At 35.4% G+C, this 72,089-nt stretch overlaps 4 protein-coding genes and 1 pseudogene across 5 annotated transcripts; 4 read left to right on the top strand and 1 right to left on the bottom strand.

The window, feature by feature from the left end:
- Positions 1-26,081: 26,081 nt before the first annotated feature.
- LOC105766933 (heparanase-like protein 2) lies at positions 26,082-28,325 on the top strand (annotated as a pseudogene).
- A 1,609-nt stretch (positions 28,326-29,934) lies between these two features.
- Positions 29,935-32,969, top strand: LOC105770758 (uncharacterized). 2 transcript variants are annotated; one of them, XM_012592095.2, is made up of 5 exons: positions 29,935-30,269; positions 30,346-30,491; positions 31,750-31,868; positions 31,976-32,079; positions 32,207-32,969. In XM_012592095.2, exons 1-4 carry the CDS (start codon positions 30,055-30,057, stop codon positions 32,075-32,077), a joined length of 582 nt encoding a protein of 193 aa, XP_012447549.1. In that variant the 5' UTR covers positions 29,935-30,054; the 3' UTR covers positions 32,078-32,079; positions 32,207-32,969. The 2 variants fall into 2 exon arrangements, with proteins under 2 accessions (XP_012447549.1, XP_012447548.1); XM_012592094.2 differs by having other exon boundaries at positions 29,937-30,269; positions 32,201-32,969.
- Positions 32,970-36,745: 3,776 nt separating this feature from the next.
- On the top strand, positions 36,746-40,052 carry LOC105770757 (glucomannan 4-beta-mannosyltransferase 9). The gene is made up of 8 exons (XM_012592093.2): positions 36,746-37,083; positions 37,161-37,259; positions 37,332-37,584; positions 38,456-38,566; positions 38,732-38,868; positions 38,975-39,088; positions 39,193-39,587; positions 39,673-40,052. The coding sequence occupies exons 1-8, from the start codon at positions 36,802-36,804 to the stop codon at positions 39,833-39,835; spliced, it is 1,554 nt and encodes a 517-aa protein (XP_012447547.1). The 5' UTR covers positions 36,746-36,801; the 3' UTR covers positions 39,836-40,052.
- Positions 40,053-41,220: 1,168 nt separating this feature from the next.
- Positions 41,221-41,731, bottom strand: LOC105766932 (uncharacterized). The gene is made up of 2 exons (XM_012586478.1): positions 41,581-41,731; positions 41,221-41,444 (listed from the first exon to the last, which is right to left on the bottom strand). Exons 1-2 carry the CDS (start codon positions 41,729-41,731, stop codon positions 41,221-41,223), a joined length of 375 nt encoding a protein of 124 aa, XP_012441932.1.
- Positions 41,732-58,334: 16,603 nt separating this feature from the next.
- LOC105770753 (rust resistance kinase Lr10) lies at positions 58,335-61,374 on the top strand. Its single transcript, XM_012592088.2, has 3 exons — positions 58,335-59,147; positions 59,876-59,902; positions 60,002-61,374. The coding sequence occupies exons 1-3, from the start codon at positions 58,433-58,435 to the stop codon at positions 61,093-61,095; spliced, it is 1,836 nt and encodes a 611-aa protein (XP_012447542.1). The 5' UTR covers positions 58,335-58,432; the 3' UTR covers positions 61,096-61,374.
- Positions 61,375-72,089: the final 10,715 nt, after the last annotated feature.

Here is a 72,089-nt window from a genome sequence, read left to right as displayed (position 1 = left end):
TATAATAATGGTGTGAAAAAGGATTAAAATGAAAATAACTAATAAATGACATTAAAATAAAAAGGAGGACCGATTTGCAACACGCGAATTACATGAGGGGCCAGAGTGGAAAATAATCCGCCCCTAAAACACTGCGCAGCAATGGGGACCGTTTTGAAATAAAAATCAAATATGCGGCCCAATTTAAAAAAGAAACAAAAGGGTTTAATTGAAACGAAACGCAAAAAAAAGGACTAAACGCACAATTTCCACATTCAGGCCAGAACGCGCGGATCCTTCCCTCCGGGTCGGGTCACCGCGCGGGTCTGGCCCCTTCAAAACGGTGTCGTTTTATCCTTCTTATTTAAACTAAATTTTAACAAAAAAAAACATTTATAACTAAAACAAACAAAAAAAAACCCTTGATTTTTTTTTCTTTTTCTCTATTGGGGTTTCAAAACCCCAACCCCAGAAGCCGCCGCCAGTCCTTCGATCGCCGCCGCGAGTTTCAGCGAGCACGACGCCTCCGTCGACGGAGAAGACGTCGGCCCGTCGACTCCGGCGACCAGGTAAGTTTCTTCCTCTTTTTTTTATTTTCAATGAAAAATAAAATAATAAAAAAGGCTAAAAGAAAAAAAATGAAACTCAAAATGCTGAGAAAATGAAAAAACACCTTTTGTATTCGGAAAAGAAAATTTGTTTGTTGATATTGAATCCTTTTTTATTTATTCTTCCCCTATTTACAGATTTTCCTCGGCTTTATATAGCCGAAAAATGAAGAAAAAATCAAAGAAATAACACAACACCTTTGTATTTCCGTTATTCTCTCCTTTTTTGCGTTTTTCTCTTTCATTTACTTGTTCTTTGCGTCTGTTTTGCCGTTTGTTGCGTAGATTCGGCCAACTGGGGATGTACGTGGGACACGACGCGCGCAAGGTGGTGGTGGTGAGGTGATGTCTGTGGCTAGGGTTGGAGGTTGTATCTTTGCTAGGGTTCTTCTTTGGAATTTAGTTAGTGGGTGTTTAGTTTGGGTCGGTGTTGGGCCATTCTAGGTTTAGTTGGGCCGGGCATTATTGGGTTTGTCTGTGCCCTCTTTGCTCATTGTCGTAACGGAATAGAGCAAAGACTAAAAGCCCAATTGTGCCTGATCTTCTTGAGCCTCGACTTCTTCATTACTTCTTTACTTCAAATAGCCTCATTCCTTCCTACTGCATCTTCAGAGGTATAGGAACTGGTGCTTCAATCTACTCCACTGCAATGTATGTCAGGGAGATAGGATTCGTATGTTATAGCTTCTCAAAAGAACTAAATTTGCTATCTTTAATCTGCTCCACTACAACTTCAGGGAGATAAAACCTTTAGCTTCAATTTGCTCTGCTACAACTTAAGGATAAATCTGACGCGATCTGCTCTACTGCAACTTCAGAGAGGTGAGATCTGTGGTTTTAATCCACTCCACTGCAACTTTAGGGAGATAAGATTGATTTCTTCTGTCTATTCCACTGTTGCCCCGGGAGATAGAATTACTGGCTTCAATGTACTCCACTGTAACCTCCGCGAGGTAAAATCTACCATCTTTGATATGCTCCACTACTGCTTAGGGAGACAATATCTGAAATCTTCAATCTATTCCACTGCTGCCCAGGGAGATAGAATTACTGGCTTCAATGTACTCCACTGTAACCACAGGGAGGTAAAATTCACCATCTTTGATCTGGTTCACTACTGCTTAGGGAGACAAGATTTGAAATCTTCAATCTATTCCACTGATGCCCAGGGAAGTAGAATTACTGGCTTCAATGTACTCCACTATAACCACAGGGAGGTAAAATCTGCCATCTTTGATCTACTCCACTACTGCTTAGGGAGACAAGATCTGAAATTTTCAATCTATTCCACTGCTGCCGAGGGAGATAGAATTACTGGCTTCAATGTACTCCACTGTAACCATAGGGAGGTAAAATCCGCCATCTTTGATCTGCTCCACTACTGCTTAGGGAGATAAGATCTGAAATCTTTAATCTATTCAACTGCAATATTGGGGAAACCAGATCCGCCGTCGTAGCTTCAATCTATCCCACCGCACCGTCAGGGAAGTAAGATCCGCCGTTGTGGCTTCAATCTTTTTAATTGCAATGTCCGAAAAACTAGATCCGCTGTCGTAGTTTCAATCTATTCCATTGCGCTGCTAAGGAAGTAAGATCCGCCGTTGTGGCTTCAATCTTTTTAATTGCAATATCAGGGAAACCAGATCTGCCGTCGTAGCTTCAATCTGTTCCTTTGCCTTTGCTAAGGAAGTAAGATCCGCCGTTGTGGCTTCAATCTTTTAATTGCAATATCGGAAACCGGATCCACCGTCGTAGCTTCAATCGTTTCTCTTGCCTTTGCTAAGGAAGTAAGATCCGCCGTTGTGGCTTCAATCTTTTTAATTGCAATATCAGGGAAACCAGATCTGCCGTCGTAGCTTCAATCTGTTCCACTGCACTGCTAAGGAAGTAAGATCCGCCGTTGTGGCTTCAATCTTTTTAATTACAATATCAGGGAAACCAGATCCGCCGTCGTAGCTTCAATATGTTCCACTGCACTGCTAAGGAAGTAAGATCCGCCGTTGTGGCTTCAATCTTTTTAATTGCAATATTAGGGAAACCAGATCTGCCATCGTAGCTTCAATCTGTTTCATTGCACTGCTAAGGAAGTAAGATCTATGGTTTCGCCGGTTTATTCTCTGGGGAACATGACTTGTATAATTTAATTTATGAACCTAATTATGCCTAGTGATTAGGATGACATGATCAGAATGAATCAAATGCTCCTAACTAGACGTGTATGAATGACATTTGAATGAATGTAGAATGTCATGTTTTGAGAATGATCCTTCTTTATCACTTAGGTTATCATTACTCAAAGTTAAAGTTTCATCGCTAATGTGTTATAGCTTCTTCTTGCTCGGCTGGCGTCTCTAAAGAAACACTTGACCAGATTGCCCCCCACTGTAAACCTCCAAGTTTGATCTATTGGGGCGCAAAATTTGTACCATCTTTCTCCCGTTGTAACCCAAGAGTAAAAAGATTTGGCCTTTTCTCAATCCTCTGTTATCACAATTCAAGGATACAAGATGTGAAACTCTTTGGTCTCTTACACCATTCCCAGGGTGTCCTACCAAATGCTCATACACAAATGAAGAATTTTCTTCTCCAAGAACAACTTCATCTTATTACTCGGTGATCATTGCTTGCTTGTTCATTGAAGTTTTGTCACCAACACGACATATTGCCATTTTGTTCAATCGATGTTTTAGACAACAAAATTCAAAGGGATAGTCTTAATTTGACTCTTCCTTGTTAGATTTCCAACCTTTGAACTTGGTGCGTTCTAAACAATAGTCCTGTTTAAGGTTCCTATATTATTCAGAAACTTCTAGAGTAATATGCAAAACTTCCATTGTGAAAGTTTTATTAGTCCATTAATCATTATTCTAATGCAACATGCTTGCAAAAAAAGATCATGGATAAGAATTGAGTCGGTTTTGAGCATAGCTCGAAATGAATAAGTTGTCAAAGATAATAAAGATGGATAATAAAGAAATTGATTTAGGAATGCATATCTTGGAAATGAATGAAGTGTTCTAAGAATAACAAAAAAATAATATAAGGATTAGGTGCCCCAGATATCGCAGTTTGAACTTCTCTGGACAGACTTTCTGAAGACCATTCTGACTTTAGCATGTGTTTAGGAGATCTACAGTACTTTGTCGATGCCCCAAAAATGTCGCCTACCCTTTCCTATTGATTCATGTATAGCAAGACCACTGCATGCCTCATTCTGATCAGTACTTGAGCTGCTCTGATTACCTCATGCCCCTCTTTGGTCAATATTTGAGCCGCCCTTTTTGGGTTTTCAACTCAAATCCCCTTTGGTCTAAGGCGCCCTTTGCGGGTTTTCACCTTAGCCTCTCCATTTTACTTTTTCATTTTTCATTTTCATCTTTTCATTTTTTCCCATCATTTTTTTGACTCAAACTGCCCTTTGTGGGTTTTTACCTTGGTCCTCTGTTTCTTTAAACGGAGTATTTCCTGACTGAATCTGAGTTTACAGGACTTTGCAGGTTTATCATCCATCTCGCTCAAAATCAAAGCTCCTTTGGGAAAAAAAATCTTCTCTATAATCATAAGGTTCTTCACAATTTGGCATCCGCTTCCCTCCAAAACAATTTTTTTGTAGAAGGAAGATCTTCAACATTTGGTCACCCTCGTGGAATTCTCTGGGATGAACCTTTTGTTATAGGCTCGCATCATTCATTTCTGGTACATCTGACCGTGACGAATAGCTTTTAGTCTTCTTCCTTCTATCAAGTTCAATTAATCACATTGCGATTGGATCCGTTCTGCTTCATCCAACTTGCTCAGCCAATACCCGGAGAGAAAGAATTTCGACTTCAATGATGAACTTAAAGAGAGAGGCACTACTCCGATAGAGTTTTCACTGCATCATTCTTGAACATACTGCAAATTTCTGATATCGGGCTGTTGTTCAGATTGCAATGACAGCGTTTAAACTGGGTACATCCTGGTATGACCATGCGAAGGCAACTTTAAATGCTTGAAGTAACTCAGCAACGTCTTGCTTTATTTTTCGATCATGCCTGTTCTCTCAAGATCGCAGTATCTACTGTTTCACTTGTTTCTCTTATTGCTTTACCATCCTCAACAAGTCAGGAGATAAGCTACAATCTATGACATCTTCAAAGTCATGAGATCCCTCTAAACACATGTCTCACTCAAAAGGTGATTTTAAGTCTGTAGCAGCGTCACTCATGTCATTGATATTTGGGGACCCATGGTGGGTACCGAAGAATATACAAAAGAATGTATCAGTAATATGAATAAATGAATGAATAATTTGGCAGAAAAAATCTGAAAGAATGAAAAAAACGTAAAGAATGAAAGAACATTTGCTCAAAGATGACTGCAATAATGTATTCATTAAAATAATAATATTCAGACGTGAGCCTATTTCACAAAGAAATTCTTATTGCTTCTAGGCTGAAAGCAACAAGTGTGTTCTGAACATTACTCTAACAGACTCTAAATACTTTAGGGGTTTCCTCTACAGTCCCATTATTTAGAACACCTCTAAGGCGAATATCTAACAAGGATCCTTTTAAATATGTCTGCATATATGGCATCGATGTGTAAATTTCTCACCACTTCTTCATACATTGCTGTCCTTCCATCCTCAATCATGATTGGGTAACGAATTTTCTGCACTTGATAAGTCACCCAACTTGACAACACCCATGTTGATGAGTTTTTCAACTGGCTTTTTGAAGGTAATGCAATTCTCGATTGAGTGCCCTGTAATTCCCGCATGGTAGTCACACTGTGCGTTCGCATCATACCACTTGGGATACGGGGTTGTGGGGTTTTAAGTAGGAAAGGGAAACAACGTGAGCATCAAATAAGCTTTAGTACTGACTCCTTATACGACATCGAATTGGCGTGAATGGAGCTTCTCGATTACTGGTTTCACTGCATTCTGTCTCATTGAACTTTGTTGACTAGCAACCCCTTTCCTGGATGACTTACAGCAACTAATTTAAAATAACCTGTGTTGTTCACCTCATTTTCTCTTCTCCTTGAGGCTGACCGCTTGTTACTCTCTTCCGCCTCAATTTTCCCGCTTCTTATAGCATTTTCGACCATTTCACCATTCATAATTATGTCAGAAAAGCTTTTTGTAGCATTTCCTAACATATGCGTAATGAATGGGGCTTTCAATGTGTTAATGAACAGCATGGTCGTTTCTTTTTCTAAGAGCGGTGGCTGAACTTAGACTGTGATTTCCCTCCATCTCTGTGCGTACTGCCTAAAGCTTTCACTCGGCTTCTTCTCCATGTTTTGAAGGGTGATTCTATCAGGAGCCATGTCCGTCACATGACTATACTGTTTCATGAATGCTTGGGCAAAATCCCTCCATGAACTAATCGTGGTATGACTCAGTTGATTGTACCACTTAGATGCTGCCCCTGTGAGGCTATCTCGAAACAATGAATCGATGGTGGTCATTGTTAACATATCCAGCCATTCTCCTGCAAAACATGGTGATATGTGCTTCTGGGCAACTTGCCCCATTGTACTTCTCGAATTCTGGCATCTTAAACTTATGGGGGAGTACCAAATCCGGAACTAAACTCAGCTCTTTAGCGTCAATCCCACGATAGCCTTCAGTGACCTCCATCGCCTTAAATTTCTCCTCGAGCCACTTGCACATTTCCTCTAACTGTTTCGGTAACTCCTCCTTTATTCTTTTCTTTTCAGCCACTTCATCGAAGTCAAGAATGGCAGAGTTAATAGGGTAATTTTCGGGGTTAGAGCCCAATCTAACTTGAAAGTTCGAAGCATTGGCCTGGGACTGCTGAGGCCTGATTGTAACAATAGGTTTGTGCGGGTATTCAACTTAGGTTCGAACATGTGGAGGGGTGAAGCCTGAAGGATAGAGAGGTTCATCATCATTTCTCTCTTCGACATTTGCCATGGGGCCCTTTCCTTTATCACTTCCCTTATTAGTTGGGTTAACTTTGTCACTATATCTTCTTGGAATTCTCGCATCTTCTCAGACATCTCTTGTTTCAGCTTGTCTAACCGCTCCTGCACCTGTAGCTGAAGTCGGTCCTGCATCTTCTTCTGATACTGTTCGAGCTTTTCCAATCTCTGATCCATATCTTTCGTCTTTGCCCGAGTGCCGTATCGGTGTTGGGTTGGTTGGTTGGTTTTCAGGTTAACTGAGCAATGATTTTAGTTAATTAGGATCAATTAAACGGTGTCTAATGCATATGATGTAATGAAATACAAATGCATGAAATGAATGCAAAAAGAGACGTTGATTCCGGTTCAATTCTTTACTAGAAAAACTTCATTAGAAAACAAATCTCTTTACACAAAGCGGATATATATACGGCTTTACCCTCGTACTCCAAGCGAAGACATCGACCATTCAGATATTAAGATGGATCTCATGAATTTGATCTCCTTTTTGTTTGATCTAGGTCGTAAATCCTTGCTCATTCACGTTCATTAGCTTCTTTATGAGATTGAGACCTTTGATGACTTTTGAATAAACTTTGACAATTTGGATCCTTAGGTCATGCAGCGAAGTCGTATAATCCTCTTGTTAGGCTTTTTGTGCCATATTTTCTTCGGATCACCGTATTATCTTCCACTTTATCAAGAAACCCGTTTTCCCTAGCAAGTTCTCTATTAACAGCCAAACGTGAATCAACATCTCTTTTATATGATGAAATGCCATGCAGTCAAAAATGTCATGCAGTAAACCCAAGTCAGTATCACACCAAAAAGATATAACACAATACAAACATGAAATAGCAAGAACATTTATTTAGGAATTCACTAGGGTTTAGTATAGCTCTACCTAGGGCAAGTTCCTAAAGCTCACTATATGGGGCTTAGTTTCTAAAGTAAGGGTACCCGAACCAGCAGATTCCTCGATCCTCACCCATTATAGGCTCATGTAGATCGAGTTCAGTTCAGGGGATACATTTCCCTATGGTTGCACGGAGATGAAAATCTCACGAAGACATAGGTACGGATGTATCCCGGAAGCGGTCCACTACCCTGCACGGAGGTGAAAACCTCACGAAGGACTAGTTTCTCATTCCCACTTAAAGGGTAAAACTGACCATGTAATGCAAAAATGCAAATGTAAATGCAAAGTAGCCGACATTCCATGATAAAAGATCAATGAATGCGAAGGGAAATCATGATTTTTTAAAAACTTTTGATTTTCGACAAAAAGACAAAACATAATCAATTAATGACTCGACTCTCTAGTGTCCCCAGTGGAGTCGCCAAGCTGTCGAAACCGTTTTTTGAAAACAAAAATTTAGTTGTCGACTTAAAAATAATAAAACTGGAGTCGCCACCGATCCTTGATTGGGGTGTGATCGGCTCACCTTAAAAACAATTTTGGTCTGCGAAATTTGAGAAAACAGGTTCGGGAGTCAGTTACGCACGAGGAAGGATTAGCACCCTCGTAACGCCCAAAATTGGTACCAAATTGATTTTTTTAATGCCTTGGTGTCGAAAATTTGAAAAGATTTTAAAATTAAACTTTTTATTTCATGAATGAATTAAAATGATGAGACATTCTTATTTCAAAGAAAAAAACACCATACCCAGTGAGTTAGGGCACAATGTTTTTAAATCCTCAAAATACCCGAATATTGCCTTTTGCTTTTGAAAATTCTTATTTCGAGAAGAAAATGTCATGACCAGTAAGTTAGGACCCAACATTTTTGAATTCCCGAGAATAAGCTTTTATTTGAAATTTGTGAATTTATTGCAAACAAACACTTGGCTTTCTAAATTCATCGAAAAATAATCGCAATCCGAAGAAGTTAGGACACGATCTTTCTCGAGAATCATGAATGCCAAATATTTTGGAAATTTGTAAAAATATGATGATTTTAATCTTGTGGCAAAACCAAAATATATTTCCCAAAAGGTATGTTAAAAAGTTAATGTACAAGATGAAACAAAACTTTAATTTAAAACATATGTGAATAAATATTTACAAAATATATATACAAGTACAATATACAAGTAAATTTGCAAATATGTGTACACATTTATTTAACACACATATACAAGGATACATATAAAAGATAGAATGGAATAAATGATATAATAATGGTGTGAAAAGGATTAAAATGCAAAATAACTAATAAATGACATTAAAATAAAAAGAGGACCGATTTGCAACACGCGAATTACATGAGGGCCGAATGGAAAATAATCCGCCCTAAAACATTTGACAAAGAATGGGGACCGTTTTGAAACAAAAATCAAATATCGCCCAATTTAAAAAGAAACAAAAGGGTTTAATTGAAGCGAAAAGCAAAAAAAGGACTAAACGCACAATTTCCCCATTCAGGCCAGAACGCGCGGATCCTTCCCTCCGGGTCGAGTCACCGCGCGGGTCTGGCCCCTTCAAAAAGGCGCCGTTTTATCCTTTCTTATTTAAACTAAATTTTAACAAAAAAAAACATTTATAACTAAAACAAACAAAAAAAACCCTTGATTCTTTTTTCTTTTTCTCTGTTGGGGTTTCAAAATCCCAACCCCAGAAGCCGCCGCCAGTCCTTCGATCGCCGCCGCGAGTTTCAGCGAGCACGACGCCTCTGTCGACGGAGAAGACGCCGGCCCGTCACTCTGGCGACCAGGTAATTTTCTTCCTCCTTTTTTTATTTTCAATGAAAAATAAAATAATAAAAAGGCTAAAAGAAAAAAAAATGAAACTCAAAATGTTGAGAAAATGAAAAAACACCTTTTGTATTCGGAAAAGAAAATTTGTTTGTTGATATTGAATCCTTTTTTATTCATTCTTCCCCTATTTACAGATTTTCCTCGGCTTTATATAGCCGAAAAATGAAGAAAAAATCAAAGAAATAACACAACACCTTTGTATTTCCGTTATTCTCTCCTTTTTTTTTACGTTTTTCTCTTTCATTTACTTGTTCTTTGCGTCTGTTTTGCCGTTTGTTGCGCAGATTCAATGGCCGGGATGTACGTGGGACACGTCACGCGCAAAGGTGGTGGTGAGGTGATGTGGCGGCTAGGGTTGGAGGTTGTATCTTTGCTAGGGTTCTTCTTTGGAATTTTGTTAGTGGGTTGTTTAGTTTGGGTCAGGTGTTGGGCCATTCTAGGTTTAGTTGGGCCCGGACATTATTGGGTTTGTACGCTCATATTTATTCTGTAAAAGAATTAAAAAATATAAATGTTAAATGGTTATTTTTAAAATATCAAAATTTTTAGAATAAAGGTGTTTTTTTTTCAAAATTGGATTTTAGTTTTTCATAACTTGTGAGATCTCACTTTATTTTTCCTTTTTCACTGTAACAAGCCATTTCTTTTGTTTGTTTATATGTTACTTTCTTAGCCTATTTAGTCTATATGTATGCTTTAAGGGTTATTCGGATATATATTTATACAAAAGAAAAGTTCATAATTAATAATTACATATCTATTTATTTAATTCTTTTATTTAATATAAATTTTAAAAATAATGCGAGTCTTTTGCACCCAGAATGCGGAAGAAAATAAAAATAAATTAAAAAGGTGGATATGAAGTAAAAATAATAACTAATGATTGTTGACACCATTTTTTTGGATGAAAAACGAGGTCGACTTGGGTTTTGAAAAATGAAACGGGAGTCGCCACCAATCCTTTTTTAATGAGGTGTGATTGGATCACCTCGAAAAGTGGTTGTTTTTAATAATCGGTTTGATTTTATTAAAACAACAAGTTTGGTCCACGAAGTTCAGAAAAAACGGGTTCGGGAGTCGGTTACGCACGAGGAAGGATTAGCACCCTCGATACGCCCAAAATTGGTAACTAGTTGATTACTTAATGTCTTAATGTCGAAAATTGAAAACTTTAAAGAGATTTAAAAAATACGATCCTTGTATTAAAACGTTGAAAATTTTCAGGGAAATGGGGCATATTTCACGTTATTCAAGAAATAGAATCATGTCCAGTAAGTTAGGACACAATGTCTCGAATTCCCGATACGCGAATGAAAAATGCTTATTTAAAAGATATTTAACTATCTTGGGTTAAAAAAGGGATCACGACCAGTAAGTTAGGACACGATCCTTTTTTAATTCCCGATATCGTTTAAAACTTGAGTTTGAAAAGATTCGTGTAATAAAGTTTAAAAGAATATTCAATTGTTTAAATCAAATGAAGAAATCGCAACCCAATACGTTAGGGCACAATTTCTCAAAATATTAAACATTGAATATTGCATTTATTTCGAAAAATCCTCGTCTCGAGAAAACAATGTGTCACATCCAATGCGTTAGGACACAACGTATTGAATTCTCGATAACGAGCTTTTTATCATTTTTAAAAGAGTAATCTCGATTATTTAAATTCACGAAGAAAATCGAAACCCAATACGTTAGGGCTCGATTCTCTCGAAGATCCAAAATACCGAATATTACTTATATTTTTAAAATTTCTTTTTTGAAATCTAAAAAATGGGTGTAATGAAATGATGATGATAATGTAAATAAAATAATCACGAGCAAAACAAAAGATAAATAAATAAGAAGTCACATGTATATAAATAAAATCAATCACATATGTACAATAACGAGCAAAAAGCAGATAAAAATTCTAAAGCATAATAAATAATAATAACGGACATACAAATAAATAAATAAATGAAGAAAATAAATAAAAGATATGTATATGGATTTAAAAAAGCATAAATATTTACATAAATAGGTATATAGATTATAAAATAAAATAAAAATAAAAATATAATATAAGTATATACGTTATAAAAAAAGTGTGTATGTACATAAATTTATAAAAATATGAAAAATATATGTATATATGTATTTCAAAATTATTAAATATAAAAGTTTACGTAAGTATGTATATATAAATTATAAATTATAAAATATGGAAAGCATATAGGTACGTACATGTATATTAACAGTATATGTATAAAAAATATGTATGGATATAAGTATATATATATTGAAATTATGAAATAGAAGTGTGTATAAATATGTATATGTACATATGGATATAGGTGTATGCATGCACAAAAAAAATGAAATATAAAATGTATTTACAACTTTAAAATGTACGTATATATATATTAGCAAAATATGTGTATATATATTGTAAAACGTATATATATTTAATGTGCATAACAAAATTAAGATTAAAAGGTAGAAATGAGTGAATAATAACAACAACAACAATAATAATAATAATAATAATAATAATAATAATAATAATAGTATTAGATTGATTAATTTTAATGGGAAAACAACCAAAATAACAAAGAAACGGACTAAATCGAAGAAAAAAATTAAAATTTGGGCTTGAATCGTAAATAAAATCAAAGGGAAGGGACTATGCTGAACGCGCGTATAACATAGAGGGGCTGGAAGGGAAATTTTCCCCTCTCCTCTAAAACGACGTCGTTCCAATGGGACCAAATTGAAAACGGTAATAAAATAAAGGGGAAATTTAAGAATGTAAAAAAAACCTGATTGAAAAACATTAAAAAAGAGGAAGGGCTAAAAGTGCAATTAGCCCTTCCATTGAAAACACGCGGATCCCCCTGGCGCGGGTCGAATTTTCAGGCCAGGAGCTAAACGACGCCGTTCTGGCGTTTTAAAGGGGTGAGCAAAACGACGCCGTTTTGCTTCCCTATTTAAACCAGTTTTTTTCCAAAAACTTTCATTTTTCTTTCTTCTTAAAAAAAAATCCCCAAAAATCCTCTCAACTCTCCCCTTTTCTCTCCGAGCACCGGTCAAGGGTCCGGCCGAGAGCCACCGTACCGGCCACCGTCCTCTGGCGCCGGTGCCACCGTGCACGGCGGCGGGGAGACCAAAAGTCTCCCTTTTTCTCTCCGATGACTCTCCTCGGCCTCCTGAGCGCTCCGGTGACGTAAAAAAGGGTAAGAGGCTTCTCCTTTTTTATCTTTTTTTATATATTTTTGTGTAAAAATTGAAAGAAATAAACTTGTAAAAAAACAATAGTAACAGTAGAAAAGGAAAAAGGAAAACCGGTCAGAAATGGATGTTCAACCCTTTTTTTTTTATTTCTCTTCTTTGTAGAAAATAGGGGCCGAACCCTTTACAATTTGTTTTGAATGGCCTTTTATAGCCATTTTTACAAAAACCCTATTTTCTACTGCTATTGTGTCTTTTCTTTTGCAGGTGGAGTAGGTGAGGGCGTCGGTGGCAAGTGGGCGTGGTGACAGGACGTATGAAGCGGCACCAGGCTAGGGGGCAGAGGGCTGCTGCACCTAGGTCAAAGGCTAGGGTTTTTTTTCTGAAAATATCTTAAGTGTTTGGGCTTGGGTTAGTTTGTTAGGTCTTGGGTTTGGGTTGTAATTGGGTTTTATGTTTGGGTAGTGGGCAAAATTGGGCTGTACAGCTGCCCCTCTTTTCTCGTTGTCGTGTAACGAGAACAGAGCAAAGACTAAGAAAGGCCAATTTTGCCTGGTCTCGCCAAATCTTCACTCATTTGATGCTTCTCTTTTCAAGTAGCTTCATTCCAGTCCACTGCGTCTTGTTGTTTCAATCCACTCTACTGCACTTCAAAAAGACGAGACTTGTAGCTTCAATCCATTCTGTTGTAGCTTCAGGGGGTGAAGGTCGCAGTAAGATTCGTTATTGTTCATCTGCTCCACTACTGCTTAGGGGGACAGAATCTACAGTCTTTGACCTACTCCGCTACTGCTTAGAGTGATAGGACTAATGGCTTAAATCTGCTTCTCCACTGTATTGGGAAGATAAGATTCACCATTTTCGATCTGCTCCACTACTGCATAGGGTGACAGAATCTGTAATCTTTAACCTACTCCACTACTGCTTAGAGCGATAGGACTAATGGCTTAAATCTGCTTCTCCACTATATTGGGAAGATAAGATTCACCATCTTCGATCTGCTCCACTACTGCTTAGGGTGACAGAATCTGTAATCTTTATCCTACTCCTCTACTGCTTAGGGTTATACGACTAATGGCTTAAATCTGCTTCTCCACTGTATTGGGAAGATAAGATTCACCATCTTTGATCTGCTCCACTACTGATTAGGGTGACAGAATCTGTAATCTTTAACCAACTCCTCTACTGCTTAGGGTGATAGGACTAATGGCTTAAATCTGCTTCTCCACTGTATTGGAAGGATAAGATTCACCATCTTCGATCTGCTCCACTACTGTTTAGGGTGACAGAATCTGCAATCTTCGACCTATTCCACTACTGCTTAGGGTGATAGGACTAATGGCTTAAATCTGCTTCTCCACTGTATTGGGAAGATAAGATTCACCATCTTCGATCTGCTCCACTATTGCTTAGGGTGACAGAATCTGTAATCTTTAACCTACTTCACTACTGCTTAGGGCGATAGGACTAATGGCTTAAATCTGCTTCTCCACTATATTGGGAAGATAAGATTCACCATCTTCGATCTGCTCCACTACTGCTTAGGGTGACAGAATCTGTAATCTTAAACATACTCCACTACTGCTTAGGGTGATAGGACAAATGGCTTAAATCTGCTTCTCCACTGTATTGGGAAGATGAGATTCACCATCTTCGATCTGCTCCACTACTGATTAGGGTGACAGAATCTGCGATCTTCAACCTACTCCACTACTGGTTAGGGCGATAGGACTAATGGCTTAAATCGCTTCTCCACCAGATTGGGAAGATAAGATTCACCATCTTGGTCCTACTTCACTCTTGCTTAGGCGATGGGACTAATGGATCTGCTTCTCCACTATATTGGGAAGATAAGATTCACCATCTTGATCTGCTCCTCTTGCTTAGGGTGTGAGAATCGTAATCTTAAACATACTCCACTCTTGCTTGGGGTGATAGGACAAATGGCTTAAATCTGCTTCTCCTTTGTATTGGGAAGATGAGATTCACCATCTTCGATCTGCTCCACTACTGATTAGGGTGACAGAATCTGCGATCTTCAACCTACTCCACTACTGGTTAGGGCGATAGGACTAATGGCTTAAATCTGCTTCTCCACTGTATTGGGAAGATAAGATTCACCATCTTCGATCTGCTCCACTACTGCTAAGGGTGACAGAATCTGTAATCTTTAACCTACTCCACTACTGCTTAGGGCGATAGGACTAATGGCTTAAATCTGCTTCTCCACTATATTGGGAAGATAAGATTCACCATCTTCGATCTGCTCCACTACTGCTTAGGGTGACAGAATCTGTAATCTTTAACCTACTCCTCTACTGCTTAGGGTGATAGGACTAATGACTTAAATCTGCTTCTCCACTATATTGGGAAGATAAGATTCACCATCTTCGATCTGCTCCACTACTGTTTAGGGTGACAGAATCTGCAATCTTCGACCTATTCCACTACTGCTTAGGGTGATAGGACTAATGGCTTAAATCTGCTTCTCCACTGTATTGGGAAGATAAGATTCACCATCTTCGATCTGCTCCACTACTGCTTAGGGTAACAGAATCAGCAATCTTCGATCTACTCCACTACTGCTTAGGGTGATAGGACTAATGGCTTAAATCTGCTTCTCCACTGTATTGGGAAGATAAGATTCACCATCTTCGATCTGCTCCACTACTGATTAGGGTAACAGAATCTGCGATCTTCGACCTACTCCACTACTGCTTAGGGTGATAGGACAAATGTCTTAAATCTGCTTCTCCACTGTATTGGGAAGATAAGATTCACCATCTTCGATCTGCTCCACTACTGATTAGGGTGACAGAATCTGCAATCTTCGACCTACTCCACTACTGCTTAGGGTGATAGGACTAATGGCTTAAATCTGCTTCTCCACTGTATTGGGAAGATAAGATTCACCATCTTCGATCTGCTCCACTACTGCTTAGGGTGACAGAATCTGATTCGTAGCTTTAGTATTCTTCGCAGCAACTTTAGGGGGACGAAATTCATAGTTTCAGTCTGTTCCCCTGTAACATCAGGGAGATAAGACTTGTAGCTTCAACTACAACTTTAAGGGAATAAGGTTCGACGCGATCTATTCTACTACAACTTTAGAGAGATATGATCTATCATTTTAATTCGCTCCACTATAACGTTAGGGAGATAGGATTGATTTCTTCTGTCTACTCCACTACTGTTTAGGGAGATAAGACTTGATGCGATCTTCTCTACTGCAACTGTAGAGAGATAAGTTCTGCGGTTTTAATCAGTTCCACTGCAACTTCAGGGAGATAGAATTGACTTCTTCTGTCTGTTTAATTGCAATTTCAGGAATTAAAATTCACCGTCGTGGCTTTAATCTATTTACTTGCAATGTCGGGGAAATGAGATTCACTGTCGTAGCTTCAATCTGTTCCGCTGCATTTCCTGGGAAGTAAGATTCGCCATTGTGGCCTCAATCTTTTGATTGCAATGTCAGGGAAGTGAGATCCGCCGTTGTAGCTTTAATCTGTTCCGCTGCACCGCTTGAGAAAGTAAGATTCGCCGTTGTGGCCTCAATCTTTTGATTGCAATGTCAGGGAAGTGAGATCCGCTGTTGTAGCTTCAATCTGTTCCGCTGCACCGCTTGGGAAAGTAAGATTCGCCGTTGTGGCCTCAATCTTTTAAATTGCAAACTATGGTTACTTTGATCTGCTTCTGTCAACTTAGGAAAGCAAGACCTGCCATCCTCATTGATCTGTTCTTTGGGGAACATGACCTATATGAACTTATTTATGCCTAGTTGTGCCTAGTGATTAGGATGGCATGATCAAAATGAATCAAACACTCCTAACTAGACATGTGTGAATGGTGTTTGCATGAATGCAGAATGTCATGAGAATGATCCATTTTTAATGTTTGAGTTGTTATTGCTCATTGTCTTATCACTGACGTGTTACAACGCCTTCTTGCTCGACTGGCATTTCTGAAGAAACATTTAGCCAGGTTGCTCCCCACTGTGAACCTCAAAGTTTAATCCATTGAGGCGCAAAATTTGTACCATCAATCTCCTACTGTAACCCAAGGGTAGAAAGATATGGCTTTTCTCAATCTTCTCCTATCGTAATTTAAGGATACAGAATGTGAAGCTCTTTGGTCCTTTACCCCATTCCCAAGGTGTCATACCAAATGCTCATGCACAATTGCAAAATTTTCTTCTCCGAGAAAACTTTTTCTTATTACTCGATGATCATTGCTTGTTTGTTCATTGAAGCTTTGTCACCAACACGGCATCTTGTCATTTTGTTCAATCAATGTTTGGACAACAAAATCTGAAAGGATAGTCTTTAACTTAGACTCTTCCTTCTTAGATATTTCACCCTTTAAACTTGGTGTTTTCTAAACAATAGTCCTATTTCAGGTTCCTATATTATTTAGAAACTTCTAGAGTAATATGCAAAACTTTCATTGTGAAAGTATCATCATTCCAATGCAACATACTTGCAAAAAAGAATATAACGATGGATGAAATAGAATTGATTTGAGAGCAAGCTCGAAATGAATGAATTATCAAGGGTAGCAAGAATAAAAGAGGAATTGATTGGAACACGTATCTTGAAAAAGAATGAAGTATTCCAAAAACAACAACAAATTCAATGTATAAATAGTATGAAAGTTAGGTGCCCCAGATATCGCAGCTTGAACTTCTCTGTACAAACTTTCTGAAAACTTTCCTGAGTTTGACATGTGTTTAGGAGATCTACAGGACTGTCGATGCCCCAAGATGTCGCCTTACCCTTTCAGGTATAGCAAAATCACCACATGCCCCAATTTGATCACTTCGTGCCCCATTCTGATCAATATTTGAGCCGCCCTTCGGGTTTTCAACTCAAATCCCCTTTGGCTTAAGGTGCCCTTTGCGGGTTTTCCCCTTAGCCTCTCCATTTTTACTTTTTCATTTTTTCATTATTCATTTTTTTCATTTTCATCATCATTTTTTTGACCCAAAATGCCCTTTGCAGGTTTTCACATTGGTCCTTCCTTCTTCTTTAAACGAAGTGTTTCTTAACTGGATCCGAGTTTATAGGATTGGCAATCTCACTCAGGATCAGTGCTCCTCTGAAAATAGTCTTCTTTACAACATAGGGACATTCCTGGTTTGTCATTCATTTCCCTTTAGAATCCTTTCGTTAATGAAGAATCTTTTTTAACATCCAGCTCTCTCGTGGAATTCTCTAAGGCGAGCCTGTTTATTATGGGCTCATATTATTTATTTATGGTACATTCGACCCTGATGAATAGCTTTTAACCCTTTTCCTAAGGCCAACTGATCACATCGCTATTGGATCCCTCCAACAAGCAATGAGGGGATTTTAATAGGTAAAACTACCTCAATCCTGTAAACCAAAAAGAGAGGTGTTGCCCCAGTACAGATGTTCGACAAACAATGAGGGCAAATGGTAATTTCTCATGCCAGTCCTTGTTCACCTCTAGGTAATTCGGTGACAAAACGTGGTGTCTACTTCTGAATTGATTTCAGACCTTAATTATCGTGCTATCATTTAAGTTCAATGCATTTTTCAATACCATCCTCTCTGAAATGCTGTATCGGTATAGGATGACCTTAATTCATGAAGTAGCCTCTCAAAAAAAAAAAGCAATGCCCATTAGAAGTCTTCGATAATGGTGATGTCCATGCCCCATTTTGCTCAAAATTTGAGTCGTCCTTTTTCGGGTTTTCAACTCAGATCCACTTTTGGTCAAAGCGCCCTTTGCGGGTTTTCGCCTTGACCTCTCTTTTTTCTTTTTTTCTTATTTTGACTTTGATTTTTTTATTTTTTTATTTTTTGATTTTTTTTAAATTTTTTTGATTTTTTTTTAGTCTGAACTCATGAGATTAGGCAAGTCTTGGTCATGCTTTTCGACCAGAATCAATGTTATTGTAAAGTCTTCCACATAAGATCTTCCACTTTCATCTTGTATGTGAGAAACCTTCTTTGGTACCAGATTTCTTTCATAGAGCCCTTTTGGGACGCAACTACGACAGAAAACTTTGGATCTTCCTCTTTAATTAGGATAAAATCCAACAACATCTTGAAGGGAAGGAAACTCGACTTCAAATGGGCAAAGCTATGCTAACTCAACGAAAGAGGCATTGCCCCGGTAAAGAATTGCATCGTTCATACTGTAAATTTCTAATATCGTGCTGTTGTGCAGGTTTTATTATAAGAATCGAAGCATACCCTGATATGATCATACAAAGACGTCTTTGAACTCTAGATGTAACTCAACAAGGTCTTGCTTCGTATCTGTGGTCAGGTTAATTCTAGTCTTCACCAAGCTCACAATTTCTAATGATTCCTTGAGAGGTAGGATCTGTTTATCCTCTTGTTCTACCATCCTCAACAAGTCCGGAGATAGGCTATAATCTATGTCATCTTCAAAGTCGTGAGATCCCTCTAAACACATGTCTCGCTCAAAAGGAGATTCTAAGTCTGTAGCAGTGTCATTCATGTCGTTGATATTCAGGGACCTATTGTAGGTGCAAGAGAATATACAAAGAATGTATGAATTTAAGAATAATTATCTGCACAGTATGATTATGAATGAATGAAAGAATGATTTGGATGAAAGAATAAAAGAATAAAAATAATCATTCAAGAAATGAAAGGGTATTGGTTCAAAAGATCGCAAAGATGCATTCCATTAAAATAATGACGTTCAGACATGAGCCTATTTCACAAAAGAGTTCTTATTGCCTCTAGGCTAAAAGCAACAAGTGTGTTCTAAATATTACTCTAAGTAAGCTCTAAATACTACAGGGGTCCCTTTTGCAGTCTAATTATTCAGAACACTCCCAAGTTTATAAGGGCGAACATCTAATAAGATCTCTTCTCCAGTTGCTTCTTCGTATTCGGCACTGATGTGAACATTTTCCAACATTTCTTCATTCATCACATTCCCTTCATTACCCGTATGATTGAGTAGCGGGTTTTCTGTGCTGAGTGAATCCTCAAATTTGACAATGCCCATATTGATAAACCTTTCGACCAGCTTTTTGAAGGCAGTGCAGTTCTCTATAGAATGCCCCGTAATTCTCACATGATAATCACATTGCGTATTTATGTCGTACCATTTGGGGTATGGAGGTTGTAAAGGCTTCAAGTAGAAAGGGGAGACAACATGTGCGTCAAATAAACTCTGATACAGCTCCTGGTATGACATTGGGATTGGTGTAAATTGAGACTTCTTAATGCTTTGCTTTGTGCTGGATTCTTGTCTTGGGGATATCTGATGGCCAGTAGCAACCGACCTTGGCTGGCTTGCGGTAATCGGTTTTGAAGAACCCTCATTATACCTACCCGCATTATTCACCTCATTTTTCCACTTCCTCGGGACCTTTGAAGTATCGCTTTGGGAGTTCCACTCTTGCCTTTTCTGTTTGTAACGATCTTCAAATTACTTTGGGAACTCTACTCTCGTCTGTTTTGTTTCCGCTAGACCATCAAGGACAACAGGATTAGTTAGATTGCCCTTAAGATTGGAACCTGAGCCCGTCGCAAAATCCACCGGTGTCGAGGTACTGGTCTGGTATTGTGGTTGGATGTTAACAGTTACCCTTTGTGGGTATGTGTTTGGTTGTGCTTGGATGTTTGTCGGGGTAAGGTCTGGAAGATATGCAGTACCTTCATTATTATTCTCAAAGTAGACCACTGGGTTTTTTCCTTTTTCTAACCTCATATTCAATAACTGGGTTAACTGGCTCATCAGATTTCTTTGGACTTCTAGCATCTGATCCTTCATATCTTGTTGAAATTTGGCCAATTGCTCTAGCACCTGTATTTGCATCTACTCTAATCTCTCCAACCTTTGGTCCATTCCTTTAGTTTCTGTTCGGGTACCGCAAGAATGTTGGTTTTCCAGATTTGCTGAAATAATTTTACCTAATTAGGGTCACTTTGTGAAAATCTAATGCATATGATGCAATGTAATGCAAATGCATGAAATGAATGCAAAAAGAGACGTTAATTCTTGGTTCAATTCTATTAGAACAACTTTACTAGAAAACAAATCTCTTTACATAAAGCGGATATATATACGGCTTTGCCCTTATGTTCCAAAACAACGATTCATTTCTTCATTCGCGCATTAAGATGAATCTCACGAACTCTTCAAAAGGAACGTCTCTTCTATCTCCTTTTTGCTTGATCCGAGCTGCGACTCGTTGCTCGCTCATCCTCGTTATGCTCATTGGCTTCTCTTTAAGAAAGTTTAGTGGCTCTCGAATAATCTTTGTCACCTCGAATCCTCGGGCAACGGAATAATAGTTATGTTGTCCTCTATTAAACTATCATCTTTCTCTTGTTGTGTTTTCTCGGAACATATTCGGGCAACCGTATTATTTTCCACTTTATCAAAAGACCCATTTTCTTATGACAAGCACTCTATTTAACAACCGAACCTGAATCAACACCTCTTTATGATAAAAATGCAATGCAATCATTAAAAAAGGAAAATAGGTTAGTACAAAGCAAGCAAGCAAAAATAAATAGAACCCCTATTCGGGTGAATACTAGGGGTTCGAAGTGGTTCTACCTAGGGTGGGCTCCTAAGGTTCACTACATGAGGTTTGGTTCTAAAGTAAGGGTACCCGAACCAACAAATTCCTCGATCTTCACCCATTATAGGCTCATACAGACCGAGTTCGGTTCAGGAGAATACATTTCCCTATGGCTGCACGGAGATGAAAATCTCACGAAGACATAGGTACGGATGTATCCCGAAAGTGATCCACTATCCTGCACGGAGGTGAAAACCTCACGAAGGACTAGCTTCTCACTCCCACTTAAAAAGGTGTGACCAACGGTCATGCAATGCAATGCAGAAAGGCATAAAAAAATTTAAAATATAAAACATGATGAAAACTCAAAACAATTGAAATGCAATAGGAGGATCGTATATTTAAATTAAATTTTCAACTTTCGACAAAAAGACAAGAAATAATCAACTCGTGGCTTGACTCTCTTATTTAAAGTCCCCAACGGAGTCGCCAAGCTGTTGACACCATTTTTTGGATGAAAAACGGGGTCGACTTGGGTTTTGAAAAATGAAACGGGAGTCGCCACCAGTCCTTTTTTAATGAGGTGTGATTGGATCACCTCGAAAAGTGGTTGTTTTTAATAATCGGTTTGATTTTATTAAAACAACAAGTTTGGTCCACGAAATTCAGAAAAAACGGGTTCGGGAGTCGGTTACGCACGAGGAAGGATTAGCACCCTCGATACGCCCAAAATTGGTACCTAGTTGATTACTTAATGTCTTAATGTCAAAAATTGAAAACTTTAAAGAGATTTAAAAAATACGATCCTTGTATTAAAACGTTGAAAATTTTCAGGGAAAGGGGGCATATTTCACGTTATTAGAGAAAGAGAATCATGTCCAGTAAGTTAGGACACAATGTCTCGAATTCCCGATACGCGAATGAAAAATGCTTATTTAAAAGATATTTAACTATCTTGGATTAAAAAAGGGATCACGACCAGTAAGTTAGGACACGATCCTTTTTTAATTCCCGATATCGTTTAAAACTTGAGTTTGAAAAGATTCGTGTAATAAAGTTTAAAAGAATATTCAATTGTTTAAATCAAATGAAGAAATCGCAACACAATACGTTAGGGCACAATTTCTCAAAATATTAAACATTGAATATTGCATTTATTTCGAAAAATCCTCGTCTCGAGAAAACAATGTGTCACATCCAATGCGTTAGGACACAACGTATTGAATTCTCGATAACGAGCTTTTTATCATTTTTAAAAGAGTAATCTCAATTATTTAAATTCACGAAGAAAATCGAAACCCAATACGTTAGGGCTCGATTCTCTCGAAGATCCAAAATACCGAATATTACTTATATTTTAAAATTTCTTTTTGAAATCTAAAAATGGGTGTAATGAAATGATGATGATAATGTAAATAAAATAATCACGAGCAAAACAAAAGATAAATAAATAAGAAGTCACATGTATATAAATAAAATCAATCACATATGTACAATAACGAGCAATAAACAAATAAAAATTCTAAAGCATAATAAATAATAATAACGGACATACAAATAAATAAATAAATGAAGAAAATAAATAAAAGATATGTATATGGATTTAAAAAAGCATAAATATTTACATAAATAGGTATATAGATTATAAAATAAAATAAAATAAAAATAAAAATATAATATAAATATATACGTTATAAAAAAAGTGTGTATGTACATAAATTTATAAAAATATGAAAATATATGTATATATGTATTTCAAAATTATTAAATATAAAAGTTTACGTAAGTATGTATATATAAATTATAAATTATAAAATATGGAAAGCATATAGGTACGTACATGTATATTAACAGTATATGTATAAAAAAATATGTATGGATATAAGTATATATATATTGAAATTATGAAATAGAAGTGTGTATAAATATGTATATGTACATATGGATATAGGTGTATGCATGCACACAAAAAAATGAAATATAAAATGTATTTACAACTTTAAAATGTACGTATATATATATTAGCAAAATATGTGTATATATATTGTAAAACCTATATATATTTAATGTGCATAACAAAATTAAGATTAAAAGGTAGGAATGAGTGAATAATAATAATAATAATAATAATAATAATAATAATAATAATAATATTAGATTGATTAATTTTAATGGGAAAACAACCAAAATAACAAAAGCAGACTAAATCGAAGAAAAAATTAAAATTTGGGCTTGAATCGCAAATAAAATCAAAGGAAGGGACTATCTTTGAAGCAGCATATAACATAGAGAAATTGGAAGGAAATTTTCCCTCTCCTCTAAAACGACGTCGTCCAATGGGACCAAATTGAAAACAGTAATAAAATAAAGGGAAATTTAAGAATGTAAAAAACCGATTGAAAACATTAAAAAGAGGAAGGGCTAAAGTGCAATTAGCCCTTCCATTGAAAACTGTGGATCCCCTAGAGCGGGTCGGATTTTCGAGCCGAGAGCTAAACGACGCCGTTTGGCGTTTTAAAGGGGTGAGCAAAACGACGCCGTTTTGCTTCCCTATTTAAACCAGTTTTTTTCCAAAAACTTTCATTTTTCTTTCTTCTTCAAAAAAAATCCCCAAAAATCCTCTCAACTCTCCCCTTTTCTCTCCGAGCGCCGGTCAAGGGTCCGGCCGAGAGCCACCGTACCGGCCACCGTCCTCCGGCGCCGGCGCCACCGTGCACGGCGGCGGGGAGACCAAAAGTCTCTCTTTTTCTCTTCGATGACTCTCCTCGGCCTCCTGAGCGCTCCGGTGACGTAAAAAAGGGTAAGAGGCTTCTCCTTTTTTATCTTTTTTTTTAATATATTTTTGTGTAAAAAATAAAAGAAATAAACTTGTAAAAAAACAATAGTAACAGTAGAAAAGGAAAAAGGAAAACCGGTCAGAAATGGATGTTCAACCTTTTTTTTTTTCTCTTCTTTGTAGAAAATAGGGGCCGAACCTTTTACAATTTGTTTTGAATGGCCTTTTATAGCCATTTTTACAACCAAAATCCCTATTTTCTATTGCTATTGTGTCTTTTCTTTTGCAGGTGGAGTAGGTGAGGGCATCGGTGGCAAGTGGGCGTGGTGACGGGACGTATGCGGCGGCACCAGGCTAGGGGGTAGAGGGCTGCTGCGCCTAGGTCAAAGGCTAGGGTTTTTTTTCTGAAAATATCTTAAGTGTTTGGGCTTGGGTTAGTTTGTTAGGTCTTGGGTTTGGGTTGTAATTGGGTTTTATGTTTGGGTAGTGGGCAAAATTGGGTTGTACAATGATCATCTTTGAAAAATGATTATTGATAAAAAAAGAAAAAGTAATATTTTCAGCTATTTAATAATAATTACAAAATTATTATAGAAATTTTAGTTTTTCATCTCTTTCTAATTGAATTATCGTCTAATTAATTTCTGACATTAACTTTATTAAGAATTTTTATAAGTAACACTAATAATATAAATGAAAAGAAATATACCAAAATTCTAGGAAAGATGATGCAAAGTTTGCTGAAACGGCAAAACTGAAGTTTTGAGCATCTTGATGTTAAAGTCCCACATTTTTATATACTCTAAGTTTACATTGTTCTTTATTTTGTATAAACATATATATATATATATATATATATATATATATATATATATATATAAAACGTTCCACTCATAATATTATTTATTGTTTTTAAATAGAATAAAAATTTTAATAATTTTTAACTGAATTAATGTTCAATTGACTTGTGATATAAACTTAATTAAACATAAAACGATATTTTAATCATTCTCTAACTGAATCGGTGGTGACTAACTTGTGATATCTGCTTAGTTAAGCATTTTAATTTTGTAAAGATAATAAGATAAAAGATATAGATGCAAACTAGTTCTTATTTCTATGTGATGTACTAGTTGATGTATCTATTAACTTAAATACATTTTATTTATTTGTTTAAATTTTTATACAAAATTTTGCAACAATTCATAATATTATAGTTGTGAAAATAATATTACTAAAAAACAAGAACTAAAACAAAGAAAAAAGTTAATATTTAAAATATACTTGAATTAACTAATAATTCGCAACAAAGTGATCAAAATTATATAGGGTAAATTACACTGACCATCCTTGAACTTTGATTTGAATAACATTTCAGTCACCCACATATCACATCTTACAAAACTATCACTAATGTTATCGGGTTGTTATAAAATGGTTACCCAACCGTTAATTGCCATTAATGGACTAACGTTTATCCGACATGGCACATCCGTTTTTACCAAGTACACCAACTGTCCTTAAATTTTGATTAAAATAATGTTTAGGTCACTCAACTTTCATGTCAAATATGCCACTATTTAACAAAATTGATGTGCCACGTCAAGTCCATTAATGATACTTAATGGTTGGATAGACATTTTATAACAACCTGATAACATTGGTGATAGCTTTGTAAGATGTGAAAGTTGAGTGACAGAAACATTATTTAAACTAAAGTTTAGGGTGATTGGTGAAATTTACCCTAAATACTTTGGATCACTTTGTTGGAAATTATTAATTAATATATGGATTGACTGCTGCAAGCCGAAACACTATGGTGGATTGGGGTTGCGACAGTTGAGGTTATGAAGAATAAGTATAATTTTGGAGAAGGTTGTCCTGTTAGCATGAATGGAAGCCAATGGTGTTTGGAATGATGTTGGCTGGTAGATTGGGAATGGTGGAAATGTTCTTTTCTGGACAGAATAAAAAAAAGGCAAAAGAATCCAGGCAAGGATTTTAACATGCCGACGTGGGTTTATTTTCCCTAATCAATTTTAACTTTTTCTCATCTATAAAATCCAACTCAAACTCTATCCTATTTGGACAGTTTTAATTAAAATAAAACACAAACCCAACTAAAAAGCTTAATCAAACTACTTTCATCTTAATCAGAATTGCTTTCGAGAATCTTTTAATTGTTTCAATTTAATCTTAACTCTAACCTAAGTGTATTATTGATCTATAAATAGCCAATTGATTCAACATTATTTTTTATCATTCCAATTTATTCTAGTTTTGTTTGTTATTTCCAATGATGAATTTCAGAAGTATAATGTTTTTTGTTGTGCTTTTGTCATGTCTTTTGGTCTCAAAAGCTGAAAAAGTTGAAGTTGTGGTTGTAGGAGCAACTTCCATTGCTCAAACTGATGAAGATTTTATTTGTGTTACCCTTGATTGTGGCCTACAAACAAATGTGATTACGATCAATGCCCGTGGGGTCAAGCTGGACTTTTTAATTTGGTAATTTTATTTTATATTTTGAGTATACATTGATTAAAGACGATTTATTTACTTAGATTTTTATTAATTTCTATTATATATTCCATTTGTGGGATTTGAAGAACAAGATTCTTGAAAAGGCTGTAAAAGGTGAGTATTGGAGTTATTCTTTTTTACTAATATGAGTAGCTTCTAATATGCTAATTAATGTTGGTGAATAAATTATGGTTTCAGCATTTCATCCTTTGAGAATTAGAGTTGGAGGTTCTTTGCAAGATCAAGTGGTGTACAACGTTCGAAACAATATTGAGAATTGCCAACCATTCCAAAAACAAGATAAGGGCTTCTTATTTGGTTTCTCCATTGGATGTCTTGACATGAAGAGATGGGATGAACTCAATAAGTTTTTCAATCAAACTAGGTATAAGTTTACGACATCTATGTTGTTTTTAAATAATAATTATGATATGAGCTATTAATGTTATTTTTATGTTGCAGAGCCAAAGTTACATTTGGTTTAAATGCTCTTATTGGAAGAAAAGAGTCTGAAACTGAAAAGACTCTTTGGGTTGGTGATTGGTATTCACATAATGCTCGAGATCTCATGAATTATACAATTTCAAAAGGATATAAAATTGACTCTTATGAATTAGGTATTTGATTAATATTAATATTTTATTTTATACATTTTCAAGTTAGTTTATATACGATTGACAAAAGGATATAAAATATTTTTTTTCTTTTTTTCTTTTTAGGAAATGAATTGTGTGGATCAGGAGTTAGTAATAAGATTGGAGCTAAACAATATGCAAAAGATATGGCAACACTTAAAAATCTTGTAAAAGAGATGTATCCAAATCCTAAAACTCAACCTAAGATTTTAGGCCCGGGAGGTTTCTATGACAAGAAATGGTTCGATACTTTTTTGGATGCTTCAGGACATGATGTTATTGATGGAGTTACACATCATATTTATAATCTTGGACCTGGTATCTATCTAATTATCAATTAAAATATATATTTTTTATTAATTTGTGTTGCCATGATTTGTTTAATTTTATTGATGATTAATACAGGTAATAACCCAGATGTGGTTCGTCGTGTCCAAGATCCATTTTTCTTGACTCAAATTGCTCAAACATTTAAAGATGTTTCAAATGCTATTGACAAATTTGCACCATGGTCTGGTGCATGGGTTAGTGAATCGGGTGGAGCTTATAACAGTGGTGGCCAATTAGTGTCGTATACATTTGCTTTTGGCTTTTGGTAAGTGTTTTTTAAATCTTTTATTTGTTGATTGTTTTCAAGGGCCTATTAAAATCTGATGATTAACTTATGACTCCATCAGGTACTTGGACCAATTGGGAATGACATCAGTTTATAACCACAAAGTTTATTGTAGACAGGCTTTGATCGGGGGCAATTATGCTCTTCTTAATACTACCACATTTGTTCCTAATCCGGATTATTACGGGTATCTTTCATATATTTTTCACAGTATTTGTTGTTAATTTCATTTGCTTTAATTTTATTTGTTAAAATATCCTTTGCAGTGCGCTTTTGTGGCATAAAGTTATGGGGAGTAAAGTTCTTTCAGTCACGCATAAGGGTTCTCCATATTTACGTGTATACTCTCATTGTTCCAAAAAGGAGGTAATTTTTATTATTTTGGTTGTCTCAATTAATTTTAATTTAATTTTTCATTTATTAAATTTTTGTTTGGTTGCAGCCTGGGGTTTCTTTCGTTTTCATCAACTTATCGAAAAATACCTCTTTTGAAATCGATCTTTTCCATGATCTAAATTTAAATGGTGGGAGTCCAAATTTTGAATTTAAAGGACATAAAGAACGAGAAGAGTATCATTTGACTCCAAAAGATGGAAACATCCTAAGCAGTGTCGTATTATTGAACGGAACACCATTAGAACTTTTAGACTCGATGGAGATACTAGAGTTGAAGCCGAAGCTTGTTGATGGTTTGAAACGCATTAACATCGCTGCTCATTCAATCGCATTTGTAACCATAAGAGATTTCAATGCACCTGCATGCTTTTAAGATTTTATTTCTTTTAGGAGCAAAATTGATTGATTTTACTAGTTAGGCGAATTTAAAATTTTTGGGTTTTGAGGAACAAGATTTATTAATTTTGTTCCTTAGGTAAATTTAGGTTATCATGTTCATTTTTTTAATTTTTAATTTGTTCTTTCTTATTAAAATAAATTATTCTTTTTTTTAATTTTACTATTTGTTTCTTTTTCTTTTTTAATTTAACTTATAATTATGTTTAGTAACAATTTACTTATGCTATTTCGTCCAAGATTTTAAGCCAAAGTTTGGAATAAAGGTTATGAGTATACATATTTACAACATTGTTATAGTAATTCATACTGTATTACTACAAATTAATCAATACAAGTCAGAAATTACTACATCGTCGGGCACCTGGATGAATTGTTTTTGGCTTGTCCTTACATCGTCTTTTTTTTTACAACTTTTTAAAAATTTAATAAATTAACAGCAGAAGAAAACAAACTTTATTCTTAAATAGATAAATAGATAAAGATTGTTTTCGGCTTATTAAACCAGCCTTATCCTAGCTTTTTGTACCAATCTGAGATATTTATTTTAGATTATAATATACATTTCTTGATTGGTTTTGTTAATTTATGGCTAAGTATAATTTTGGAGATGGTTGTCCTATTAGCATGAATCGAAGCCAATGGTCTTCGGTTTGATGGCCCATCTCCAAAATCTGGGATGATGTTCGCTGGTAAATTGGGAATGGTCCAAATGTTCGTTCTTGGACAGATTCGCTGGAATTGTTGAATTTCGATGCTTGGTCAGTGATATGGTACTGCCAAATGGTAGCTTTTGCTAATAAACTTAATCAAACAACTCTGCTTCATTTAGCCGGGATGATCAATATGTATCGAAAGAGTCTTCAATTGAGAGATTTTCAGTAGTATAGGAAGTTTGTGAGCACTGGGGAGTGAAGGACCAAATATGGGAGGTTATATGGAGGAGCAAATTGTCGCATCGAGTGCAATATTTTCTTTGGTTGCTGGGCAAGGATAGACTAATGAGTAGGAAATGTTGCTGCAGACTGTCTGCTTTATGTTTCTTTCCATAGGTTTAGAGATTTATTGTTTGATGAAAGTACCGGTGTCAAGAATTAATCATATCCCTTTTTCAACCCATAAATTGGAGGATAATGCTTTTCAACGCATTTAAACTCACGTTTTCTTATATTGACAACAATGCCAATACTAATCGAACTGAGAGTCAATCAGCATACATCAGTATAATTTATCTAACCAATGTTCCAATCTTGCAAAGGCATGTTGAAATTCGACTCCTATCACTGCTCAATCAGTGGTTTTTTAAAAAGTTTCAATTTTTTTTCCTCATCTTTAAAATGAATTGGTTTGCTTTCTTAAAAAATTAAATTGTTTTATATTTTTTAAAAAGTTGGTATATTGATCCAATCATAAGAATTGAACCAATCTTTGAATAAATTATTCAAAGAAATCAACATAAAAAAAAACTACTATTGAAACAATATTATAATTTTTTAAAAATTTTAATTATTTATTTATATATTTTTGAAATCAATGTCGGCCTTAAACCTAACCCATGTCTTAACGGGCTGAAGTATTTTTGTTCATATACTCCAAATATGGATCCAGACTCAAATTTTGGACGAATCATCCTCCTCTGCTCTTGAATAAACAGCCCTGACCTTCCATTCCATCCATTGTGAATCAACTAGCATTTGCATCAAACCATGAAATTCCGATACGCCATGGTTTGTTCATCCAACCAGAACCGTAGCATGGAGGCCCACTCCCTCCTCAAGAAGCAGGGTTTCGATGTTTCCTCCTACGGAACCGGGGCTCACGTCAAACTCCCTGGTCCTTCTCTCAGAGAACCCAACGTTTACGAGTTTGGGACCCCTTACAAGCACATGTTCGACGACCTCCGCCGCAAAGACCCAGAGCTGTAACTCTTCTCTTACTTTTCACTTTCAATTTCTATTGAAATTTGTAAACCGAGAGTGGGTTTCTTTTTTTTCCAGGTATAAGCGGAATGGGATATTGCCGATGCTTAAAAGAAACTTGAGTGTCAAATTGGCGCCCCAGCGTTGGCAAGACAATGCTGCTGATGGTTGTTTTGACATTGTTTTCACTTTTGAAGAGAAGGTTTTTGATATGGTTCTTGAAGGTTCAGCTCCATCTCTTTAATTATACTCGTACAATATTAATAATCCTTCTAGGAATTCAATGGGATTTATTGAACTTTATTTAGTTTTGTAATTCATATTAGTATGTTCTTGTTTGAGATTATCGGTTACGTGACAATATTCAGGAAAGATGAAAATTTTAATACCCTTCTGTTTGAGTAAATGTTAAATTTAGTTAATTTATCTATTGAACCCATGTTTTGTTTTAACTTCTGAAAATGAATAAAGTTTTAGTCTTTGGGATGTTGATGTGAATTGTGAAGCTCCAACTCTTCATTTTTTTCTGCGAATAAATTGTATTGGGGGTATGGAGATATGAATTCCAGATGCATAAAAAAAGAAAAAGAAAATTAAATATACCAATTACAATTTTATATGTTGCTTTGAGAATCATATGATGAACTGGAAGTCATGATGTCATTGCCATCTTAATTTTCTTATTGAATTTCCAATGTTATTTCGTTAGAGAAACTCATGATTTTGTCTGCTATGTTAGTTAGACATGTCCCGAGGTGTATGGTATGTTGCATGACTTTTTGGGAAAATTACATGGTGGGAACAGATTAGGACTTAGAAGTTCTCCTTTCCTTAGAAAATGAACCAATGTCAACTTAAATGGAGCTTCTAATGCTGTCATCGGAGAAAGGATTTACCAAGTGGTCAAGGTATAGGTCAAGAACAAGCTTTCAGTGGTAAGGGAGCTTAATATTGCAGGAGACTTTATTTCATTACTTCTACGAGTTTTGTAGCAGAATACATTTTGGAAAGTTGAACTTCTATTTGTCTAGGATAAGTTGTTGGCTGGATTAGTGAATCTATTTCCAATGAACCTTTCCTCAAAACATTTATTTTATTTTATACCTTAGAAGTGTAACTTTTTTTTCGTAAGCTCATGGAACTAGTTCTTTTCTTTGGAACTTTATGGCATATGAATTTTCTCAGATATTTCACAGATATAAATTAATTTTACCTGTCGATTGAAAATCATCAAAGGTAATGTTGGAAGGCACCAATTGCAGATGATTCCGCTTGCGTCCTATAAGTTGTTGCCTGTTGGCTCATGTCAAACTTAGTCTGTCTAGTCCTCTTTGTATAATGCTTTTCTGTTTACATGTTCAAATACGCTTACGTTACTTGATGACCCTAGAATCGTTTGATCCAGTTAGAATTTCTTTTTCTTTTTCTTTTGTCCCTTGTGACTTCTTTTGCTCATCATCTTGAATGTGCTAATAATGGCAGATCTGCACAACCGGGATCAAGTTCTCCTGAAAAGTGTGCTGGTGATCAACTTAGAGGTTAAAGATAATCACGAGGAAGCAGCCATAGGAGCTCGTATTGCTTTAGATCTATGTGAACAGGTGCATGTCATGTCATGTAATGTTTTTGATATTCTGTTATGCTTGATATTTCATCAGTAGGCTGTTGCGTTTGATATATTTCTTTTTCCTATGATTTTCATGCTTAGATCGAAGCTGTTGAGTCATGGGAGGATTCGATTGATGATATTATGGTTTCTTTCGAGAATAAGCACCGTAGGAAGCTGTTGTATAGTATCTCTTTCTACTGAAGGTATCCCTTATAGTCAAATGATTAGTACCTAACATCCTGACCGTGACACTTGCTGAGATTTTTTGTCATTAACCAGTTTCTCTTTTCCATCCCGCCATTTTATTTTGCTCTTTTCATGTAGGATTAGTTTCTGAGCATGATGGAATAAGACTACTTCCTTTTTAGATGAAACTACCGGGATTGTGATTCTGTTTTGATACCTTTTATTACATGTAGTTTTGCATGTAATAGTTGTGATTTTCTGGTGGCGTGAGGTATTAGGAGAGTCGGGGATCACAATTTATAAAGACAGGGCTATTTCCGTCGTCTATAGAGCATGACACTGACACTCTTCTAATCAAATGAGACCTCATCAACAAGTCCACGGGGCTATTTCCATGGTCTAAAGAGCGTGATACTCTTGTAATCAAATGAGACATCATCAGCAAGCCCACTTCAATCAAGCATGATGAACCATAATTACTTTGAATGTAACACCCCTCCCTGTGATTGGTATTTTATCATTTTGTTCAATATTTTTTTATAGTTATTGAGAGTCTTTTCTGTCTCGATGACAATCTGGTTTTCGGTCAGAATCTAGGATTGGCTCTATGCTTCTTGCTAAAGCTGATTTCCTTGCTAGAGGTCATACGGTTTGTGTAGGGATTGTTTGTGGAGTTGTTCTTGTGACCCTAAGTTTATGTAGGTTATGTATATGAGGACAAAATAGCAATGTAAGAGGGAAAACCAAATCAAGCGATGGTAACCCTAAAAAGTGTCTTGCATAATTAGAAAATCCTAAACAGTCGCTGCCAATGTAATTTGGACTAGGTGTGAGGATTGGATAAGAGTATATATCTAACATGGGTATGATCAAACTTTTTAGACTTATATACATGCACATTTGGAGAGTCGTAGCCTATACGCATGTTTGGATATTCATTGGACATGTATCTGACATGGTACTTTGAAAAGGAAATGAAGAGTCTGCACTATGGTCACAGATACATTACTTTTGCTTCGAACTCCGATAGTTTGGTTTGCTACCAATCGACGTGCTCTTGGAAAAATGCATGTTATCTGTTACGTAGGAACTTTACTAGGAACCCTTCAATATATGAAGAACTTATAAAAATTTTGTGCATACCATATATTCATATTCGATACTCATCTTAACATTGATGATAGCAAGTGAGCATTGTGGTCCAAGAAGTGCAAGCAAAGTATTTTGATGAAAAACTATGGTTATGCATTTAATTGTTTGGAGTTTTTTTCCCCTAAAAAGGTTCAAAAATCTGAAGTTTAGGGCCTTGCACTTAAAAGGGGAGTATCAATGGGTTATAAAGATAAATGAGTAGAAGTAAACAAAATGTGATATAAATAATGAAGTGAATTGGTTGAATCTCATCGAGCACTTTACTATTATTCGTAAATTGTCCAAGGGACAGGCATCTGCTATTAAAAAAAAAGATGTATTGTTCGCAGAATATGTTGTTCATCATTTGATGTGACAAAATTTTAAGGATGGGAAGGGTGGTTTTTATGTCTCTACCCCAAACTCAATTTTGTTTACAACTTTCACCCCAAATGCTTTCTAATATCTTAATTTTTACAAAGACAAACTAAATATGTATTATAAAAGCTTATAAAATTAAGAAATTAAAATATTTAGCATCCCAATTAAGGTGGATTTCACCAGTTGAATTCCAAAAGATTAATATGAAAATAGTTAGAGATTTCCTAAATTAAGAAACGAATGAAGTGCTTGTGTCCTTCAAGCAATTTAAAGCTTCTGTTGATAAAAAATAGATTTAATCCTTTAAAAATGATAAAGATATAAGCTAATAAAATGGTGAAATTGCATTTAAACTAAACTGCTAAATAAGAATGTTTTAAAGATAGTTTAAGTGATGAAGAGATTTTAATTATGATCCAAATTGTTAAATAAAATTGATATAAAATTATAATATTGAAAGGAAAAAGTTGATGAGTGATAAAAAGCATTAATTAGGCTATCTCAATTTAATCATTTTTTACTAAAATGTAATTATTTTAGAAAGAAACCAGGGGCTTGCATCATCTCAAGTAAAACATCAACTCAACTGCATTACTTAAAAGACTTCATGTCAGCGGTCTTCCTATCTTTTTTTAACAACACTTTGCTGGTTTTGGTTCCCATGCTCTGCTTGTTTTTAATATTCATGTTTTGGTTTTAAATCAATATTAAATCATTTCCGTCTTGTAACGGTTAAAAATAAAGTGTAATCTCATTACAGCTCATATTAGATTATGGGCGTAATTTTAAATTTTAAATCAATTTCTAATTATTATTATATTTATTAATATATTAATTATAGTTGGTGATGCAATCATTATAACTTTATATATTTTATAAATTTATTTCAACATCCTATATTTACTTATCAACATATAAATTGTAATAAAAAGTAATATAATTTATCATAATTTTATGACTAAATAATAGTAAAGATAAAAATTTCTATAACAAACACAATTTAATAAAATATACTTTTACATAAATTTATATTACGTGAAATCCTACCGTCTAATCAAATAATCCAAATATCATAATCCTAATTTTACATTCCTTCAACCATTAGGAAGAAAGTATAGTGATATTATTTCCCACACTGCTGGTATTGGTAGGGTTTGTTTCAACCATGTTGTTTGATCAGAAAAGTTGGTTGCCACCTTACTGGACTTTCTCTATTCTCTGCCCTAAAATAATGTTTCTTATGAATGAATCTATCTTTTTCTTATCACAATGCCAATCCCTGAAGAGAACGAGAACATAAGGATTATCGGTACATCTAATTTCCTGCCTGCTGGCCAAGTTATGATTCATCATCATCACCACTTCTTTTCCCCCACATGGCTCCTTTAAAGTCAACTTCCCAAGCAATCTTTCCTAAAATTCGCTCTTTCTCCATTTTGATATTTGAACTTAACAATTAGATCTATTTGATGATTTGATCAATGTTACTGAAACAAAATTGGATCAGACAAATTGACAACCGATTGGTATAATGCTCCGAATAAAGGGATTGGACTGATTGACTTGAAAACTGCTTGAAATTGGTAAAAATAAAAAATGAGAACAAAAATCATCACCTGAAAATTTATGTAAAATTTTTAATTTCAAGTGATGATGTGGTACAATCTCATTGTGCAACATCATAAATTTTTTAGAGACCAAAATGAACGTAACTGCTAAAATACATATAAGCACTGGCCTCGCCTTCTGCATTTTGATTTGGAGATGAAATTGCCCTATTAACTCAACTAAAACATTCTCAACGGCCCTATAATTTACTACCGCATTCGCACCATTCTACTTAAATAATTGAATATAAGTTATTATGATAAAATAATGAATAAATGGATAATCTAGACACAAATTTTGGTTGTAATAACGAGATCCCACTTCTAATTTCATCATTAATATCCCCAAATTTCGTTTTAATTATTTTTCACTGTACTATGTGCCTTGCAATTGAGATAATGCTGCTTTTAAATATTCCGCTTCAATAATTTCATTTTGGCTTTATTTGTTTTACGATTTATGTTTGGAATTTGTTATTATCTCTCTCAACAATGTTGTCTTCAAAATTCGAACTTATGTTCTCCCTTTAAGAATGAAATGCGCCTTACCATTACACCAAACTACTGATATCAATTTGTAGCCATCATGGGAGCAAAAGATTCTTAATTTACCAACTTTTCCAATGGTTACTGTATAATTTGCAAATGATGATAGATTTAAGCTTAATTTAAACATGTAGCACCCAGGATCTAAACTTCAAATCTTCTCTCCCTACTTAATTAACAATTTTTTTACTAATGGTTACTGTATAATTTGCAAATGATGATAGTTATGTTCTACGCACACCACCTTTATTAATTTCGATTTTTTTTATAAACCAAGCCACCTTTATTTAATATAACAAAAAAAGTTGATTAATTTTTTATTGCCAACTAAGAACTTATTATTTAATCAACTAAACCAATATCAAATTTCCTAGCTGTTTCTTTCATCCTAAACACTTTTGGAAGTGAGATTAAATTTATATTTAAAAAATGAATTTATAAAGCAAAGGCTGCAGGAGTTGGACTATACCTTTGCTGGTTTAAGATCCTCATTCTCTTTCCTTTTGACCAATTATGCTTTATAATATATTATCTCATATATCCATATATATATATATGTACAGAGGCCTTGTTCTTCCAGCATCAAGCTCTTAATTACTGAGGTCTCTCTTCTATAAGCAAGAGAATATAGTGCAGAGAGAGTCTTAAACTCTCTCTGATCAGTAAGCATTTTATGCCTTTTTGAATATATATAATATAGTTTTGCTTCTTCTTTTTTTATTGGTTTGTAAATTTTGTATAGGAAGATTGGAAAGTGGGTTCATACTTAGTGATAAATTTGGGAGTGGGTCTGCAACTGTAATGGAGTGCTTTTGATCTACTTACTGACCACACAAAGTCCAGCTTGCTGTTTCTACAACATTGCCTATTCGTAACTCACAAGCAAAAGCCAAATAATCACTCACAGTCACACACCCCTCTTGCAAAAAACCAAACCAAACCACACAAAGATTCGTGTTCTTTTCGCAAACCCAACCTGTTTCTTTCTTTATAAAACCAAACCATAAATAGTAACCCTAGTTTCTCAGACAGGCAAGCTCCTCATCTGTCTCTGATCGGTATTCCATTAGAGCTATGCAGATGGAGTTTACAGGCCAAATTGAGTTGATTTGGGAGCAAACCAAGGTGCCATTGGTGGTGCCAGTTTTGAAAGTTCTGGTGGTTTTGTGTTTGGCGATGTCTGTAATGCTTTTCATTGAAAGGGTTTATATGGGAATTGTGATGGTATTTGTCCAGTTGTTTCGGAGAAAACCTGAGAAAATGTACAAATGGGAGCCAATGAAGGACGATGTTGAGCTTGGTAATTTGGATTATCCCATGGTTTTAGTTCAAATCCCAATGTATAATGAAAAAGAGGTTCGTACACTTCGCTTGATTTATATATGTCTATATAGATAAATTTGCTTAGGTTTAGTGTTATGTTGGATATATAGGTATATCAGTTGTCAATTGGAGCTGCATGTGGACTTTCATGGCCAGCTGATCGGGTCATAATTCAAGTGCTTGATGATTCAACAGATCCTGCCATTAAGGTTCTCTCGTTAAACATTTTAATGGAGCTTTTACGTAGATTTTTAAGTAACAATAGTAACATTGTGTTGTAGACACTGGTGCAAGTGGAATGTCAAAGATGGGCAAGCAAAGGCATTAATATAAAGTACGAGATAAGGGACAACAGGAATGGATACAAAGCAGGAGCTCTAAAAGAAGGGATGAAACATAGCTATGTTAAACAATGTGATTATGTGGCCATTTTCGATGCCGATTTCCAGCCTGAGCCACACTTTCTAACCCTCACCATCCCTTTTCTTGTCAACAACCCTCAACTTGGGCTTGTTCAAGCTCGTTGGAAATTTGGTAACCTTCATTAAATCCTCCCCCCCCCCCCCCTTTGCTAGACCTTCCTTAACATTCTTTTGCTTTAGTTTTTGCCTGAAACATATGTTTTTATATCGGTGGTCCTCCCACTATTCTTTTGTTGTTTGCCCACGGATGCACGAACTTCATCAATTCTATGTAATGTATAGGGTTTCGCTAGAGTTGATTTTAAGATACTAGTAATCATTATTCATTTCACTCGTTAGATTGATGAAAGTAAACAAGATCCATCGTGACATTTAATATCAAAACTGGTTACGAGACTGAAAAAAATTTGATTATGAGGTACGTATTACTTTTCTGCTATTGAGAATAGTGGATTTTGATGGAATGGGAAAGATGTCATGCTCGGACGAGCCATGAATCCTACATAGATTATGTATTAGAGTTAATCTAGAAAAATAAATACTTACAGTACCTTTAACTTGCAAGACATTTTTTTTGAAAAAAAAATGAATCCTAATAAATCAAAATGAACAATAATTTATAAGTTGTATGAATCGTAGCACATAAATTACTTTTTTTGATATCTTTGTACACCACACGTTGCTAGGTTACACAGTTTGGTGGGGAAAACTATTGTCATTTAACCCAATTTCTTTTAAAAAAGGTAATATATAATATATATAAATATATAGTCAAACATGGCAACTCCATGCATGATCAGCAGGACATTATATATATGTAAAAGCTTGAGTATTTCTTATGGATTAAAGTTGTTGTTTAAGTAGCATAACTGACCATCCTTTTATACATGTCGATACATTAACCACGAATATATTAGTTTGGTAGATACTGGACGTGTTACTCATTTAGAGATAATTGTGAGATTTGGGGTAATGTGTTGCAGTGAACTCAGATGAATGCCTAATGACAAGGATGCAAGAGATGTCATTGGATTACCATTTCATAGTGGAGCAAGAAGTGGGGTCATCTACCCATGCTTTTTTTGGTTTCAATGGTAAATTTCACATGCGTTCCCATCAAAGCATTTCTCCTCTTTTATCAAATATAGTAGACTATACCAATTGAATTAAGCTTTTACGGCATCCATAAACAGCTTTTAAGTCCTCTCATAAAAAAAACTTTGTAAGTATAAATATATGAGACATATATATGATGGCAGGGACGGCTGGTGTGTGGAGAATTTCAGCAATCAATGAAGCTGGAGGATGGAAAGACAGAACAACAGTGGAAGACATGGATTTGGCCGTCCGAGCTAGTCTTAAAGGCTGGAAATTCGTTTATGTCGGTGACCTCAAGGTATAATTACTACTTTCGTTTAAAACTCATTTCGATTAACATAGGCAGTAGTACTTATATAATATCAAAATGATTTTTGACCATACAAATTATTGATTAATTTTAGGTGAAAAATGAACTGCCAAGTACTTTCAATGCCTACCGAAATCAACAACATAGATGGTCATGTGGCCCTGCAAACCTCTTTAAAAAAATGGCAATGGAGATCATAAGAAATAAGGTATATTCATATATAATCCCCAAAATAATTCATTTTCTTATATATATATATATGTTTGTGTGTGTATGTGTGTAAGTTACTGAATGGAGTGTTGATTATTTCAGAAAGTTTCACTGTGGAAGAAGTTTTATGTGATCTACAGCTTCTTCTTTGTCCGAAAGATAGTGGCGCACATTGTCACATTTGTGTTCTACTGTGTTGTTTTGCCTGCAACTGTTCTTGTTCCTGAAGTTGAAGTCCCAAAGTGGGGTGCTGTCTATATTCCTTCCATTATCACTCTTCTCAATGCTGTTGGAACTCCAAGGTCATTGCATCTAGTCTTATTTTGGATTATTTTTGAGAATGTGATGTCATTACATCGGACAAAGGCGACATTTATTGGTCTGTTGGAGGCCGGAAGAGTGAATGAATGGGTTGTTACTGAGAAATTGGGAGATGGTCTCAAGACTAAATTGGGTGGAAAAGCACCCAGGAAACCTCGTTTTCGAATTGGAGATAGGTAATTACTCTTGAATACCGTATAACATGTTACAAGTTTAATTAACATTGAGTGACTAATTTGTGGTTGGATACTAAATAAACAGAGTCCATATACTAGAGCTTGGAGTGGGGGCATACCTTTTCTTTTGTGGATGCTATGATTTAGCCTTCGGGAAGAATCGCTATTTCATTTTCCTCTTCCTGCAATCCACAGCCTTCTTCATCGCGGGTGTTGGTTATGTTGGAACCATGGTTTCAAATTCTTAGCTATTTTTCATCATCTCTCCACATTATAATCATACTTCAATCTCTTTGATTGTTTTTCATTTTTCAATTTAAATTATTACAGAAGGTGGTCAGTCTGAGCCAAGGATTTGAATAATAAATTTGAATTGTATTATATTATATTTCTATCATCTGATGTTCAAGAAACAATGAAATAATTTACTCAAAAATATTGTGCAATATTCTCTTTTCCCATGTACATGTATGAAATTTTAATTCTACAACAAAAGTCAAATATTGCCATATGTCAACTTTTTAAATATATATTTTTATTTTACTATATAAGTGTCCCCATTTAATTTTACTGTAGAGTTTTAACATATATAAAATAATCATCCTATATATACCTAGTTTAATATCTCTTCAATCATTTTTAGTATTTTTTCACAATAACAATTCTTGTTTAATATAGTTATTGTTACGAATAATCGTTATTTAATAATACCTATGTTCATAACAAAGTTCTTGTCTAGAATAACCATCTTTTGAAAACAATTATTGTTCGGAACTATTCTTATTAAGAACAATTGTTGTTTGGATTGTTTTTGTTCAAAATAGTCGATCTTGAAGAATACTTATGTTCAAAACAACCAACATTTGACACAACTCCTATTTCAATAATAACCATTTTTAGAACGTGCTCTTTCAAGAAAAGAATCGTCACAGAATAACTAATCATAGAACAAGATTATCTAAGAATACAAGTTCTCTTGGAGCAACTATGCTGAGAACAATTCTTGTTCAAAATAGTCTCTACTAATAACAACTGTGTTGAGAATAACTTATCTATTCGCAACAGGTCAGAACAACTATTATTCAAGAACAACTCGCGTTTCAACAAATGTTTTGCAAAAGATGTTTATTATTTCATCAAAGTCAAAGAAGTGGAAATAATATAAAAAAATTTAAAATATATAAAATGCTAAAAGATATATATAGAATGAACTTGGACAAATGGTTGTCCATATATAGATAATGAACTTGGACAACCATTTGTACAGGTTCATTCCTATGTGTAAAAAAATTATAATTCTTTTATAAATTGATTTTTGTCACATGTCAAAATTTGAGGTTGCCACATATTATCATACTACTAAGTGCCACATCAATATGTTTTAATAGTGTTAGTCAAGTGCTTAAAAAAGTACCGAGTTGACTTATAGTTTTCAAGTTTAGATATCAATTAAGTTCAAATAAAAATTTAGATACCAAGTAGGTATAAGTTACCAAATTCAGATACCTCCATATAACCCTAATAGAAAATCCATCTCTTTACTCCTATTAAATGCTTATCTTTGTAATTCTTTTTTTTATATATATATACAAGAATAAATTAGAACATGTCTAATTGAACGAGCTTAACAGCTTCAACTCTCATCCATGCTCGAATTGTAGATATCCTTCTCCAACAAATCATGCACAAAGAGTGGTGGATCTTTAAGCGTGACCGAGCAATTAATTTTGTCTTCGTCCATCTTAGCCAGCTGATTTGCAACTTTATTACTATCCCGCGAAATGTGACGAAACTTAATTTGCCAATCTTTGGAGCACAATTCAAGTATCAACCTAATTTCGGCAATATTACTTATTGCTGCAAGTGCATTCTGCAAACATCAACTAATAACACATTATCACATTCCAATTCCCCTGTCTAAAACCTTTGTTCCAAGCTAATTTCAATCATTCTAACACAGCCTTAACTTCAATAGAAAAGAAACCAAACATACCTGTTCTCATTCTGAACCCAACAAGCCACCCTTCGCTTGGTCCTCTCAGCACCCCACCTATTATTGCCCTTGAATTGTTCCTTGAAACTGAGCCATTAACATTTATCTTAACCCAGCCAGTCACTGGAGGGTGCCACCTTTTCCTTGACATTACGTGCATGCCATCTGATTAATTTCTTTATCCATTCTCAATGACTTTGTCTAAGCCATTTCCAAATTGATAAGCTCACTACTATTACAATTGAAGTTATTAAAAATAAAATTATTGCTATTTTTCCAAATGAACCAGCAGATAACTGAGAAGAGAGTAGCCCATTCACTATCACGTATCCGGAGATTACCTTCATTCTTAGTATTCCACAACATCTAAGTTTCTAAAGTAACGGTACTAAAGAAATCCTCCCAATTACGTCTAGGAATGATAATTTTCCAAACTGCTTTTGCAAACCCGCAATCTCGTACTACATTGATTGCAGTTTCCATCACACAACCACAACGTTCACAATAAGGAATCTGAGCCATACCACGTTACACTCTCTCCTCATTGGTTAAGAGTATACCTCTATTTAGTAACCATAAAAAAACACGGACTCTCAGTGGTGCAGCCACTTTCCATAATAATCTATGACACTCATTTTGATTCGAACTATTGACTTCAAAGAGATGTTTATAGGACTCCGAAAAGGAAAACTTTGTTGCAGACATCCATTTCCATGTAAGCTGATCAGACCCCATCCCTTCAAACGGCACATTACAGGCCAAAATGTGATCAACAACTTCTTGCGAAAGAACAGATGACAACCATTGTGAGTTTCAACCACCTTCTGGTAAGACAACATCACAGACCAGGATTGTCTCGTGTATCTTCACTTGACCAATATATTTTTATTTTAATGGCCCCACATCTCTCACCCATACATCATTCCAAAAATTAAACGGTCTCCCATCGCGAATAGACCATATAAGACCATTTTTAACCTCATTCCAAATCCTTGTTAATCCTTTCCATAGTTGTGAGCAATTACTACGACGAATTTCCCCCGAAATCAGCCCATGAACTTTATATTTGTTCCTCAATAAGTGGACCCATAAAGCTTCGATGTTGATAATTAGATTATACCCAATCTTCAAAACAACAAGAGAAAACTCCATGGATCACGCTAGCTACTCTCTGATGGGACCATGCAGCCGTGTAGGGCACTATTATCTTGAAGGATGAGAGCAAATGAGTCGTCGGAGGTCGCCGCTCATCGTGCCATCTAAGAAGAACTCACCTTAGTCCTAAAGGTGGATGATGTGAAGGAAAAGGTCCTGATCGCGGAAGGCATATGCAAGAGAAAGGTGTATGAGACGCAGTCTTAGGCATACCCTGGGCTGTAGTCAAGGTGCGTGACGCACACCATAGATGCATACGTGGAAGGGTTGCTGGAGAGGAATTTCAGCAGGGAGGCAAGGAGTTCAAGGATTGCAACGATGAGTTAAAAGTACCTGCGGAGAAAGCCTTGCATGTTAAAAGAACCTTTTGGGTTTGGAGATGGGATTGTTAAACATGGACTGGAATGCAACATTAGGCCAAGGAGCAGACCAACAGCTGCAAGAGACCAGAATTCGAGCAAGGTTAGGAGCAGTTTGGTTCATTTTGTTTATTTTGTTTACTTTTGATATTTGTAATCTTTTGTAAATGGAACAAGTTGATATGCAACTTGATTTCATAGTTAGTAGGATATGGATTTGATAGATTTAGTGGTTGAATCATTCATCTTTTGATTTGTATTATTTTGTATTGAAAGTTGCCAAAACTGATGGGAGCAGTTACATATGTTAGGTAAATGTCATACTACTTTTGTAACAACATATATTTCAAAGATTTAATGAAATTTTTGAATTTGCTTCATCGGTTACTTGCTGTTCTTAGTCTTTCTTTTGTTCCCTTTGTTTTTGCTTGCTGTTTTCTAAGCTTATGCTTAGTGAAATTGTTTTGTTTTAGTTGCTGCTGTCATTTTTATCCAACAAATGGTAATCAGAGCCTCCTATCTTTGAGGACCTCTGTTGTTTAAGCTTTAGTTTTCAATACCAACTTAGAATCGTGTTTGTGAAGTTAGTTTTCAGTAGCATGAGTTTTGCTCCTCCTCCACCACCAGTTTTTGCTGGAGACAACTACCACATTTGGGTTGTCAAGATAAAGACATACCTTCAAGCACTTGACCTCTGGAGTGTAGTTGAGAGTGATGTTGAGCCAGCACCATTAAGAGCAAATCCTACCATTGCTCAGATCAGGCAACATGGTGAGGAACAAGCCAATAAACATAAAGCCATGGCCTGTTTGTAGAATGGAGTGTCAGATGCTATTTTCACTCGCATTATGGCCTGTGATTCTCCTAAGCAGGCATGGGACAGGCTTAGAGAGAAGTTTATGGGATCAGACAAAACCAGGCAGCAACAAGTTATCAGCCTGAGAAGGGAGTTTGAAAATTTAAAGATGAATGAGTCAGAAACTATTAAACAGTATTCTGATAGGATAATGGTTACTGTCAATAACATAAGACTTCTAGGAGAGGATTTTAGTGACAGTAGAGTGGTTGAAAAGGTGATCACTACTCTTCCAGAGAGGTTTGAATAAAAAATCTCCTCACTGGAGTACTCGAGGGACCTTACAACCATTTCATTGTCGGAATTGGTTAATTCTCTCTATGCACTTGAGCAGAGGAGAACTAGCAGACAGGAGGAGAACCCTGAAGGAGCTTTTCAAGTAAGAGCCAGGGAAGGCTCTAGCTCAAATCAAAGAGCTAAGAAACCTTGGCTTGAAAGAAAGAACAAAGCAAGAAGAGAAACTAACAGAGAAATAGGCAGAATGAGGTTTCCACCATGCATTCACTGCAAAAAGACCAATCATTTAGAGAAATTTTGCTGGACAAGACCAGACATCTAGTGTAGGAATTGTAAGCAGTATGGCCATCATGAGAAGATTTGTAAAAATCATGAGAAGGGTTAAATTCAGCCAGTACAAGCTAAGACTGCTGAGGATATACAAGCTCAGGAGGAGCATGTATTTACAGCTTCATGTTTTGCAGTTAATAACAAGTGCAGTTAGCTTGTAGACAGTGGTTGCTCACACCACATGGCTGCTGATGAGAGTTTGTTCAAGGATCTTGACAAAGGCTATGTCTCGAAAGTCAGAATAGGTAATGGCAGCTTGATTGAAGCAAAAGGGAGAGGCAATGTTGTGATCAACACTGGATCAGGTAACAAAATTATCTCAGATGTGCTTTATGTTCCTGAAATTGATCAGAACCTGCTAAGTGTGGGCCAGCTAGTCAAGAAAGGCTATTCACTAGTTTTCAAGAATGATTCTTGTGTTATAAGTGATGCTTATGGTAGGGAGATAGTCTCAGCACCTATGGCAGACAAATGCTTCATGTTGGATGTGAGTAAGCTTGAGAAAAGAGCCTACACAAGTGGATGATACTGATCTTTGGCACAAGAGGTTTGGCCATGTTAACATCAAATCACTTGACTTGCTGCACAAAATGAACATGACAGAGGACATGGTGAAGGTTAACACAAGTGAAGGTGTTTGTGAGGTGTGTTAGCTTGGTAAACAAGCCAGGTTACCTTTTTCCAGCAAACCAGTCATGGAGAGCTCGAGATAGACTTGAGTTGGTACACTCAGATGTCTATGGACTAATGAAGACACCTTCACTGAATGGCAGTAAGTACTTTGTCTTGTTTATTAATAATCTGACCAGATTTTGCTGGGTGTACTTCATGAAACAGAAGTCAGAGGTGTTTGACATGTTTGTAAAGTTCAAAGCTTAGGCAGAAAATCAAGCAGGCTACAAGATCAAGGCCTTAAGAAAAGACAATGGCTCAGAATACTTGTCTAAAAGATTCCAGAAGCTATGTGAGCAGGCTGGAATCCATCATCAACTGACCACAGTGTACACTCCTCAGCAAAATGGAGTGAGTGAGAGGAAGAACATGACAGTGATGAACATGACCAGGTGTTTGCTGTTTCAAAGCAAGCTTCTAGGCATCTTTTGGGCTGAAGGTGTCAACACTTCAGTATACTTACTCAACAGGCTGCCAACACATGCTGTGAAGGACAAGACCCCTTTTGAAGTATGGTATAGACTTAAACCTGTTGTCTTACACTTAAAATTGTTTGGTTGCATATGTTATATACTTGTACCAGCTGAAAGAAGGACCAAACTTGAGAAGAGGTAAATTGCTGGCATATTTGCTGGCTACAGTGGCTGTAAGAAGGGCTACAGGATATTTGATCCCTCGACCAAGAAGATTTTGGTAAGTAGGGATGTTAAATTTGATGAAACAAGATTTTGGGACTTTGATGGTTCAGATACAAGTCTATTTGAAGAAGAGAATGGTGATAGCAACTTAGAATTGGCAGAAAGAGAGGCCAGTAATGCCAATGTTGATGATGCTCCTGTGAGAGGGACTAGGTCCATTGCTGACATCTACCAGAAATGCAATGTGGCCATTGTTGAACCCTCAAATTATGAAGAGGCTGCTAGAAGCAAGAGCTGGAGGAAAGCTATGGAGGATGAAATCGATATGATCCACAAGAATGATACTTGGGATCTAGTGGACAGACCTGAACAGAGGAAGGTCATTGGTGTCAAGTGGGTTTACAAGGCAAAGTTCAATGCAGATGGCTCTCTGAACAAGCACAAGGCAAGGCTTGTGGTGAAAGGGTACAGCCAACAATTTGGCATTGATTTTGAGGAGACTTTTGCTCCAGTGGCTAGGCTGGATACTATCAAATTGTTGTTTGCCTTGGCTACACAGAAATAGTGGAAGGTGCACCAGCTTGATGTCAAGTCAGCCTTCTTAAATGGCTTTCTTAAATAGGAGATTTATGTAGAACAGTCTGATGGATTTAAAGTTCAAGGAATGGAGGACAAGGTCTATAGGCTGAAGAAGGCACTTATGGTTTGAAACAGGCTCCTCGAGCCTGGTATGACAGAATTGATGAGTATCTGTCCAAACTCCACTTGAGAAAAGCTTGAGTGAACCAACTCTATTTGTGAAGAAGTCTAATGATGAGACTTTATTAATTGTGTAGATGATTTGCTGGTAACTGAAAGCAAAATTGAACTAATTCAAGAGTTCAAGGAGAAAATGCAAGTCATGTTTGATATGACAAACTTGGGAATTATGAGCCATTTCCTTGGTATGGAAGTAAGCCAGATTGATCAAGGTATTTTTATTGGTCAACATGCTTTTGCCTCGAAAATACTCACTAAATTTCACATGGAAAATTACAAGCCAGTGAGTACTCCTCTGGTTATAGGACAAAAGTTGAGCAGCTATGGAAATGAAGAAAAAGTGGATGAAAGGGAGTATAGAAGTTTAATAGGATGTTTGCTATACTTGACAGCAACTAGATCTGATCTTATGCACTCGGTCAGTTTACTGTCTCGTTTTATGCATAGCTGTAACACATCACATTTAAAAGCAGCAAAGAGAATCCTTATGTATGTGAAAGGAACCTTAAAGTTTGGAGTAATGTTCAAGTCAGGAAGTAAGCTGAAGTTGACTGGTTACTCAGACAGTAACTGGGAAGGTTCGATTGATGATATGAGGAGTACCTCAGGCTACCTCTTTACACTTGGTACGGGAGCTTTCTGTTGGAGCTCTAAAAAGCAACAAACAGTTGCTCAATCAACTGCTGAAGCAAAATATATAGCAACAGTTGGAGCAGTAAGTCAAGCTATTTGGCTTAGAAAATTGTTGTGTGATTTGAATGAGGAATAATTTGAGCCTACTGAGATTATGGTTGATAATCAATCAGCAATAACTATCTCCAAGAATGTTGTTTTTCATGGCAAAACAAAACACTTTAAACTCAAATTTTATTTTGTTTGAGAGGTAGTGCAATCAAAGGATGTGAGTCTTGGATATTGTAACTCACAAGACCAATTGGTTGACATTTTGACAAAGTCTATTGGTACTATGAGGTTTAAACTTCTGAGGGAATCGATTGGTGTTTGTTGCCTACAGTCTAAGGAGGAGTGTTAAACATGGACTGCAATGCAACATTAGGCCAAGGAGCAGACCAACAGCTGCAGCAGACCAGAATTCGAGCAAGACCAGGAGTAGCTTGGTTCATTTTGTTTATTTTGTTTACTTTTGATATTTGTAATCTTTTGTAAATGGAACAAGTTGATATGCAACTTGATTTCATAGTTAGTAGGATATGGATTTGATAGATTTAGTGGTTGAATCATTCATCTTTTGATTTGTATTATTTTGTATTGGAAGTTGTCAAAACTGATGGGAGCAGTTACATATGTTAGGTAACTGTCATACTACTTTTGTAACAACATATATTTCAAAGATTTAATGAAATTTTTGAATTTGCTTCATCGGTTACTTGCTGTTCTTAGTCTTTCTTTTGTTCCCTTTGTTTTTGCTTGCTGTTTTCTAAGCTTATGCTTAGTGAAATTGTTTTGTTTTAGTTGCTGCTGTCATTTTTATCCAACAGGGATGAACAGGATTCTTCGGCAACTTTTTCAGGTTTTATTCTGAGTACACCTAATGTTGATCCAGATTTGTATTCAGGACAATACGAGGACCTTAATGCCTCACTTTAGTACTTAAAAAATAAGTATTTGTTTATTAAATATGTACCAACTGAATGAAAATAAAAGTTTGTTATGTATATAAGATTGGGTGTTAAACCGCATTGTATTAGTTTCGACAGTGAAATATGATAGTGTTGTGGCAAGTGGGATGTTGGGTTATGTTTTTTTTGGTGAAGCTATGTGTGTAAGTGGTGAATTGATGGTGAAGAACATGAGGTGATGTTCCTGATCACTGCATAAGTACTTAGTGGAAGCTCCGTTTGTGATGGGCCTTGAGAATTGATATTAATGCTGTTTTTTTTTCCAAGGAGTATTTGGCATTTGGTCTTGGTGTTTCGAGATGTTGTGAAGTAGTGCTTTAGGGGTTCTTGTGTCTAGTTATGGTGTTCTTTCGCTATTTAAGTGTTAGGTGTTTTTTAAGTTTATTTTACTTTATGTTTGGATGAAGTAATAGAAAGGAAAGGAAAACAAAGCAAAGGGATGAAATTAGATACATTTTTTATGGGTAAATTACACTCAAAATCATTAAACTATTATTAAATTTATTCGACAATTGTCAAGGATTCTCGACAACTTGGATCATGGAATGCTCAATTGGTCAAATGTATCGTTACCTCTCCATACCTTCCTCAATGAGGCTTTCTAAAAGACTCGGTAGTTTATAATATAGTTAACTTAACTATAGAATAAGGAAGTATTGCTTAGGGGCTATAGCCAATAGCCCACTCACTCTACCTTAGACGACATCTATTCTTGCAACTGTGAGTAAGGACGAAGGAAATATCACTTATGTATGGTGCTTTGGTTCTTGCTGCCACTTTCATAGGTGCTGCGGTAATAAGGGAAAGGAGGTTATACTTTTATAAATAAGCAGTTTGATATATAGTACCCTACTGGATAATGGAGGGAAACCCAAGACTTATGATTTGTTCTTATCAAATAAATTACAAAATGGTCACCAAATTATTTTAAAGTATTCGTTTAAGTCACTAAACTATTTGAAACTTTTTATTTAAGTCATTAGGTTATTACAATTTTTTTAATGTTTGGCTAGCGAGTTCTAAACAACGATTCAATGATTGATATGGTAGATCAATACTTATCAATGAGTAGATCATACCTTAGATTCAAGTTGACCTAAATATTAGTGTTGAAGATTGGAGAGTAAAGTTGTTTGGATTTTGGTTCGTAGATTCATAAAGTTTATAGTTGTTTCATGAAACAAAACTAAATTGTAAAATAGAAGGGGAATGAAAGCTTTCAATTAGTGCAAGTTATGTGAGCAAAGAAGGTCATGCAACAATGATTTTAATAGTCCAATGACTTAAATGAAAACTTTTAAATAATTCAATGATCATGTTGTAACTTTTTGAAGTTGAGTGATCACAACGTAAACTTAATAATAGTTTAATGACCTTAAGTGTAGTAATGATTCGATGAAGAATAAGGTTTTTTTGAGAAATGGGAAATTCAAAAATGCTTGGGGATGAACCAAGTACAATTTGAAGGATTTTGTGGGTTTATAAATTGGGGCTTAGCAGAAGAACTTTATAAGTTTCCAAAAATTGAAGATACAAAGCAAGAAATTGAATTTCAAGTATTTGTGAAAACATATTAGTTAGTAGAACTCTTGATAAAAGAAAGGGTTGTTGTATATAATCACTCACATATTCTTCTGAATTATACGATCAGAGGATTAATTTAGAAAACCAAGAAAGATATGTAACAACAAACAATTTTATTGAAAAACATTCCATTAATAAACTCCTCAAAACTTTATGAAATATGTAATCAATCAAATATTGCAAAGATAAGAAAATTGAATATCTTATTGCTTTTCCACAAAATATCAAAATTTTAATTAGCCTAGAGGAAAGCTATGGGAAGAAAAGTAAAAGATTTTAAGATGTAAAACATTCTTTTACAGTCCATATTCTTTTACATAATTATATTACAAATAATGTTATGATTGTATTAAATCAATATATTTAATTATTCCTTTTTTTCTACAATTTAACTAATCAAAATGGTTAAGTTTACTTTTCTTTCTCTTATTAATTTTAACAATTTAAAAAATGTAATCATTTACTTTCTTTAACCTTCTTTGCAAAAATCAATTAAATTCGAAAAATTAAATTCTTTTTTGAATTTCAAATTATTCAGTTTTCTAATCAATACGAATAAGTAATTTAATTTTTAAGCTTGAGTCAAGTTAAATTTTACAACTTGAATAATTTGAATAATAAACCGATGTAAATATATCTTGGGTCCCTGATAGTTTCAAAAATATGCAAATTGGTCACTCTAAAAAATTACAAAAATTCAAAATATTGTTCAAAATTAAAATATTTATAATTTTTTTCCAAAATTTTATAATATATATATACATTCAAAAATTAAAATTATTAAGAAATCTTAAAATATATATTTAAAAAGTTAAATTATAAGTTTTGAAAAAATAAAAAGATACATTTGAGGTGTTAAATAAATAAATTATCAAGTTTATCATATACTAATTATCTTGTTTTTCTCGTATTTTATTTTAAAAGAGTTTTTAAATATATATAGTAATTGTGTTCCTTCACTTGGAATTAAATGGTACTGTTAACAAGATTTCAATGTGACTAGATTATTTTTTTGTTAAATTTAACTCAAACAAATTTATTCGATTCGACTTGAATTTCATTTCACTCGATTAAAGTCGAAAAAAAATAAAAAAAATAGGATGATAAAATAAGACTCGTCAATAACTCAAAACATTTTCACTCGATTCAATCAAATACTTATACTATTAGTATTTTGGTGTGTTAAGCTTTTGCTCTATCTTATTTTGAAATAGCCAAAAAAAACTGCAAATAATTTATGAACAAGAAAACTAGACCTCGTTAGAGTCCTTAGTGGGAAAATTCACTTTCTGTATCAAAATCTTCAATTTATGGTTCAATTGATTAAATCACCGTTTAAATAATAATATCATAGTGATAAAATAAAAAGCTTTAAAGGATAAAATTCTTTTTGCATTTCATTTAATTCATTGGATTTAATTAGTTTATTTAGTTAAGTTGAATAAATTATTAAAATAGAGAAAACCTTTTCAATAATATATGTAACTAAGTTAATCGACCTAACCCTTTATTTCAATCTAGTATTTCAATTGGTTCTTAATCTGATTGACCGATTCAATTTTAAAAATTATGATATTTATTGAGATTTTGTAGTCATATGCAAAAATCTTTCTTATTTAAGACTTTTGTTTTTTATCAATGTTACTAAAATTGGGTTAATAGTAAAATCAATCAAACCACTAATTTATGAACATAACATTTTAGCTATTGCGGCCCATAATAGGGGTGAGCGTTTGATCAAATTGAGTTGAATCGAGTGAAAAAATTTTGAGTTAATTGAGTTTACGATTCTTATTTTATCATTCTAACTCAATTTGAATTTTTTTTCGAATCGAGTCGAGTGAAATGAAATTCGAGTCGAGTTGAATCGAATCGAGTTAAATTTAAAAAATTAAATATGTCAAATAAAAATATTGTTACATTATAACTAATTACATATTAGAGTACATAACTTTGAACCATATATATTTGAAAAATTTTTAAAGCAAAATAATAATAAAATAAGATATTTGAGTATGATACATTTAAATCATTAATTAGGTCCCAAAATTATTATTTTAGAAAATTTTTAAAATTTAAAATTATTTCTTTATTTTTTAGAATTTTTTAAATTTTTAAAATTATTTTAATTTTTGTAATTTTTTGTGAGAGTGACGAATTTGCTTATTTTCAAAGTTGACAGGAATCAAAAGAGTATTTACACCAACCTGTTATTTAAATTATTCGAGTTATTCGAATTGTGAAATTCAACTCGACTCAAACTCAAAAAACTTATTCGGTTAACTCAAAATTTAATTTTTTTTCGAATCAAGTCGAGTTTTACTTACCCTAGCCCATAGACACTTTTAAAAAATAAGCAAAAGAATTTATCCATTTCCTTTTCTTTCTTTCTTTCTTTTAATTTTCGAATTTTATCTAAATAATAAAAAATTAATTATAAAATGGGATAGGTTGTAAATTATTTATGAAAATGGAAATTTTTTATAGTGAAATTGGGTGCCATTATTGCGTTAAGCAGCATCACTCTAAAAACCACTCCAACATTTGATAATCATTTCAAATGGAAAACCTATTTTTTAAATGATGTCACCATATTATCAAGCAACACAAAAAATATATAAATATTTTCTTTAAATGCAAAACAAATATTGTACGAGTAAAAAATATTATTTTTTAAAAGTGGTGCCAGTAATTAAAATTTTGGGCAAAACGTTCGAGTGGGGAAAGGGTTTTTATCTGGGTTTATTTATGCTTCCACTTCCTCTACTTTCTTAATTTTTAAAATTTATTTTTGTTGTTCCCCAGAATGGTCAAGCAAGCCAATGATGTCCCCATCAAGGTGCATAAAGTGTAGGAGGTTGGGCTAAAGTGGGGAGTCGGAGCCTCCATTCCATAGCTTCTCAAATCAGGAGCAAGTACATGATTGCCATGGTTAGCCAAGAAAGGAATCTGGTGGGGTCATGAATACCCTATTTCAGGGAAGCCTTGAAGCAATAAAACAAGTGGTCTGCTCTATGCAGCCATATCCCATTTGTTTTGATCCTTTGGTGACTCGCCTCGCGTTTCTTTCACTCCTCAAGGGATAAGTGTTCAGCAGAAACCAATCCAATTGATTTGCTCCTACCAATATAATTGATGAGAGAGAAAGTTGGGGGAGATTGAAGTTTGAATGGAAAAGTCAAATTTAGAAAAATAAATTTTAAAAATTAAGAAAGTAAAGGGATCGAAAGCAGAAATAAAACCAAATAAAAACCCTTTCCCCACTCAAACGTTTTGGTCTGAATAAAATTTTAATTACATCCACTCCGGCATTACTTTAATTGTTTCCAATTCACTTGGAATGATTGTCATCTGATAGAGTGATAGTGAAACCCAATTTTACTATTTCCGTAAATAATTTATAATTATCTCACTTTTGTAATTAACTTTTAATTATTTTTAAAAAATTGTTTTTGTTTGGGAAGGAGGTTAAAAATAATAACTTTTGGCGACTAACAGTTGTTTCTAAAACATATTTTAGAACAAAAATACTTTTAAAATAAATCATTATTAAATAAAATGCTTTTAAACTTTGGAATCACAAAATATTTTTAACCAAAACTAGAAGAAAGAATTTTAACTTTTATACAAAAATATTATTTTACTAAAAACATTTAGTGACATACAAACAATTACATGAAAATATATACACCAAAATCACGACAATTTACACAAAAAACCCCTTTTTTTTAAATTACCGAAATATGCCCGATATTTAATTATTTATCGGAATGAGCCATTTTCCGACAAATCACGTCCATGTCAGCGCGATGTCAGGGGACGCGCCAAAGAAGTCGCTGCCTCTCCAGAAGCTTTCTTTTCGCCACGTCGGCAAAGCTTCACGACGTGGCTGATTTTCCCTCAAGCGTGAAACGAGGTAACGGTCAAAACCCCCAACGGTCCAAAAAAAAACTATAAATACCCCCACCCCTTTTTTTCACAAACTAATCCTCTCTCAAATTTCCTCTCAATTTCCTCTCAAATTCCTTCCAAATTTCTGTAAAATCCATATTTAATCTCAATTTGCTCTCAAGTTCCTCTTAAATTTCTCTTAACTTCCTTTTTTTAAATAATTTAAAAAAAATTTAAATTTTTTTAGACCTTAAAAATTTGTACGATTTCAGCAATGGCCGGAGAATTGACTCGTTTTGATAAGCATCACATATCGGTGGAACAAATGAAAATGGTAAGTGTTGAATTTAATTTTTAAATATTATTTAAGAATTTTTTATTTATGCATTTTTAGATAATTATTAATTTATTATTTGTTATAAAAGTCTGTAGATCGGGTATTTGAATGCAACATCCGGAATATGCATGGTCCTCCATCACCGTTGGTAGAGAACTACCTGCGGGAAATGGGTTTTTGGCACGTGGCAACGGTAGGCCGGAGATGCAAGGTGGACCCAAAACTAATCAGTGCGTTGATCGAGAGGTGGAGACCCAATACGCACACATTCCATCTTCCATGTGGAGAGTGCACTATCACTCTAGAAGATGTCAGTCTGCAATTGGGATTGCCGGTGGACGGGTACCCAGTCACCAGGTTTGTCCAATCTAGCTATTGGGGGCAGTGTGCTATGAGCTTTTGGGTGTTATTCCGGAGAAAATGGAGGGAGGTAGATCGAGATGGGCTGGTTACGTGACACATTCCCTAATCCGGATGAAGATTCAACCGAAATTGAAAGAATCTGATATGCTCGGGCATACATTCTTCAATTAATTGGAGGTTATCTGATGTCCGACACGTCACGGAGTTGCGTACATCTAAGATGGCTGCTGAAACTCGTTGATTTTAGAGCAGCCGGTGAATTGAGTTGGGGGTCTGCAGTCTTGGCAACGTTATATCGGGAGATGTGTGGGGCGACGCGACCGATGAGAGCAAACATCGGAGATTGTTTGTCACTACTGCAGTCATGGGCACGGTTTCGCTTTCCATTTCTACGTCCTCGAGTGGACCACCTATATACATTCCCACTCATAACGAGGTAAATTTTATATTAGATTTTACAATTATTATATAGATTTTTAAAAATAAAAGTATGCTAAAAAATTATTTAATTAGGTGGAACCATCCCGCAAGTCATGCTCGATTAGCTACCTCTCTTGAAGTTATACAGCTTCTATTGGACCAACGGTCGGAAGCACAAGTAAGTATTAAATAAATAGATATTTCCATACATTCACTAGTTGATTGGTATTTAGTATTTAGTATTTAGTATTATGTATATAACTAATATTTCTATCATGTTCATATAGTTTCAATGGACACCATACGAGGATCCGGCAATTCGGGTAGTAATTCCGGAAGAGTTCTTACAAAATCCACTAGCTTGGCACGTGAAAGTCGTGTTGATCAACTACACTTCCGTGGAGCCGCACCAGTCAGACAGAGTGCTACGACAGTTTGGATGTAGACAACCGATTCCCATGGATCCTGAGGTGTTTGACGATCAACACAAAGTCGACCTTCAGCAATTGAATATGGATTGGCCGAGATACTGGTCCGAGTACATGGAAATGTGGGAAGATCGGTATGAATATATACCTACTCGGGAACCAATCATCTTTTCAGAGTTAGCGTGCGTTCCAGAATACATGCCGTGGTTTAGGATCCATGGCAAGCCGTATTTACTAACGCCAGAGGAGAGGCAGCGGCAAATACGTGTCGAAAGGGAAAGGCGCAAGCCTCTAAATCCAAGACAATAAGATGACGAAGGCAGCCCCTCAATGAGGCCCTGATATTCACCCGGCTCATCATCAACGACCATGCAATCACCAGGCCCAACAAGAGCACCTACACAGTCACCCGACGTAGCAGTTTAACCGATGATACTCACGCAACCGCCTTTTCAGATGATGCCAGGTGCGTTTCCTAGCTCTTATATGTATCCTAACTCTTATATGTATCATTTTCTGAGTCCTATGGCAAGTTGGAGCCAAATGCCCAGTTCAGCTCCATTTCCTGTTATGCCGAGTGGACCACCGATGTATAGGTCAGCGCCGCACGAGGGATCGCAAGAGGGGCTGTCGAGGAGCTCTCCTTTTTACCAATCCCCACCAACGTATGGGTTTCAAACACCGTCGCCGTTCGTGATGCAAACACCTCCACATACACTATTCTTTGAAGGTGGATCATCGTCCCAAGTCCGACAACCAGATGCCGTACCGGAAGAACCGAATCCCACCGGAGGAACAACAACCCGCAGGAAGCTAGACAAAGGAGGAATCCGGTAGCAGAATCGTCGATCGTACGCCATGTGGCACTGAATCCCCCGGGCATAGACATTGATTTTTGTATTTAAATTTATTTGTACAAATATTTTGAATATTTTGATATTATTTTATGTAATAAAATATAAATTTTTTTGAGTTATTTTGATATTATTTGATGTAATAACATGAGTTTAATTAATTTGTACAAATATTTTGAATATTTTGATATTATTTGAGAATTCTACTAACCATTAATACAATTATCAGTTAATATTTTTACATTCACATAATGTTAGATTTGAAAAAATGTTTTGACTGTTACTAACAATTAATACAATTATCAATAAATAATTGAAAAAATATTACAATTACATTCAACTATTTCGATTAGGCCATGATCGGCTTGTATGGCCTAGATTCCTATACCATCCGCACAACTTCTGTTGACTGACTGTTTCTCGGATATCCATATTGTTAGGTATTCTAGTCGAGTAAGGTTGACCCTTTGGTTTATGACGTAATTTTATACTATTTGCTCAGAAACGATTTCACAAATTCTTATCAAACAGCATTCTGCTAGAAGCGATTTTATACTATTTAATCAGAAATGTCAACTCGAAATTATTTCTTCTAGGACTAAAACTCTAAAAAGCCTAAACCCTAAACCCTAAAAGCAAAAAAAACCTAACGTGGGAAAAACGGCAAAATTGCGTCCCCCGAAACGCACTACGTGGCATGAAATCGAAGCCATGTAAGCAAAGCACGCTGACGTGGCTGCGACTTGCTGGCGCGTCCCCTGACATCGCGCTGACGTGGACGCGATTTGCCGGAAAATGGCCCATTCCGGTAAATAATTAAATACCGGGCCTATTTCGATAATTTTTTAAAAAAAAGGGCTTTTATTGGTAAATTGCCCCCAAAATCATCATTCATGTGTCATGTTACAAAATTCCATGAGCCTTAAAACGTAAATTGTAATCCAATGAAAACGACCAACGAGCCTTCCCTGAACTTTATTCTAAACAATAATTTTATTATTAAACATTATATTTTTCTCACGTCCTTGACTTCTTAGCTCTTATGTTGATAAATGATATAATATTGCTTTATGTCCTTATTCCTATAATTATTTTGGTATCCTTTAATATTTAATTTCTCTATTTCTATAATGTTATAAATCGTCCAAGTTAGTAGTACATCTAGTTGTTTCTATTAAAGTGATGATGTAGAATTTTTTTATTTTATATAAAATTACACAAAATTAAAATTTATGTATAATATTACATAATAAATTAAAGTTTACTTTTAAATTTTATACACTTGTAGCTACCATTTTGAATTATGATAAAGTAGGTTTGTACAAATTTATCTTAAGATCAATTATACTATGTTAAAATATGCTATTAGTTCTTATACTCTTCATTCATTTGGAATTTACTCCTCTTACTTTTATCTTAAGCATTTTAATCCCTATTCATTTCAAATTTAAAAATGCAAGTTCAGTTGTTATCAAAATTTTTATTTTAAAATGTCACACTAACAAAGTTTATAAAATAAATATTAACTGTATTAATAATTGGATCTAGATTTTAAAATCAAAAAAGTAAATAGATTAATTTTTTTAGAAATCAAAGTACAATGATTAAATTTTAAATTTTCAAAAAGTATAAAAACTTATAGCATATTTTTGAGTTTCTTAAGATATTAACCAGAGCAAGTCTAATAACTAATCTTTCGCGTTCTATAGGTCCAATAAAGAGGTAAACATTGGCCACAAATTTTAAAGTTACTCCGTACTTAGGGTGAAGATCAAACATTCAACCATTAATTAAGGTAAGAAAAAATCTTGACACCTGACCTAACTCTCCTGATTAACATGTTAGTTTAAGTTTTACTCACTAATGACATTTTAATTGGAACATAAAATGTATTTCTATGAATAAATATAGAAATATATTTTAATATAAATTATTGTATACTTTGGAAATTTATTTCAAATTAAAGAAATCGGGTATTTTTTAAATTAAATCTACATTTTTCATATTCATTTTTAACAGTATTTATTATTTATTACTTATATTTTGATTAGTTTTAAATGAATTTAGCTTTGAATACAAAAATAGTTTAAAATTTAAATTGAAACTAAAAACCCAAGCACTTAAACTAACGCTGCGAAGACGACCTTTTTTTTTTTTTTCTAAAAGAAAAAGCAGCTTAAATAAATAAAATAACAAAAAAACAGAAGTTGACTTGGAAGCTTCATCAGTCGTCGTCTGCCGGCTGGCTCGGTCCAAACATAAAATCAAAAGACAACTTGTACAGCCTCCGAACATACCATCCATTCCTCAGATTACCCAAAGAAAAGAAATGGTGATTATTCTCTTCCACTTCTTCTTGCTATACACTGCTGCAGCAGTTGGTCTTGCTCCACCCCCAACATATCCAAACGGTTGCCAGCCGACGAGGTGCAAACGCGGCGGCCCCTCCGTGCGGTTCCCCTTCCAATTGAAAGGCCGGCAACATGAAAACTGTGGCTCACCAGGGTTTAACCTGTCCTGCGACAACAAGAATCGGACGGTGCTGGAGCTGCCCAAATCGGTGAAGTTGTTGGTGAAGCGTATAGATTATGTAAAGCAAATGATTCAAGTGTATGCTGAAGATGGTTGCGTCCAAAATCAGCTCCCAAATCTCACAATGTCTTTGTCTCCTTTCAATCTCTCATTGGACAATGCTTATTCCAGTGAACTGAGAAACTTTACTTTGTTCGAATGTTCCGATGTGGACCAATTCGACTACGGTAATTATAACATCATCCGTTGCTTAAGTAGTAAGCCTGGGTTTGTCGTTAAATACACGGATTCCGATTATGCAAGCACCGATCTGTTACATTGCCGGAAGACTATAGATCTCAAAGAAGTTCCCTACGCGCTGTTATCATCAGATTGGAGTAGGAGCAACAATTTTTACTTTAATTGGAGCAGACCGGCGTGCGGTTACTGCGAAGCACAGCACCAAGGATGTCGACGCAATGATACCAATCCCTCCGGCTTCGAGTGCTTTGTCATCCCTATCAAACATATGGGTATGTTTCTTCTGATTTTCTATGCTATTAATCTTACGGTAGAAGTAAATTGTGTAGAGGTCTGAATTAAAAATAAGTAATTACGTAAAAATAAATATAAAAAATGCTAATTTTAAATTTATTTATTTCATTTACTATTCAATAATTCATATGTTAAAAATGAATAAAAATAGATGGTTTAACAATTTTTATACAATAAATTAATAAAAATAAGCTTACTAAATTCTTAATTTACCTATTTTAAAATAAGTTTTATTTTTGAAAAAGAAAGTTTCAATAATATCCGCAGAGACGAATACCTGCTTTTGTTGACTTTTGACTTTGGCTGAGACTGTGATATTGTTAAGTTGTTGTAGGCCGGATCAGATATTTTATTATTAAAATAATATAATATTTTCTGTTTTAAAAAATAATAATTAATATTTATCAATTTAATTAAATAAAAGTTTTTTTAAAAATTCAACTGTACAAATGAATGTTTGATAAATTCAAATATAAAGAGTAAATTAAGATATTGAAAATTATTTGACTACATTTTTGGCTATTTTCAATAAATAAAAAAAGTAAAATACAAAAGAAAGTAATATAATTAATTATTTAGTGAAAAAAAAGAAGATATTTAGCCTCAAATCCAACTTCTAACTTTACTCCTCAGCTGCCTTTTACATTAATCTTAATCAGAAGCAAAGCATGGTGCTGATAAAGTTTAAAAATGGTGATGTGTGCAGGTACAAGAACGAAGCTGATGATTTCAGGTACATTTGGGTAATCTAATGAGAAAATGAATGGAAAGTAATGATGATGAAACATATATCTGACAAGGATAGATCCCTGTGGGTGTTATTTGAATGCAGGTATAAGCATCGGTTCCTTTTTTCTTGCACTCAGCCTTTCTGTTGTTCTATATATGCACCATTTGCATAAAAAAGAGAAAGACGCTCAGCGCAAAATCGAACAGTTTTTGGAAGATTACAAAGCTCTCAAGCCCTCTCGATATTCCTATGCTGATATCAAGAGGATCACCTTTGATTTCAAGGAAAAGCTGGGACAAGGTGGTTATGGAACTGTTTTCAAAGGTACACTTTCCAACGATGTTTCCGTTGCCGTCAAGCTTCTTAACAATTTCAAAGGAAATGGGGAAGAGTTCATCAACGAAGTCAGCTCCATGGGTCGAATCCACCACGTCAATGTCACTCGTCTCGTCGGCTTTTGCGCCGACGGGTATCATCGAGCCTTGGTTTACGAGTACCTACCCAATGAGTCATTAGAGAAGTTCATATTCGGAGACAAAGGTGAGAATCATTTCCTGGGCTGGGAAAAGCTTCACGAAATTGCTCTAGGCATTGCCAAAGGCATTGAGTACTTGCACCAAGGTTGTGAGCAAAGAATCCTCCATTTCGACATCAAACCTCACAATATCTTGTTGGACCAGCACTTCAATCCGAAAATCTCCGATTTCGGGTTAGCCAAGCTATGTTCTAAAGAGCAGAGTGCGGTATCAATGACAGCAGCAAGGGGAACCATGGGCTACATTGCACCTGAAGTGCTGTCTAGGAACTTTGGGAACGTATCCTACAAATCAGATGTTTATAGTTTCGGAATGATGCTGCTTGAAATGGTGGGAGGACGCAAAAATATCGATGTCAAAGTGGAACATATGAGCCAAGTCTACTTCCCAGAATGGGTTTACAATCGTTTGGACAAAGGTGAAGCGTTAGGAATGAGCATTGAGAATGAAGAACATGATAAGATAGCAAAGAAGCTTACAATTGTTGGACTTTGGTGCATCCAATGGTATCCGGTGGATCGTCCATCGATGAAATCGGTGGTTCAAATGTTGGAAGGAGAGGTTGAGCATCTCACGGTACCGCCAAATCCTTTTGCCTCTAAAGATGAAATGAGGGCTAAACTGCCCATTAACAGAGAGCTTCCCACTATTTCTGAATAATTAAGAGTATATATCTAAGCAATATCCGATCTGCAACGATTGGTATACATCAAAGCTTGTCATACTAGATTTGCTCCATCCCTGAGCTGAATGCATTAATATATAATAACGTAATATTTAATGTGGGTATAGTAAATGATTCCATAATAATCGGAAAAGGGATGGACATAATAATTTTATTCACCACTGCAAGTGGAAAATTGAAGATATTATGAGATGGATAATATGATTGATATTGAAATTTAAATGAATAGTTTCATCTTATGTTCCAACTTTCAATTATTGTGCATTTATGGTATGCTTGTATGATCTGCTTAATTTTACATATATGTCTATGCAAATGAAATATTTGTTTGTACATATCTTGTAAATTGATGAATTTTATTTGTAATAAATGCATATATCTTCGATTTTGATTTTATTGTGTTGAAACTAGTGCTAAATTATTTTTTCTATATTATTAAATGAATTTTCTAGTGAAATTATTTATATTAGTATGATTGATTTACATGTATAGTAAACCGAAGTTTACCGGTCTAGATACATTAATTAATTGGCATGATTGGTTAGACCATCCTGATTAATAATGATGTGACAAAATAAGAATTTATATGGACATCCATTAAAGAACTTGAAGATTCTTCATTTTCAAGTGTTGCTTGTTCTCAAAGAAGATGATTTATTAATAACCTCATTAACAAAAGTTGAGATTGAATCTCTTACATTTCTGAAAGAAATACGGGTCCATTTTTCCAACAAGTGGATATCTTTGATGATTTATTAATAACCTCATTAACAAAAGTTGAGATTGAATCTCTTACATTTCTAAAAGAAATACAGGCTAATTTTTCCAACAAGTGGATATCTTTAGATAATTTTGGTAGATGCATCTACAAGTTAATGACATGTGAGTTATCAACTCACAACCTATAGTTTGTGAGATTACTTGTTTGTTTAAGAATAAAACTTTCAGATTATGCAATCGAGACAATTCTTACTAATGCTGGTGAGTTTGTTTCTTAGACTTTTAATGATCATTGAACTGGTGTTTATACATATAAAATGGTTTAGCGAATTTATGAAGTAAAATGTAACATCCCCAAAACCTATTGGTTGAAAATAATAAGAGATAGATTTTAGTAAATAAGATATAAAGAAAGTAAAGGATAAGGGATGTTAGAGAAAATGAAATAAGAAATATGTTGTGAAATATTAATTTGAGCTAGGGACTAAATCATAAAAATATGAAAAGTTATGTGGTCTAAGTGTAAATATTTAACATGTGAGGGGTTAAAGTATAAATATAGAAAAGTTGAAGGATCAATAATGCAAATATCTAAAGGGTGGAAGAGTCTAGAATATAAGGAAAATGGATAAATATGGACTAAATTAAATAATAAAGAATTATGAGGGACTAATCACAATTTTACTAAATTAAGTGATGATAAGAATGGAATTTTTAAGGATTATAAAAGACAAAATAGTCAATTAAAATGAGAAAATTCTAGAGTTTAATGATGACAGGGAGATATTTTAATGATATTTTAAATTAAATAATTAGATAAATATTATAATATTAATATTTTAATTAGGTTTTTATTAATATTTTATTATGAAAATGTTAGTATAAAAAAATGGAGGAAAGATGAAGAGAAATCATCACCCTTCCATGTTCCAACGTAAGTGAGAGAGCTAGAGAAGAAAATTTTGTTTTTATTACAATTTGGTCTTTCACCCTAAAATCCCACTTTTTTTTCCAAAGTTCTTGAAAATTTCTATAGTCACCTAAAAGGAGAAGCGAAGTAAAGGCATTAGAGAATTAGAATATCATCTTGGAAGGAAGAAATTGGAAGTGAAAGTGGAAGTGAAAATGGAGAAAGTTGTGGAAAAAGTGAGGAGATTAAAGAGACAAGATAAGTACTTCAATAATTTTACTTTATTTAATTTAAATCAATAATAGAGTATGCTAAATTGGTTTAATTGTGGATGTGCACATATTATGTATGAAATTAAATTAGTACAAGGAAGTAGTAGAAAAGGACTAAATTGTAAATTAACCGAAATAAGTTATGTGAATTTGAATGTTGAAAAGAGAATATAAATAAAGTTTGATGAAATAGTGATGATATAAAAAGTGAATGAGTGGGAAATTTTCAAGTTACATTGAATTTTTTATAATAAGGACTAAATTGTAAAGTGTACAAAAGTTTATGTGTGAAATAAAGTATTGTCTTAGGAAGTTTAAATGGAATGTTGAGTGTTAGTGGATTAATTATAAAGTGATTTTAAAGTGAAATTATAACAAATAATGAATTTTCATGATGTTTGGGATTAAATTGTAAACTTGTGAAATTTATAATTAAAATAAGAGAAGTTATGATAAAATTATATGTTGATGTAAGTCGGTTTTAAGGATTAAATTGAATAATAATCAAAATTATAATGATTATGTATGATTAAATGAAAGTTAACGCAAAGAATTAAGAAAAATAGACATTATCACTAAAACAGTTTCTAGAAAAACGGTGGCTCAACTTTGAAAATTCACCAAAAATTGTAGAAATCTAATTAGAGGTTTAATTAAATATAAAAATAAAGCTTATTGAGGCTAGTTTCGCGTAGAAGTAACGGTGTAAGTAATGAAATTGTAGATTATGATATATAATAATATTTTTGAGACAATCTCAGAATGATTGTCTTACATCCAAGTTTCTAAAGTAACAGTACTAAAGAAATCCTCCCAACTACGTCTAGGAACAATGATTTTCCAAACTACTTTTGCAAACCCGCAATCTCGTACTACATTGATTGCAGTTTCCATCACACAACCACAACGTTCACAATAAAGAATCTGAGTCATACCACGTCACACTCTCTCCTCATTGGTTAAGAGTCTACCTCTGTTCAGTAACCATAAAAAGCACGGACTCTCAGTGGTGCAACCACTTTCCATAATAATCTATGACACTCATTTTGATTCGAACTATTGACTTCAAAGAGATGTTTATAGGACTCCGAAAAAGAGAACTTTGTTGCAGACATCCATTTCAATGTAAGCTGATCAGACCCCATCCCTTCGAACGGCACATTACAGGCCAAAATGCGATCAACAGCTACTTGCGGAAGAACAGATGACAACCATTGTAAGTTCCAACCACCTTCTGGAAAGACAACATCACAGACCTAGATCGTCTCGCCTATCTCTACTTGACCAATATATTTTTGCTTCAATGGCCCCACATCTCTCACCCAGACATCGTTCCAAAAATTAACCAGTCTCCCATCGCGAATGAAACTATTTTAGCCTCATTCCACTTGACCACATGAGACTATTTTTAACCTCATTCCAAATCCTTGTTAATCCTTGCCATAGTTGTGAGCAATTACTACGACGAATTTCCCCTGGAATCATCCCATGAAATTTATATTTGTTCCTCAATAACTGGACCCATAAAGCTTCTTTGTTGACAATTAGATTATACCTAATCTTTAAAACAACAACAAGATAAAACTCGATGAATCACGCCAGCTGCTCTCCGATGGGACCATGCAGCCATGTGGGGCACCGTTATCCAGAAGGATGAGAGCAGGCGAGTCGCCAGAGGTCACCGCTCACCGCGCTATCCAAGAAGAACTGCCTTAGTCCTAAAAACGGATGATGTGAAGGAAAAGGTCCGGATCGTGGAAGGCATGTGCAAGAGAAAGATGTATAAGACGCAATCTTGGGCATACCCTGGGCTGCAGTCATGGTGCGTGATGTACACCGTGGATGCATACGTAGAAGAGTTGCCGGAGAGGAATTTCAGCACGAAGGCAGAAGAGTTCGGGGATTGCAATGATGAGTTAAAAGTGGCTGCAGAGAAAGCCTTGCATGTTAAAAGAACCTTTTGGGTTTGGAAATGGGGTGAACAGGGTTCCTCAGCAGCTTTTTCAGGTTTGATTCTAAGAACACCTAATGTTGATCCATATTTGTATTCAGGACAATACGAGGACCTTAACGCCTTACTTTAGTACTTAAAAAAGTAAGTATTTTTTTATTTAAATATGTACCAACTGAATGAAAATAAAATTTTGTTATGTATATAAGATTGGGTGTTAAACTGCATTGTATTAGTTTCGACAGTGAAATATGAAAGTGTTGTGGCAAGTGGGATGTTGGGTTATGTTTTCTTTGGTGAAGCAATGTGTGTAAGTGGTGAATTGATGGTGAAGAATAGGGGGTGATGTTCCTGATCATTGCATAAGTACTTAGTGGAAGCTCCGTTTGGTCTTGGTGTTTCGAGATATTGTAAAGTAGTGCTATTTAGGGGTTCTTGTGTCAAGTTATGGTGTTTCGCTATTTAGGTGTTAGGTGTTTTTTGGGTTTATTTTACTTTATGTTTGGATGAGGTAATAGAAAGGAAAGGAAAACAAAGCAAAGCGATGAAATTAGATAAATTTTTCTGAGTAAATTACACTTAAAATCATTAAACTATTATTAAATTTATTGGACAATTGTCAAGGATTTTCAACAACGTGGATCACGGAATGCTCGATTGGTCAAATGAACCGTTACCCCTCCATACCTCCCTCGGGGAGGCTTTCTAAAAGACTCAGTAGTTTATAATACAGTTAACTTAGCTATAGAACAGGGAAGTATCGCTCAGGGGCTATAGCCCCCTCACTCTACCTTAAATGACATATATACCCGCAACTGTGGGTAAGGACGAAGGAAATATCACTTATGTATGGTGCTTTGGTTCTTGCTGCCACTTTCACAGGTGCTGCGGCAATGAGGGAAAGGAGGTTAGACTTTTATAGATAAGCAGTTTGACAGTACCCTGCTGGATAAGGGGGGGGGAACCCCGGACTTATGATTTGTTCTTATCAAATAAATTACAAAATGGTCACTAAATTATTTTAAAGTATTCGTTTAAGTCACTAAACTATTTGAAACTTCTTATTTAAGTAATTAGGTTATTACGATTTTTTTTAAATGTTTGGCTAGAGAGCTCTAAACAACGATTCAGCCATTGATATGGTAGATCAATATTTATCAATAAGTAGAACATACATTAGATTCAAGTCGAACTAAAGATTAGTGTTGAAGATTGGAGAAGAAAGTTGTTTGGATTTTGGTTCGTAGATTCATAAAGTTTAAAGTTGTTTCATGAAACAAAACTAAATTGTAAAATAGAAGGGGAATGAAAGCTTTCAATTAGTGCAAGTTATGTGAGCAAAGAAGGTCATACAACAACGATTTTAATAGTCCAATGACTTAAATGAAAACTTTCAAACGTTCAAATTGTAAAGTGTACAAAAGTTTATGTGTGAAATAAAGTATTGTCTTAGGAAGTTTAAATGGAATGTTGAGTGTTAGTGGATTAATTATAAAGTGATTTTAAAATGAAATTATAACAAATAATGAATTTTCATAATGTTAGGGATTAAATTGTAAACTTGTGAAATTCATAATTAAAATAAGAGAAGTTACGATAAAATTATATGTTGATGTAAGTCGGTTTTAAGGATTAAATTGAATAATAATAAAAATTATAATGATTATGTATGATTAAATGAAAGTTAACGCAAAGAATTAAGAAAAATAGACATTATCACTAAAACAGTTTCTGGAAAGAATAGTGGTTCAACTTTGAAAATTCACCAAAATTGTAGAAATCTAATTAGAGGTTTAATTAAATATAAAAACAAAGCTTATTGAGGCTAGTTTCGCATGGAGGAAACAATGTAAGCAATGAAATTGTAGATTATGATATATAATAATATTTTTGAGACAATCTCGAATGATTTCAGGATCCCTTGTTCTAATTTTGAAAAATCATAGTAAATTGTACAAAAATATTTAAGTGATGAAATTTATATAAATAAAGCTTAATGAGTATATTTTCAAGTGAAACAAATGGAAACATATTTTGGGACTTATCTTTGAAAGATAATTAATTTTAGTGAAGAATGATCATTGTTGCCCGAAGCAAAACAGGGAAGATTTGAAAAATAAACTGTATTTATGAATATAGCACATTTTAAGTTTACATATTACGTATACAAATAATTATATTTATTTAATATAAAATAAATAAATTTATTTATTTATTTAAACTTATATGATTGAATTAGAATCAAAGTTAATTTCATGTATGCTTTTGGACTACAATTAAACTTTCATGTGTATACTTGTGTCATAGGTTGCACATGGGAGCACGCAACCATGACAAACTTGTGCGATCCATCATATTTGAGGGAGGTCATTTGGCCCAACCAAACTGGCCCGTTGCCTGGAGAGATTAAAAGCCCATCTCAAGAACCTGATAACTATGAAAGTGATCCGAGAATATATGATTATGTAATCTTAGAGTTCTAATTGTATACAGTTTCTAATTGTGTCTTAAAGTTCTAATTGTACACAACTTTTAATTGTAGCCCTTGATGTACTTTGAGGCTTAACTATAAATAGAGACCTTTTTGCTCATTGTAATTCATACAGTTGTTAATAAGAATTTTGAGAGTGTTCACTCAAACTTTTCTCCCAAGCGTTCTTGCTTTTGTTCATCTTTCAAAGTTCATTCTTACTTCATTCTTCTGCTGTTCTTCGTGGGTGCCTTGAGGGAATTCTGTTGAATCCTTTATCATTGCGAGATTAAGCTGACTTAGGTGTTTTTACTGTTGAATCTGTTATCATAGCGAGTTAGGCTGTCTTAGGCATTTTTAAGCAAAGAAACTGCCTAAGGCCGCACGGATCGCGTGGAAAAATTCTAAGTCCGTGACAGTTGGTATCCGAGCCAAGGTTCGAAACGACCGTTGAAAGATGTCGAAAGAAGTTGCTGGGAATGTTGAGGGAATGGAGACCCATGGGAGGGCTAGGAAAGCTAGTCGCTCGAGGGACATATTGTCAACTTTAGATGATCGTGTCGTCACTCTCGAGAATTCCGTGGGGGATATCAAGGAGAGGATTGATGATGTCGATGATAGGCTCCATGAAGGATTGCAGTCCATGCAGGAGTAGCTCAAAGTATATGTGTTGGACAATGTGGAACAGTTGACGGGTAGAGATGATGCCATTGAAACTATGGTGGCGGCCTTGAAAGGGGAGATTGCGGAGCTCAAGGGTGAACTCACAATCTACAAAGCTACTTTGGGCAATGGTGGGTTAGCTGCTGTCGCACCCAAGCCCAATATTGATGTTCCCAAGCCCAAGGAGTTCAAGGGAATAAAGTCCGCAAGAGATATGGACAACTTTCTGTGGGGAATCGAGCAATACTTCCGTGCCAAAGGCATCACAGAGGATGTCACTAAGGTAACTACTGCTGCGATGTATTTATCTGACGTTGCTTTGTTATGGTGGCGTCGTAGGTCCACTGATGTGAGACGTGGTGGGACCGAAATCAGAACTTGGGAGGAGTTTCGATGTGAGTTCAAAGCACAGTTTTACCCAGAGTATGCCGAGGATGAGGCTCGGGCAAAGTTACGTCGGCTTGCGCAACAAGGCACTGTGAGGGAGTATGTGCAGGAGTTTAGCGAACTTATGCTTCAAATCTCAGATATGAGGGAGAAAGAGGCATTTTTTTCCTTCATGGACGGATTAAAACCGTGGGTGAAGCAGGAGTTACAACGCCGAGGAGTTCAAGAACTCACCAAGGCTATGTCCGTAGCAGAATCGCTTGCTGAATTTGGTGGGAAGAAAGACAATGCCAATTCTTCTAAGCCAAGGTTTAATCAAAAGGGTAATACTGGGGAAGATAAAGAAAGACCCACTAGGAACGACAACGGTAAGAAGCCTTGGGGACAAGAAAAAGAGTGGGCCTATAAGTTGCTTTCACTGTGATGGTCCACATATGATCAATGACTACCCAAAGAAGGCCGCTCTCACGGCTATGGAAGCAAAGGGGGAGTCCGATGCGGAGGATAACAATCTTGGTTCGATACTAGGGGGTGTCGAAGATAGAATGAGCCATGGTTTGATGTTTGTAGACATCATTGTGGCTGATAGGAAATTGAATGCGCTCGTTGACACAGGCGCTTCTGATTTGTTCATATCTGAGGAGGCTGCTTGTAAACTGGGCCTCAAGATAGATAATGAAATGGGTCGGATCAAAACAGTGAATTCAGAAAGTGTTCCAATCAAGGGGGTTGCAAAGGGAGTGGATCTTTAGCTCGACAAATGGTTCGGGAAGGTATCTATTAAGGTAATACCACTTAATGATTATGATTTTTGGGTTGGACTAAGCTTCCTAGATCAGGTTAATGCTCTTATTGCCCCATTTGAGCAATTACATGGTGATTTCGGACGCGAAACATCAATGCATGGTGAAAGTAACAAAGAAGAGAAGGTTTGAGGGAAAAACACTGTCGGCAATTCAGTTTGCTAAAGGTGTACGTAGAAATGAAGTCTCATATTTAGCAACCTTGAAGATCGAAGAGACCGCTGAGACTGTTAGTGAGACCCCGAAAGAAGTGGGTCAATTGTTGCAATCATTCCGAGATATAATGCATGCTCAGTTGCCCAAAAGTTTGCCACCCAAGAGGGAGGTGGACCACAAAATCGAGTTAGTGTCCAATGTGGTGCCGCCAGCAAGGGCTCCTTATCGTATGTCTCCGCCAGAATTAAAAGAGTTGTGAAAAAAATTGAAGGAACTTTTAGATGCGAGATTCATTAGACCATCTAAATCCCCATACGGTGCCCCAGTGTTGTTCCAAAAGAAACATGATGGGTCATTAAGAATGTGCATCGATTATCGAGCTCTAAACAAGATCACTGTAAAGAATAGGTACCCTGTTCCTCTTATTGCAGATTTGTTTAATCAGCTTGGTAGTGCAAGATGGTTTACCAAGTTAGATCTGAGATCGGGGTATCATCAAGTTCGAATAGCCGAAGGAGATGAACCAAAGACAGCTTGTGTGACACGGTACGGTTCGTATGAGTTCCTTGTGATGCCTTTTGGACTCACGAATGCCCTAGCTACATTCTGCACCCTAATGAATAAGGTACTTCAACCATTTCTTAATCGTTTTGTGGTTGTTTACCTTGATGATATCGTGGTGTATAGCAAGTCTCTTGAAGAGCACATTGGACACTTGAGGGAGGTGCTCCAAACTTTGAGGGAAAATGAGCTGTTCATCAAGGAGGAGAAATGCTCATTTGCCCAACAAGAGGTGTCATTCCTAGGCCACATTGTGGGAGGTGGTAAGATCCGAATGGATAAGAGCAATGTACGAGCCATTTCAGAGTGGGAGCCTCCAACCAAGGTAACAGAATTGTGATCCTTCCTTGGGTTGGCAAATTACTATCGTCGCTTTGTTGAAGGCTACTCTAGAATTATCACTCCCTTAACGGACATGTTGAAAAAGGGAAAGGTAAGAGATTGGAAACCGGAATGTGAGAAGGCCTTTAATCAATTGAAGTAAGAAATGACGAGGGAACCCGTACTTGCCTTACCAGATTTTATGAAGCCTTATGCTGTATGCACGGATGCATTAGATTATGCTATAGGGGGAGTACTGATGCAAGATGGGCACCCAATTACTTTCGAGAGTTGAAAGCTTAATGAGACGGAACGTAGATATACGGTCTAAGAGAAAGAGATAACTGCGGTAGTACACTGCTTGCGCATATGGAGACATTATCTATTGGGTTCCAGGTTCGTGGTCCTTACCGATAATGTTGCCAATAGTTACTTTCTAACCCAGAAAAAGTTGTTTCCCAAGCAGGCTCGTTGGCAGGTTTTACTAGCGGAGTTTGATTTTACAATGGAATATAAACTAAGAAGTGCCAACATGATGGTTCTTTGTTGGAACGCATTCGAGAGGGATTGTCCCATGATCCCACAGCCAAAAATTTGATTGAGCTTGCCAATGAGGGAAAAACAAAAAGATTTTGGCTTGATGAGGAGTTGTTATACACTCATGGACACTGCCTCTATGTGCCCCATTATGGGAAACTCCGTAAGAAAGTCATGAAGGAGTGTCATGACTCGAAATGGGCAGGCCATCAGAGATGCATTGCACTTTGACCTTTTTGGAGGATTACTGGCCTCACATGGGTGCTGATGTGGAAACCTATGTGAAAACCTGTCTAGTGTGCCAACAAGACAAGGTTGAGTTAAATACTCCAGCCGGTTTGCTTCAACCCGCCAGTTCCGGAAAGGCCATGGGAGAGTTTATCCATGGATTTTATTATTGGTTTGCCTAAGTCTGACGGGTTTAAGAGTATTCTTTTGTGGTGGACAGGTTTTCAAAGTATGCGACATTTATTCAGGCAACCAAGGAGTGCCCTGCTGAGGAAGCAGCTCGGTTGTTTCTTAGACACGTGGTGAAATATTGGGGAGTGCCACTGTCTATTATCAGTGATCGAGATGGGCGATTTACGGGCCGGTTTTGGACGGAGTTGTTCAAGTCAATGGGCTCAAATTTGAACTTCTCCACGAGCATGCATCCACAAACCGATGGGCAAACTGAACAAGTAAATGCATTGTTGGAGACATATCTTTGACACTACATAAGTGCCACACAAAGGGATTGGCCAAAGTTGTTGGATGTGGCCCAATTTTCATACAACTTGCAGCGAAGTGGGGCCACGAATCAAAGTCCATTTGAAATAGTGACGGGTCAACAGCCACTCACACCCAACGCTGTTGTGACCCATTATACAGGACCAAACCTGGCAGCCTATCGATTCGCAAAAGATTGGCAAGAGAAGAATGACTTGGCTAGAGCTTGTTTACACAAGGCAAGTAAGCGTAGCAAGAAGTGGGTTGATCAAAAACGAAGGGATGTGCAATTTCAAGTGGGTGACTCAGTTCTCGCTAAACTACACTTGATTTTGCGATATATTGGCTTGCAAAAGGGTCTTGTGCGAAGGTATGAGGGGCCGTTCAAAGTTGTGAAGAGAGTAGGCAAGGTGGCCTACAAGCTTGAACTGCCAGCAAAACTTAAAGTCTACCCGGTCTTCCATGTAAGCATGGTTAAGCCATTTCATGGGGATCAAGAGGATCTGAATC

This window comes from Gossypium raimondii, chromosome 5 (genome assembly GCF_025698545.1).
Source record: "Gossypium raimondii isolate GPD5lz chromosome 5, ASM2569854v1, whole genome shotgun sequence".
In the NCBI taxonomy this organism is placed as follows: Eukaryota; Viridiplantae; Streptophyta; class Magnoliopsida; order Malvales; family Malvaceae; genus Gossypium; species Gossypium raimondii.
This window is presented reverse-complemented; position numbering and strand designations above follow the sequence as displayed.

What these genes read in the sequence shown, in the direction of transcription:
- LOC105770758 (XM_012592095.2), top strand. Translation starts at nt 30,055, where the DNA reads ATGAAATTCCGATACGCCATGGTTTGTTCATCCAACCAGAACCGTAGC. An exon ending in CGCCGCAAAGACCCAGAGCT is followed by an intron (nt 30,270 to 30,345) that starts GTAACTCTTCTC and finishes TTTTTTTTCCAG; the next exon opens with GTATAAGCGGAATGGGATAT. An exon ending in TTTTGATATGGTTCTTGAAG is followed by an intron (nt 30,492 to 31,749) that starts GTTCAGCTCCAT and finishes TAATAATGGCAG; the next exon opens with ATCTGCACAACCGGGATCAA.
- LOC105770757 (XM_012592093.2), top strand. Translation starts at nt 36,802, where the DNA reads ATGCAGATGGAGTTTACAGGCCAAATTGAGTTGATTTGGGAGCAAACC. An exon ending in CAACAGATCCTGCCATTAAG is followed by an intron (nt 37,260 to 37,331) that starts GTTCTCTCGTTA and finishes ATTGTGTTGTAG; the next exon opens with ACACTGGTGCAAGTGGAATG. An exon ending in CGTTTTCGAATTGGAGATAG is followed by an intron (nt 39,588 to 39,672) that starts GTAATTACTCTT and finishes CTAAATAAACAG; the next exon opens with AGTCCATATACTAGAGCTTG.
- LOC105766932 (XM_012586478.1), bottom strand. Translation starts at nt 41,731, where the DNA reads ATGTCAAGGAAAAGGTGGCACCCTCCAGTGACTGGCTGGGTTAAGATA. An exon ending in TGGGTTCAGAATGAGAACAG is followed by an intron (nt 41,445 to 41,580) that starts GTATGTTTGGTT and finishes ATGCACTTGCAG; the next exon opens with CAATAAGTAATATTGCCGAA.
- LOC105770753 (XM_012592088.2), top strand. Translation starts at nt 58,433, where the DNA reads ATGGTGATTATTCTCTTCCACTTCTTCTTGCTATACACTGCTGCAGCA. An exon ending in CATCCCTATCAAACATATGG is followed by an intron (nt 59,148 to 59,875) that starts GTATGTTTCTTC and finishes TGATGTGTGCAG; the next exon opens with GTACAAGAACGAAGCTGATG. An exon ending in AACGAAGCTGATGATTTCAG is followed by an intron (nt 59,903 to 60,001) that starts GTACATTTGGGT and finishes ATTTGAATGCAG; the next exon opens with GTATAAGCATCGGTTCCTTT.